The sequence below is a fragment of the Lontra canadensis genome, unplaced genomic scaffold, assembly GCF_010015895.1.
Source record: "Lontra canadensis isolate GAN:19392208 unplaced genomic scaffold, GSC_riverotter_1.0 scaffold1, whole genome shotgun sequence".
In the NCBI taxonomy this organism is placed as follows: Eukaryota; Metazoa; Chordata; class Mammalia; order Carnivora; family Mustelidae; genus Lontra; species Lontra canadensis.
In genome coordinates, this window is record NW_022630995.1 from 91,984,027 (window position 1) to 92,056,115 (window position 72,089).

Sequence of the window (72,089 nt, forward strand, 5' to 3'; positions counted from 1 at the left end):
ATTTTAAGAAGTTCCAAAATAAAACTTTGAATTCCACACTTTAAAACTAAAATCTCTTATTTATCAAATCCAATATTGATATATTTTAAATGAAGTAACTTATTTTCTTTCATGAGTAAGTATAACTGAATAATATTCATTTACTCGAACATTACAAGTTTCCTGTTTTGTTTTCTATACACACAAAAAATGAGGGTGGTGGGTGGCAGCACATTCATTAACTAAATAAAAGGACTACCAATCCACATTTCTAAGCTTAGCATAAACATTCTTGAAATTAGAAGACATATCAAAAAATAAAATCTGATAGAATTTGTCACCAGTAGTTCTTCAGATATGGGGACAATAATCTAGATGGAATCAGAGCAATGTCAGAAAGAATAAAAATGAGTAAAAAGAACCAAGTTGTAATTACAAATTCACAGGTACTTTAACCAATAATAATAATGTCTTGTTGATTTCAAAATATATATATACAATTAAATGAAAAAAGTAAATAAACGGATTTAAGATTTTCTCAATTCCCTGTATTATCTTGAAATTGTAAAAATATAAATTTGATTAAATATTACTAAATCAAAACACATGCTATAGTCTATGGGTTAGCCAACAAATGAACCAGAAAAGAATATGTAACTTAAAATATCTCACTTCCTCCATTTTGCTGTTTCTCCTTCTTAGAGACCTGTTACTTTCAGAATCTATTTACCATGGATCTTTTTACTTTTCTACAATATGTCTTATACTACCTTGCCTTATGCCTTATGTGACCTAATATTTTACCTGTTCTGTTTTAGTCACAAGCTTATTCCTAAACCTTGTTTATTTTGTTCTTAGCCCATCTAATTATTTTCTTATTTTAATTATACAATTTAATGAATTTTGACAAAGATATATTCCTAACTGCCAACACAAATAAGATATAGAATAATTCCATAAAAAAGAACATTGCCATCAACTTAAAAATTTCTATTGTATACTTCTTAATTTCTGTACTTCTTAATTCTCTTATCTTTGTTTCTGTCTCTATATATTTTCTTTACTAGAGTTTTGCATAAGCAGAATCACATAATATATATTCCTTCACACATATTTCTTTCTCTCAGAATAATGTGTCTGAGACTCTCCTGTGTTGGGCACAACAGTATTTTTCCCCTTTTTATAATGAAGTAATATTCATTATAGAAATGTAACACAATGTCTTTATGTAGACATTCATCTTGTTTTGTTTTGAACTATCGTTAATAAAATTACTATAGACATTTGTGTCCAAGCATGTGTGCAGACCTATTCTCTTTCTTCTTCAGGAACTACCTAGTAAAAAACTGAAAGATCATGTAATAAGAATTTTGAACTTTCTGAAGAATTGTCAGACTGTTGAGAGTTATAGCGGCAGTCCCTAGTACTCACTACCACACCTCTCTGCTGCCATGATACTTCCACCTATTGATATCCACCACCTTTGGAAATATATCAAAATGTGATTTCCAGAATGTGTCTCAAACATACTGGGATGTGATATCATGCCTCAAACCAGTCCTATTTCTTTTCCATCTTTTAGATATATATATATATTTTTAAATTTCTGGTAAAAGAAGATACCAAGTTATTTCATGCCCTTATGCTTTTGTGAACTTCTATTTAATAATTCATGCCATTTTAAAGATTTGGCACAGAAATCTATAATTACATGCTCAGTCTTCATCAAATACATTGTTAATTTTACTGGCAAAAAAAGCCCCAAAACTATGAAATAAGTAACCACATAATTCATTGCAGAAACCAAGACATTGCAGTGGTGAAACTGTCATTATATATAATTACATTAAATGAAGTTTTAAAATATTTATTTGAAAAAATATTTATTTGATGACTAACACATTTGCTTTATTATATTGGTGAATTTAAATTATTTTAACATTTAGATGTATCCTAAGAAATAAAAGTAATTTATATTTGTATATTGAAGAAATGTTTATAAATAAAAACTATATTCATTAGGTAAACCCTAATGTATACCATGGGCAGAAGAATTATTCTTGGTACAATCTAATAAACTATAACAAATTTTATCATACAATTTTTGAAAACTATATTACTGCTACTTTTCTGTAGAATATATTTGTCTAGGATGATTATATTTTTATTCTTTAATAAAATTACCTAATATTTTTTAAGTTACCCTTTTTGGATAAAATGTATCAGATTATTGACATATTCAATTGGTTGTACTCTTTGAACCATAATATTTCTCTGCATGAAAATACTATTACTATACATAATAAAGTACTGGGTAAGCTGAGAGCAAATTATTATAAATGGAAAATGTTTTTAAATCTAATTTTTGATTAGTATAAATCAATGATAAAATAGTGTTTAATATAAAAAAATCTGACATGAATGCTAAACAGGATGAAATGCTAAAACAACATGATGGTCTAGTAGTAATTTATGTTTTACATTTTTAATTTAAGCTTCATATCACTGAGAACCTACTAGTGTTACTCTCATAAAAGAGCTTCATAAAGTGTTCTTCATAATTTCAGTAATCCAATTTTTCCTCCTCTTTATTTATCATATAGCTATAACATATTCCTTACATCTTGTAATTTAGTGTCACATCAAACTATATATGTTCAAACTACAAAGCTGTTGAAAAATTTATAAACATTAACATTCAAATGCCAACTTATGGTTGTTCCCTCCCATAAAATATTATCTACATAAAGACAAGCATTCAATGTGTGTTACTTTATTTTTGTGAATGAGTTTACATTTTTCAAGTCTACAGATTGTTCTTTCACTTTACTTAAGGCATATGTAAAAATTTTCATATCAGATGGAATCAGTGTTTTGGTAGCAATTCTCATTTCACCCAAAGTTCATTTTTTACTCTTGGATGAGATTGGAGTACACCCAAGCATAACATAAGGAAATATTCATGCACATATGCATAAAGACTCCATGGCAGAACCTTCACCCATTTAAATTAGCATACAGAATCATTTTACACACAATAAATCCAATACAATAACATCATCACACAGAATGAATAGCATTTAATGATTTCACCAAATCTGTTCCACCATAAATTTTAGTGTAAATTCTTAGCAGAATATTATATTCCTTACAGTATTAAACTATTCAGTCTTACTTCAGAACTTGTATTTTGTACTAAGATTTATGGAAATTCCCATAACTGATAATACTTATTCACATTATTTTATGGCTCAGACACTTTAAAACATTTATATCCACACTTTGCATCTAAATATTTTATAACTACATAAGATTCACTGACATCTCCTGCATCGATAGATTTTTTAACCCCTTTATTGAAGTATGAGTGACATAAATGAACACGACTTGATGAATTTGGATATAAGTGTACATCTATGTAAACATCACAACAATCAAGGACATGAATAAATCCATTACCTCCAAAACTTTTCTCCCAGCCTCTTTAGTTATTATCTGTGTGTGTATATGTTGCGTGTGTGTGATAAAAATACTTAACATAAGGTCTACTCTCTCAGCAAATTTTAAAGTATACAATAAAAGATCTGTAAAAGTTACTCATTTTGCATAACTAAAACTTTGTCCCCTTTTACCAATGTCTCTACATTTTCTCCTTCCTCTGTCTCCTGGCATCCACCATTCTATTTTCTGCTTCTATGAATTTGATTACTTTGATATTTCATATATATACAGTTGTGTAGTATTTGTGCTTCTGTGTCTGGCTTATTTCACTTAGCATGTCCTTCAAGTTTATTTATGTTATCACAATTGGCAAGATTTCCCTTTTTATAAGGATGAATAATTTCTCATTGTATTTATAGACCACATTTTCTTTATTCACCCATTCATCAAGGGATATTTATGTTGATTCCATATCTTCGCTATAGTGATTAGTGCTGTGATGAGCATGGGAGTACAGGTATCTCTTTGAGATATTTATTTCATTTCCTTTGGTTAAATACCCAGAAACAAGATTGTAGGATGATATGGTAGTTCTATTTTTAACTTTTTGAGGATCTTCCATACAGTTTTCCTTTGTGGCTATATCAATATACATTCCCATCAACAGTCTACAAAGGTTCCTTGTCTCCACACCCTCATCAATATATTTTTTTTAAGATTTTATTTATTTATTTGACAGAGAGAGAGAGAGATCACAAGTAGGCAGAGAGCCTGATATGTGGCACTTGATCCCAGGACCCTGAGATCATGACCTGAGCCATAGGCAGAGGCTTAACCCACTGAGACACCCAAGCACCTCCTCATCAATATGTTTTTATCCTTGGGTTTTTGTTTGTTTGTTTGTTTTGTGTTTGTTTGTTTTAATAATAACCATCCTAACAAGTATGATGTGATATTTCATTGTGGTTTGGATTCACATTTCCTTGATGATTAATCATGTTGAACACCTCTTCATATACCTACTGGTCATTTATGTCTTCTTTGGAAAAAAATACATTTTCAGTTACTTTGCTCATTTTTTAGTTGGGTTATTTGTGCTTTAGCTATTGGGTTGTAGAACTGGGATACAGGCCAGCTGTTGAGATCCATGTTCTGATTGTTAAAAGCCCCTGCCTTTCTTTGTTCTTAGTCACTCTTAGGCAGTTTAGTCCAGCTGTTTTACCTAGTATATGGGGTGAGGGACATTAGAGACAGACTTCTTGGGCAGAGGGTCAGTAGAGACTTCTTGGATAGAAGGTTGGGAGGTTAGATGCTCACATTGCTCTCTTTATTCCACAGGAGAACTTGTGGATGAAGGAATCTCACTTGGCACTACATGTAGGTATATATATGACTCAGGTAGATTAAAATTGTTCTTCTTAACCTCTGATCATCTTTTTTCCTTCCTCTGCTCAACTGAGGTGCTGTAACCACTCCTCTGGATTCTGGAGCTCTCATAAAGGTCTACTCATGCATGGATGATTGTTAAATTTTTGTTTGAGATGAGGACTGGGACCTCCCTAGGACACTATTTTCTCAATGTCACTTCCAACAGAATTTTAAACAAGTGTATCTTTACCCTTTGATTATTTATAATCATAAGCACTGACTATAAGGATATTTAAAAATTTTTATTGGCTATAAGGTATTCACCAGGATTGAACAGTTTTCTGTAATTCTTTTTAACTAAATTTTGTCATTTATATTTATAGGGCATCCTTCTGTCCCTCTAAAAGAACACACACACACACACTCACACACACTCACACACATGGAGAAAAGATGACTTCAGGTTAAAGAACTTACTATAATTATTTAGCAATGCATCACATAACCCACATTTGAAAAAAAAAGTCATTTTCAGGCTCAAGCCAACTATTTACTGAGGCTAAAGTCATCATAATTGTTCAAAAGATCTATGGAAATATGTGCACTCATTTCTTGTCACTTGTACTGTGCCCCACATAAAAAAATAACAAATACACCATTTTTAACTTGCACTTTTCACTTTTAGCCTTTCTACCCATTCTCTTACTCCATATTCTACAAAATTACCTAAAAAATATAGAAAAATTATGACATTCTTAGATAAACAAAAATTGAGAATAAACCAGATCTACTGACATGGGATACTAAGGAGTCTTGCAGGTTAAAATAAAATGATACCAGAGAATAACTCAAATCCATATTGAAGAAATAAAGAACACTATCAGTGTAACAATACAAGTATAAAAATATAAATATATTTTTGTTTGTAACTCTCTTCTTACTTTACTTTAATCAAAAGATTGAATAAACTAATAATTATTAGTTATATGGAAAAGATTATATCATATAAAGATTGGATTTATATGACAAAAATAGCACAGTGAAGGGGAAAGTAATGGACCTATATTGGGGAAAATTTTAGAACAATTGAAATTATGTAGTATTAATCTGAGGTAATATTTTTCAAGCTAAAATGTTACCTTTAATAACAACCAAGTTCAACCACTAAGAATATAGGTCGGAGAATAGATTAAAAGAATCAGTAATAAGTGAAATGATACAATAGACAATATCTACTTAATACAAAAGAAGCTGGTAATATAGGAATTGATGTAAGTCATATAGAAAACAAATAGTAAAATAAAAGTAGTAAATCTATTTTTAATTTTAAAATTTTTTTAATAAACATATAATGTATTATTAGCCCCAGGGGTACAGGTCTGTGAATCGCCAGGTTTACACACTTCACAGCACTCACCATAGTAAATCTTATTTTTTTAAGTAAACACATTAATAGATTAAATAAATTAAACCACATACTCAAAAGCCAGATATTTGCAGAATGGTTGAAATGAAAAAGATCTGATTATATGTTGTATCCAAGAGACATATTTTAGATCCAAAGTTACAAACTGGTTGTAAATAAAAGATGAAAAGAGATATAGCATGCACTCATTTAATAAAAGTTTATCTAGCTAGACCAAAATTAGAATAAATCCCTTCTAGGATGAAAGTTGTTTCTATGGACAAAAATTACATCTTATAAAAATAAGATTTAATCCATAAGAAAACACAACAATTGTAAAGTGTGTACCTAACAAAAGAAACCCAAAACACATAAAGTAAAAACTGTTGAAGAAAGAAATAAGACAATTACAGAGTATTACTGTGACTATTAATAGACTATTATTGTTGATTAACTACAATAGTTAGGAACTTAATCCCCAATGTTCTAAATAGAACAACTAAGCAGAAGGTTAACAAGGAAATAGAAGGCTTGAAAAACAATTTAAACTAACCAAACCTAACAGACATGTATAGAATTCTCTTCCAAGAAAGAACAGAAAACAAATTCTTCCTGAGTATACATGAAATATTTTCTAAGATGGATTTTCTAAGTCATATGTCTCAAGAAATTTAAAAGAACTGAAACCATACAAATTATATTATCCAATCACAATGGAATAAACTCAAAAAATTGGAAATTAAGCAGCACACTCTTAAATTACCAATGGGTCAAAGCATTACAAGGAATAATTAAGAGATACTTTTAAATTAATGAAACAAAAACATAGCATACCATAATTTATGGGATGTCGTGAAACAAAACAGTTCTTAGAAGGAAAATTTTTACTCTAAATACCAAATAAAAGAAGATATCAAATCAATGACCCAAATTTTCATCTTAACACACTATAAAAAGAATGGAAGTCTAAAACTAAAGAAAGCAGAAGGAATAAATAGTGAATACTATAGAAGAAATTCATAAAATACAAAAAATGTCAATAAAATGAAAATCTGGATCTTTGAAAAGATAAACAACTTGTCAAAACCTTAGCTACACTTGCAAGTAAAAAAAGAGCTTCATATTTCTAAAATCAAGAATAAAAGAAGTATTTCAACTGACCACGAAGAAGTAAAAATTATTATAATGGAATACTATGAACAACACTATGTTATGTATTCTGTTATCAGATAACAGAAGAAATGAAAATTCTCAGGAAAACATAAACTACAGAAGATGAATCAAGAAGAAATGTCTTATTAGAATTATAACAAATAAAGAGACAGAATAATTTTAAAACTTCCCACAAAGGAAAACCCAGGCCTAATGTCTGCACCATAGAATTCTATCAAACTTTTAAAGAATAATTAACCATTTTTTCACAAATTCTTTAAAAAAATAGAAGAGAAAATAACACTTCCCCACTCATTCCAGGAGAGGAGTATTACCTTGATGCCAAAGCAGGAGAAAGCATCAGAGGGAAAAAACAAACAAATGGAAAAATATATTGTTTATGGATATAAAAGCAAATATTCTCAATAAAATACAATAAACTGAATCAAGTAACACATAGCAAGAATTACACACATGACCAGAAATGCAAAGTTGCTTAGACATTGTAAAATCAATTAATGTAATATATTACATTAAAAAAAAAAGAACATGTGAACATCACAATAGACATAGACAAAGCATTTGATAAAATCCAACATGATTTCATTATAAAAATACTAAATAGTATGAATAAAAGGGAATTTTCTTCAACCTGCTAAGGAGCATATACCCAAAAAATCCAGTTAGCTTCATGCTTATTAGCATGTGGTTGAATGCTTTGCCACTAAAATCAGGGGCAAGGCAGTGTTTTTGCTAATTCAATACTGTACTGGAGGTTCTAGCTAGTAAGATAAATTAGACTAATAATAATAACAAAACAAAAAGTAAAAAAAAGAAAGATATTCAGATGGGAAAGGAAAATAAAATTATCTCTATTCATAAATGACATGCTCTTTATATAAAAAATCATAAGGACTCAGTCAAAAAATTTTGGAATCAATTACTTCAGCAAGGCTGCAAGATATATATGTACTATAAAAAAGTGAATTGTATTTTTATACACTTGTAACAAGCAATCCAAAATGAACTTATGACAACAATTTGATTTATATGGTGCCTAGGTGGCATCTGCCTTTGGTTCAGGTCATGATCCCAGGGTCCTAGGATCGAGTAGTACATACTGGGCTCCCTGCTCACTGGGGAGCCTGTGTCTCCCTCTCCCTCTACCCCTACCCCCTGCTCATGCTCTCTCTCTCTCAAATAAATAAATAAAATCTTTATACATTTGATTTATAATAGCACCAAGACCAATAAAATATTTACTAATAAATTTATCAAAAAGTACAAACCTGATACACTGAAAAATATAAAATATCATTGAAGGAAATTAAAGAAAATGTAAATAAATGGAAAGACATTTCATGGATTGGAAAACTTAACAATGTTTAGATGGCAGTACTTCCCAAACTGATCTATAGATTCAATTCAGTTCCTATTATAGTCTATGCTGCCTTTTTCCCCCATAATTGATAAGCTGATCCCAAAATAATAATGGGAAATCAAAATATTGCTGGGACAACTGGATATTCGCATGGAAAGAATGAAGAAAGAAAAAGAAAGAAAGGAGAGAGAGAGAGAAGGAAAGAAAGAAAGAGAGAGAAAGGGAGGAAGGAAGAAAATAGTTTCTTCCATATACAAAACATAAAAATCAACTTAAAAGTAATAGAAAACCTAAATGTAAGATGAATCTGTGAAACACTTAGAAGAAAACACAGAAATATTTGTGGCCCCAAGTTAGGTAAATCCTTCCATGATAGGACATGAAAAGCACAAGCAGCAATACAGTAGATAAACTGGACTTCACTAAAATTAAAAATATTTGTGCTTCAAAGGACATTATCAAAAAAGCAAAAAGATAACCAAAGAATGGAAGAAAATATTTGCAGACCACATATCTGATAAGGGATTGGTGTTTAGAATATATTAAAACACTTCTAACAATACTAAAAAGACAACCTAATTTTAAAAAATCACTCTAAATTTGTATCTAAATAGACATTTAGACGTAAGAAGATACAGAAACAGCTAATAAAAATCTGATGGTCAGTCATCATTAGCCATCAGGGAAATGTGAATCAAAAGTGAAAAGACATACCACTTCACACACAGTAGGATGACTATAACCAACAAGACAGATAATAGCAAGTATTACCTAGGATGTGAAGAAATTAGTACCTTCATATGCTTCTGGTGAATGGAATGGAAAATGGTGTGGCTACTTTGAAAATACTATGGCACTTCCCCAAAACATGAAAGTTGAGTTACCCTACTACCTTGCAATTCCAATGTCAGATATCTATTCAAGAGAAATGAGAATATAGATCCACACAAAAATTTACATTTGAATGATCTTTGCAGCATTATTCAAAATAGCCAACATGCAGAAACAACACTAATGTACACTGACTGATGAATGGTTAAATAAAACATGGTATATCCATGTAATGCAATATTTGGCAAACATGCTAAAACATAGATAAATCTTGAAAAAATAATACGCTAAGTAAAAGAAGTAAAAAAAAGTCAGATACGAAAGGTTGTATATGATCTCATTCCTATGATATCTACAAAATATATCTATAGAGACAGAAGCATTTGTTATCTAGGACTTAGGACTTAGGGGGTAATAAGGGATTACTGCTAATGAGTACAAAGTTTCTTTTCGGAGAGGTGAAAATTTGCTAAAATTGAGTTGCTGATAGTTGTGCAACTCTATTAATATACCAAAAACCACTGAATCATATAATTAAACTTGCTAATAATATGGTATGTAAATTATATTTCAATAAAGGTGTTAAAAAGTTATGTTTATATTTAAAATGATTGAATTTGACAAATCAATAGAGATTTATTGTAGATAAAGAAAAGTAAAGGTCTGAATAGTAAAATTTGGGGATTTCATATTTTGAGATAAAAAGGAGGATGGGGTAAATAAAATTGAAACAAAGAAGCCAACAAAGATACCGAAGATACTCTGGTGGCCAGCAAGCCATTCAAACTATTCCAGAAAAGAGACAGTAATAGTCCTAGGAGATTATTTAATTTGATGCAAAAGTAATGGACTTTCTTTTGGCCAACATACTTTCTATGAAATATGTTGGTAAACTTTAAACATGGGCTTCAGTGGAAAAACAGTTAAAAAAGATCCTAGAGTTAATGAGAAAAAAAGAAGGTAAATAATGAGAAATGTTATAATGTACAATTCTTTGGAGTTGTGTTACAAATAGACCAATGAGGAGACATCTGAAAGTAGATGTATAGTTACAGGGAGATTTATTTGTATGGTATGGAAATTACTTTACTGTAAGAATACAGGGCATTAGGCAGAAGAAAGGAGAATATGTTAAAGAAAGAGAATGCAAACACCATTATGAGATCCACTGCAAATCAGTGATATGTGAGCAATTGTAATGGGAGGGCAGGTTAGACTCTACATGCACAGTTTCAGATACATTAGAAGATCTGCCACTGAGGACACAAAGTAAGTCTCTTATTTGCTTATATTTTCTCAAAGAAATACAAAGCAAAATCATGAGTCAAGTGTAATATTGCAGTTTTGAAAAAAACAAAGATATAAAATATCATTCCCAGGGATTAGAAGAAATAGTTGATTAGAAAAATGTAAAAACTTGCAGGGTATTGCAAAAGTTTTGTGTGAGATTTGTGGTCATTTATTTAAAGTATGAATAATCAGTAAAATTAAGAGTCTCTTGTTCATCCACTTGCTTTTGCTCAATTTTAGGCATGGAGAGTATAACAGCATCAAAGGTTTACATACAATATAGATATAATCATCCAATTAAAATTAATTCAAGTATTTAGAATTTAAATATGTAAGCAGATACATGTTGCAACCAGGCTCTGCAATGGAGAATACCATTTAACTTTTTAAGAAATCTGATTTCTCAATTTAGTATAGATTAAACTCTGACCAATTAAAGAAGCTCTGGGAGAAAATGATCTTCCCTATAGAATATGAATATGTGTTTAAGATAAAACCTAAGTAAAAATATACTTCAGATGATTGATCCTAATGCTGTCCTTGATTTTTCTGACAATTGTGTAACTCTAATTATTGAAAGTTATAAATAAATTTGGTCCTTAAATTACCACTTTTGAATACTTAACTCAGCTTCACTTTCTCATCAGCATTTAAGCAGTATTAAATATTATCTAGAATATTAACTTTATATAGTAAAAGTGTTCTTAATGCAACAATTAAATATATGTTATTATAAAACACAAGACCCTCTTGTTTTAAAACATCTTTATCGAAAAATCCTTTAATGTTTGAACAAGATTTATATCAATTAAAATCTTAATGGTCTCTAAGTTTGAATTCTTCTTGTGAAAAACCTCATACAGCTCTAAAATCTAAAATTTGGAAACACAATCCACCTAATCGTTAATTATAATTTTATTATAATTATAGGCTATTTTCACAGGAAAAAATGTGGTCATTTTTACAGTTAAGATCATGGGAAAAAAAACACCCATTTTACTATATTTTCATTATTTTTGTTTGAACTATTCAACCTGATAAATTGAAGTGTATTCGACATCCTATTAGCATCAAGATAATCTGTTTATACTTTTTGTTTCCATAAAGTAAGGCAAACTTTTTAAATTGAACTGTGAGTAACTGAGAACTTAGTAATATTAATGATATTTCAGAAGTAATCAGTTTATGAGTATGCAAGGAGTCATGCCTCTGCCAAACTGTCAGTTTATTTAACTGCCTCGTGGCAAAACCAATATTAATAATTGAGAGTTCTTAATGCCCTAGGGCTCTCTTCATTTGCTAAGACATGATAATCAGTTATACCAGGCTATAGGGCTGCACCTCTGCCAACTCATGAATACATCATTCAAATGAGTACCATAAACAGAAGTGTAAGTTGCTTCTGTCTTCAGAGCCTTCTGTCAGGAATTAGAAGCTGGCTTGTAGGGACAGTGAAAGTTAAATAGGACACTTACTGAAAATGCAATGAATTAATGACAAGGCTTATTGGAAAAATAACCAATAGACCACTAATCAGTTCCATGTGGTCCTAACATAATAGTTTTAAAAAAGTCACAGTCTCTAATCCAAAACATCTTAAGACCTAAACCACTTTTTTTGTTTTTAATCTAAACCACTTCTAAGACTATAGTCTTTTAAACTCACTGAATTTTAAGAGAAAATGATATCTATTATTCTGGTATTACAAAATGATAGCATAAATAGATTGTTTATTTCCTAATTATTTTACTTTACTCTTTCACATTGTAACTCATATGTTTCTTGTAGGTAATACCTAAGTTTTGTGTATAAAAATACATTTATCTTTCAGTACTATAGGCAGAAAGACATTTTATTTATTTATTTATTTATTTATTTATTTATTTATTTTTGCTACAACAAAATCATTACCAATACCAGAATATAAATATACAAATTCATACAAAATTGATGTCCAGACTTAAATATATAATATTTAAAATAAACAATATAATTATACTGTGGCTTTAAGTCTGGCTTTAAGTTTATAGATATATATATATACATATATATGTGTATATATATATGTATATTTATATATATATATATATATATTTTTTTTTTTTTTTTTAAACTGGGGTGCCTGTGTGGCTCAGTTACTTAAGCTTCCAACTCTTGATTTCAACTCAGGTCATGATCTCAGTTTTGCAAGATGAAGTCCTGCATCCCAGTCCTGCACTGGGCTTGGGAGCTGCTTAAGATTCCTTTTTTCCCTCTTCCTCTCCCTCCCTCTCTCTCAAAAAAAAAAAAAAAAAGACATTTACATTAATTAAGGCAGTCTATACCCTATCTATACTGTTTATAGACTGTTAGACATATGTTGGGATTACTTACATTTCATAATTAATCCCTTCTCCTCTAGCAAGGTTTAACATTTCCCCATATTACAAAAACAAGCATATTCCTGCAGGGAATACTAGGTTGCACTCACATGTTTTGTAGAAATATAAATTATTAATGTAATTCTTAGCTTATGCTAATAAAATCATGTTTTGCTTATTTTTAATTAGTTCATGGGCAAAAGAGTCATTCATTTTTAAGTATTTCCACCAACTAAAATATTAATTTCTGAACAGTAAAGAAGAAAGATATAAGACTACCTGCTATCTTCAATTTTGAAATGGCATGCTCACTTTATAACTTTCAGTTAGTGGCATTCAACTACAAACATATAAACAATTGCATTTTCATAGCCAAATCTATATATTTATTGGAAGAAAGTCTCAAAATGCCAACAACTACAAATTTTGTTTCATTCTCTGAGAATCTTCAATAGGAAGCAGAAACTATTGCTTAATTTTCAGCCTCTCTACCTGCCAGCAACAGCTGGGCAATCATTCATAACTATCTTCGGTGAGTAACAAGTTCACCGCCAAGTCAATAATTATAGAATCAAATGGAACATCAATTTCTATCCAAGATTCAATTTGGCAGTATAGTGCTGTGAAAAATAATACCCTTGTATATTATTACTACAACCTCTGAATTTACTATCTTACTAATATTTCTACCCAAGTTATTTGAAATTCTCATGTTTCCATTAGTATGGTAATATAATCATTTAAAAATTGAATTTTTATAGCAACCCCCTCACTTAAAAAGAACTACTGTATATTGCTCAATTGCTTATGATAATAAAAAGATAATATTTAAATCTAACCACCTTAAATAATACTGTGAAATTGTTTTATTAATTTCTACTAATTTATTTATTTATGTTAAATGTATTTTTCTTTTTGGAGTTGGGTTCATTTCTTTATGCTTTCTACATTTAGATTTTTTTTCCTCAGTTCTGGATTAATACAAAAAGTTTTTTGGGGGGCAAAAAGTCTTCACATATTAAAAATAATGGACTTGTCTCACTTTATGAATCTGTAAAACAAATGAACTGATGTTCATATGGCTTAATTCCAAGAATTTTAATGCCCTCTCTTGCTTCTGCTATAATTGTTGGTAATTCTCCCAAAATATGGATCTCTGAAGGGTATCTGAAGGACAGACCACTTTGGATATATCTGGATTATATTGGTGACTATAGTTTCCTCCAATCTAAATAGGCTTTGGATCTTACTCTGTTACCCAAAACCCTGGTCAAAGATCAGAATTTTTTTAACTAGATAATAAGAGTAAAGATTTACAGAACATTTTTCACTATACATATATGCTTTTAAAAGATACAATATTGTAAGATATCATACAAAATTCATTATTATGTTTTTTTAAAGAACAGGTAAATGATATGGCATCTAGTATATATAATAAAAAGCCTGCAATATTATTATGAAATAACAGATGCTGAGTAATATTTTTAATACTGCTTTTAAAAGAAATTAAAATTCAGGGAAAGGTAAATAACTCATTATAACAAGCTATAATGTCTTTCAAAGTAGCTGAAGTCATTATTCCATTAAAGAATGGAAAAGATGAGGGCAGATTTCTTATAATCTTCTCAACATTAAGTATCATGAATTGGCTCATTTTTCTTATATCCCCTCACCAACTTTGGCATCATACTATCAAAAATGTCTTATAGTGTTTTTTGTTGGGTATGTGGGTTGGAGAGGTAGAATTTTAATCTCATCAAGGCATTTCCAGATTTGATTGTTGACAGCATATTTCCAATGTGCAAATCCTTTTAATATTACAAAACCACATTGGAGTTTGAAGAGTTGATTTTTAAATTAGCTATATGCAAAATAACTTCTTATAAGACTTTTTTTTCTATTTTAAGTAGAATTCGCTTAGTATGACAATCTTGTGTTTCATATAAAATTTGAGAATTTAACTCAAATACTTCTATAATACAATTTTAAAGCTAAGCATAACCAAATTACCTACTTAATATTATAAAGTATTTTTGAAATTATGTTAATGCATTAACTAACATATTTTAATAATTCACATATATTTAATATATTAATTAATTAATTATGTTTTAATAATATTATCATCATTATTTCCTGAAGAGTTTGAAAAAAATAGTTGATTACTCCATTTAATATATATAGGTAAGATTAGTGTAGCTACAAAAGGCTTCCTTTTAGAATTTTGTTGGATTATAAGAGACCTAACATAGGAAATTAAATAGAAATGAAAAAAATATATTGTTGTGGATGTGTCTCTAAGATATTCTAGAAAAAATCTTCATTTTGATTTCTACAAGCAAAATTTATAGTTCACAAGTTGGACCACTTATGAAACAATATTTTTATATGTAATTAGTTAATGCATATATATATATTTATCAGATTAAACATTTTAGGATAACATTTGTTACATAATTAAAAATAGGGAAAAAAATCTGCATAGTGATAATCCATTTTTCATATTCTTGTTTTACTGAATTTTAACTTTGTATCTGAATTATTCCTCTGAATCTATAAATTTCTCAAGTGTGCCAGATACTGCACATTTTAAAATAGTGCTTGACTTGGCAGTGTTTCAATAAGTCCACCCACAAAGCAATTACAAAATAAATATATTTAACTAATAGAAAATGTTCATCTTGGGGGAAGGGAGTGGGGAGAAGGTGGTGGGGTTATGGACATTGGGGAATGTATGTGCTATGGTGAGTGCTGTGAAGTGTGTAAATCTGGCGATTCACTGACCTGAATCCCCGGGGCTAATAAAACATTATATGTTAATAAAAAATTTTTTTTTTTTAAAGTTCATCTCTAAAAAAATGAAAAATTTATAATGTGTTAGTAAGGAGCTCCTGGGTAGCTCAGTGGGTTAAGCCTCTGTCTTCGGCCCAGGTCATGATCTCAAGATCCTGGGATTGAGCCCTGCATCAGGCTCTCTGCTCAGTGGGGAGCCTCTTTCCCCTTCGCTCTCTGCCTGCCTGTCTGCCTACTTGTGATCTCTCTCTCTGCATGAAATAAATAAATAAAATCTTTTTTAAAAAGTGTAAATAAAAAGTATAAAGTTATCTAAAATTTAATTATTAATCTTTTTCATTATTTCTGTATAAGCATTGTATTTACAAAGCAGCAACTACATTAGTTATTTCTTAGTCAGGTTTTCATGACACTGAATATATTGTGCGATAGTTATATTTTAATAATAATCATTGTTCATATTAAGAAACTAATTCCCATATGAAATATTTATCTGCATAATCACAAGTTCTTATCCTTCTACTACTTCTGTTTTAATTTCTATGTGTATATCTTCCTCTTCTCCTTTCCCTTCCCTAGTTCTTTCTCTTCCTTTTTCTACTCATTTCTCTTCTTCTCCCTCCTTTCCTTCTGTTTCTTTTATTCCTCCTTCTTCTTTTCCTCTTTATTCTTCTTTTTCATCTTTCTCCTCCTCAAAGGAATATGTACCTTTTTTAAAAAGTGCTTAACTACCTTGTTGATAAGAAGTTATCTTAGTATACTGAGAGCAAGCTAAATGTTTTGCATGAATCACATAATGAGGATAGGTGAATAAAGATGTTATACTGATCAAGAACATAAATGAAATAAATAAAGGCCAATTAAAGATGGTCTTAAGAAAAAGATATTCCAGTGATATCTAGTCAATAGAATCAGAAGTTTTGATCACAGCCAAGATATAGGTTGTAAAACTGTGGACTGTTTTTGTGGCATTTTAATTAAAGTTTATCAACAGTTTCTTTTTGAAATCCAGGCAACATATAGCATTCCAAATAAACATTTTAGATCATTTCAAAAGTAATTAAGACAATTGTTTATTTGAACTATGTATTAATCAAATATGAAAAGCTAATATATAGCTGAAAAGAAGTAAGCAGAAATAAAGATGTTATATAGGGAACAGTAAAACACAACACTCAAAATAATAATATTTATAGAATAAAAACAGATAGAAGGTGATGTATACAAAGATAATAGATGTTGGAAAAATAGATGCTTTGAGAGATAGAATAAACACATATTTTACCAAATAAAGTAAAAAGAATGAAGATTATAAACTTAGAAGATAAATTCTAGAAGTTACAGTAGTAGATTAAGAGAAGTTTCATTATTCCAGAAATATAAAGCAGGTAAAACAGAAACAGGAAATAATTTTAAAGAGTGAAGGAAAATATATGAAATTTCAATAACCGATGAAATTCAGCTTTCAGAATCTAAAGAACACTTAAAAAAAGAAATATAAAATATTCTCTACAAAGTACAGAATTTTAAAAAGCTGAGAGTAATAGAATTTTAAGATTATGTTCATAGGTAAAAACAAAAAGTTAACCACAGATGTGGAGAAAATACTGAACACATATATTTTAATAGACTTGTATCTGAAATATATAAAGAACACTTAAAACTCAATAATAAGACAAGTAAATTAAAAGTGGGCAAAAAATCTAAACAGATGCTTCAAAAAGTAAATACGGAGATGGTAAATAAACATATGAAAGTATTTTCAATATACATAGGAGATTACAAATTAAAACAACGAGATACCCCTACAAACCTATTAAAATGGCTAAAGAACAACAAAGACGATGGCTAAACAGAACCTGACAAACTGTACTACCAATTGCTGGCAAGGATTGGAGCAGCAAGAACCCCCATTCATTGCCAAGGGAATGCAAAATGGTACAGCCACTTTGGAAGACAATTTGATAGTTTCTTGTAAATCTAAACATAGTCCCACCATCAAAACCATTAATTGCACTTCTAGGTACTACATAACTGAATTGAAAACTTACATCAACGCAAAAATAATTGCATGCAGATGTTTATATTAGTTTTATTTATAATTATTCCAAACTGGTAGAAACCAAGATGTCCCTGAATAAGTGAATATATAAACCAAAAACAAAACTGTTACATCCATGCACTGGAATACTATTCAGTGATAAAATGTATGAGCTATCAAATTTTGCAAAAATATGGATGAATCTTTATTGGATATTGCTAAATTAAACAAACCAATCTTAAAATGACTATATAATATATTATCCCATCTACACAACATTCTATAAAAGGCCAAGCTATAGAAATAGTAAAAAGATGAGTGGTTGCCATCAGTTCAGTTGGAAGAGGAAGGAAGGTTGAGTAAAAAAAGTACAGGATATTTTTAGAGTGGTTGAAAGTATTCTGTATGATACTGTAATTATGGAAATATGACATTAAGCATATGTCAATGTCCATAGAACATTACATCACTTAGAGTGAACTTTAATGTATGTAAATTAGAAGAAATCATTTTGTAGTTTAAGAAATTATAGAATGGAATGCACCATAAGAAAAAAACAATTTAACTGTATTATGCATGTATGAAGCCACCTCCCTGAAGATGATGGGAGAAAAAAATGCTGACCTAAGTAAACTCGGAAATAAACAGATACTGTAAAGGTAAAGGCAAACTAAACTGTACATAAACAGTGTAGTTTGTTAATATACTTGTGTGCAAAAGAGGTACTTGTTAACAATTTTCACAACACTATATGTGAATACTGCAATTAACCAATTAAGCAAATGGATGGTAGATAATGAGATCCAGATCTCTCCCTGTTGGAGTGGGATTTCATAGGAGTTCAAGAAAGAACAAAAGTAGTTGATGATTACTAATATAAAAATTATCCTTATCTTTCATATGATATTGAGTTGGTGCATAAAGGAAGTTACTGGGGTGCTCTAAATGTTAAATGTTATTATTAGGTGGTGGCTACGCAGATTCTTACAAACATAAACATGTGTCATACTCTATATATTTAAATGTATTTAGTTTGCTCTTTTACTTCAATTAAAAAAAATACACATAAAAAAGTCAACGAGAAAGATATAACCAAGGAAATAATGGATTAACTGGAAGGTATAGCTAAAAAATAAGTAAAATCTAGCTTAAATTATGGAAGTACAAAAGGATATAAAATGCAGTCACAAATTCAAAAAGCCCTAAAACACTAAGCAGCAAATACTCTTTTATTAGGAAAAACTGATGAAAATCAAGACAATGGGGAAATTTAAAAATTAGTACTTATTTGATTGCCTTCAAATAAGTAACAATTGCATTAAAATTGGATTTCTTAGGAACAATGGAAGTCAGAGTCAATATAATGATATTTTTCTTAGTAAAGATAATACTTCCTAGCCTAGATTCCCTCACAAAGAAAATATTTTTCAAACAGAATAAAAATAAGCTTTTCAGGCAAAGATAAAGTGAGATAATTCATCAGTAGTATATCTCTACTTATGTAAAGACAGAAGGCAGACAGAAAATTAGCCTAGACAGTTATGAGAAACTTGAAATGAAAAGAGAAGCACTTAAAATAGAAAATATGTCAGTAAATATATATGATTGTGACTACATAAAACAGCAATAATGTCTTATGTTCTCTATATATTAATAGATAAATGAGTTTTATCATATTAATAGGAAGAAAGAATTACAGTGTTCCAGTATCCTTTCATTACCTGGAAGAGTATAAAAATGCCAGTAACTATATTTTCTTATGTCGAGAATACAAGCTTATACAATTTTGCTCTAGGTCATGGTAGTTTAAAACAGGTTGTCCCACTACTATGAAGCTGAAGATGATTCATAAAGTAATGATGGTTTTGCTTTTGTTTTATTTTTAAGTGTCAAGGGGTTGAGCTGCAGAGATATTAGAGAGGAAGACACTTTTTTTTCTTCAGACAATTTGCCAGTCTTCATGCAAAGTGCCTTTCCCCCTTTGGCTTATATGTGCACTCTCATTTTTGTTCCCTGACCAAATTGCTGTTTATCTAGTCCTCAAGCAATCTCTTTCGGTCCTACAGTAATCTTCATAAAAGTGGTTCTCTAGCCAAACTGCGCTTTCAAATCACCTAGAGACCTATTGTTAGATAGATCTCATATTCCATGTGCAATTTATTCAAAGTAGTGACCCCAGAAGATATTCACATTATAATCCTCAGAATTCGATGTCGCCTTACATGGCAAAAGTGACTTTGCAGAATCTTTTCTATTTGCAGAGAACCAGAGAAATAAGAGTATGAGGAAGACTCTACCTGCCATTGCTGATTTTGAAGAGAGAAGAAGGGTAGAAAGTCAAGGGGTGCAGGAAGCTGGAAATGACCTCTAGAAGCTGGAAATGACCTCTAAGTTTTTGGTAATTCATTATATGTGTGCATGCATGCAGGTACATGTATATAGAAATATTCATATATTTAACTTATCCATATTTTTACATATATTGTGTTATACTTACTCAAAGATCATGTTGTGGTTCCCCTAATTTCTCTACACCTTTTGAGTAAAGAACGCATGACCTATTACAGAAATGATTTTAATATTTTCCAAATATTTGATGTGTAATATTTACAGAATAAATGCAGTGGTTGTTACTAATTTTTTGTGATGTTTCGTTGAACTCCACATGATTTTAGATAGTATGCAACCTAGAATATAAACTAAAACATGAACATTGTAAAGTGTTTTGAGAAATGTTCAAAGTAATTTAGGATGCTATGGTAATGGCAAGTGAAACAGATGGCTGATAGAAGATCATCATCAATCTCAGTTACTTAGACTGAAATAAACTTCCAAAATAAAGAGTAATTCATCAGGAGAGAGAAATATTCGTTAAACACTGTAATTCTCTCAATCTGATTTTCCAGTCAGAAGCATACTAGAGTTACAGTTGCGCCTATTGTGTGAGCCTGCTCCCACACTGGAGATTATCCTATCCAAGCAACTCATTCTGATTTTACAGAGAGATATCAAACTTAGTTCAACTATTTCAGTCTACTCTGCTATGCTGCTATTAAAATATATGCATAATCCAAGAACTCGAATTTGTTAACTTATGCAACCCCACTTCTTATGAAATGTCATGACAATTATATTAAAAAGATATTGGTTTATTAAAATAATTTGAAACAAAATTTGAAAAATATCTAAATTAACAAAGATTTACATGTGTGTACAGTAGTCAGCAAAACCAGACAGTCAACTAACATATTGATAACTATCAAATTTACATTATGGACCATAGAAGCACACACATGCACACACACCCTTTCACATGTTAGTGTAAACATATACACAAATTTATATGCTGAAGAATATTACAAGTGGAATTCTGATATCAATTCTCATATCTCTATTCTCTTAGCACCTCTTAAACATTTAGCATTATCCGAAGATCAAAAGAAATGTCACTCTTTGAATGACATGATTCCAGTATGTCTTGAATAATGACATGTATTCATAGTAATTTAATGTGTCCCAATCTCTTGCCCCACACTATTTGGCTAAGATGTTTTTTCTATGTCAGAGACTGTTCCACTTAAATGTATTAGTCTGTCCATTTGCTTTAGTTAAATGTTCGTTTCAATTCAACTCTACCTATTGTCTTTATGGAAGATTTCTTTTTCCTTCATTCAATTTTACAAATGCTCTAAGACTACCTTACCACAGTATTACATTTCTTTTCTAGTCAATTGAGTTGGAAGAATTTATAAAATCTCCACAATTTCTTTTCTTCACTCCTGGTTACAACCATTGGAAAACAATATGTCATAACTGTATTATAATAACTTACAGAGATTCTAAAAACACTTTAGTCCTCTTTTGCATTTTAAAACTTATATTGTCAAAGTTTTGCAATTATGTGACCACACATTAAATATGTTGACAAGATTTTTGGACAAAGGAATTATAATCTATGATTTTATTTTTATTTATTTTTATTTTTTTAAAGATTTATTTATTTATTTGACAGAGAGACAGAGAGAAAGAGTACAAGTAGGCAGAGAGCATACAGAGAGAGGGGGAAGCAGGCTCCCCGCCAAGCAGGAAGACCCAGGTGGGGCTCAATCCCAGCATCCTGGGATCATGACCTGAGCCAAAGGCAGCCACTTAACTTGCTGAGCTACCCAGGCATCCCTAATCTATGATTTTAAAATAAAAATGTATTAAATACTTAACACACATATTAAGAAAATAATTAGGAACTTCATGAATTATTGTAAATAAAAACATCAATTAAAATATAAACCAGATTAATAAATTGAGCATTAATAGCAATGCTAAAACCCTATTGTGTCCAGGTGTATGATCTAACTAGATAAATGCAGTATTTCTAGAGTTAAATCTTATAAACAATAAATGGCCATGAGTGCAAATAAGTGGTCATGAGTGCAAATATTTGTACTTGTTATTTCTGCATTAATCTTGTTTTAAACATTTTATCTTATTTTATATACACTATAATATTCTTTCTGCAATTAAGACGACTGGATATATTCAGAGTGTTTAGGCATTGCTGAGAAGAAAAAAAAATCAGAAAAATGTGCAAAAGGCTCTACCTGTTTGGTACTATTATGTGTATAGATATACAACTGATAAAATAAAAATTATAAAATGAAATCAAAATTCAAACATGAGAAAACACTTAAGCAAAATCAAGTGTAGTGATATGAGGAAAAGAAAGAAAAATACTGACATTCTGAAGCTAATTTTACAATTATAGAAAGCATCAAGTAAGTCCATTTGGCCCTCAAGTACAATAGTTCCTGGAAACATAGGTTTCCTTAGGTTCCATGCTCCATGTCCAAATTTATGACAATTAGTAGCCATAGTATACTCTTAAATTTTTATCCTCAATATATTTAAACCACTTAGAAACATATGACACCTCCTTTATTTAAATGGAATATTTTCTCTCAAATTTTTGAAACTATATATACTAAGGAAAAAAAAAACCAAACCTACATTACTAATATTCTGAATCGCTATGTTTCAAATGAACAAGTATATTTCTTATATAAATGACTTATAATGTTTAGTAGAAGAAGATATTAATTCCAAGTTGGGATAAAAATTACAACAGAATTGAATAAATTTAACAAATTATTTTCATATATTTAATTTACTACTTTGTAAAGGAATTTTAATTTATTTAGACAGATTTTGTTCTTAGGGGTACACATCTGCCATGTCAGATGTATGGGAAGATAGTATCACAAATCATGGGAAAGGGAGATTATACTGTGGTAAGTTTCTTACATTTCACTTTATATGGTATAACATTACTTAGAGGCAGAGTACAATTTACTAAAAATATAAATTGAAAAATAAACCAATATTAGATATTGAATAAAAAATTGTCATAGAATCAAAACATGGATGGAAATCTGGGAAGAGAAATCACCAACAGCATATTAACTTCAAAGAAAGTGTTATATATTAATATAATCATGAGTAATTACATTTAATATAAATGATCTAAACCTGCCAATTAAATGATTGCATAGATTGCAGACTCAATTATTTGCCATCTAATAGGAACACAGCTTAAAAAGAAACACACTGATATATAAAATTTAAGATTAAAAAGGCAAACTCTTTAAAAAAACTTAAAAAGCTATTCAAAAGAACACATGAGTAGCTGTATTAATATGAGTAGTAATAGACAATATAAGGAACTATTATCAGAGATAAAAGAGACATTACATCATCGAATGAATAAGTCATAGGGATGAAAGGCACAGCATAGGAAATATAATCAGTGGTATTGTAATAGCATTATATGGTGACAGATGGCAGTTACACTTGTGGTGAGCATTGCATAACATATAGATTTGTTTAATCACTATGTTGTATACCTGCAACTAATGTAACATAGTGTATCAACTATGTGTCAATGAAAAAGAAACAATGCATAATGACAAAGCAATTGTCTCACCAAAAATACATAATAAAGCTTAATATTTATACATTTATCAAAATAAGTTCAAAGTACATGAAGCAAAAATAGAAATGACTAAGCCACAATGTAGATAAATCCAAACTTATAGTTGGAGATTTCAACACTTAATCTGCATTTGATGGAATGAGTAGGCAAGAGCATCAGTAAGGGTAAAGAAACTCTGAGAAATGCTAGCAACCAATTTTACATGGTGACATTTGCAGAAAGCTACAATCAATGACAGCAGAACATCTTTTCCTTTTAAGTGTACTTGGAACGTTCACAAACATAGACCATATACTGGTTCATTAAATAAACCAACAACTATGTTGAGGTGGAACTAGAGATTGAGATTTGAGAATAGGAGTGACCACCAAGAAAGTCTAAAGATCTGTTCACAAAGTGGTGAAACTTAGGAGTAGGAGAAAAAGATAAAGGCTGTTGAGACAGTATCACATGAACCACTGGTAAGACAGATGTTTGCTTAATTTGGATATTTATGTGAGACATGAATAGAGAACAGAAACCTCATGTGAGTGATGATTTGTTAGTAGTTTGCCTATGTTTGTTATTTTGAAAAATTATGAGGGCCAGTTAAACAGTTTTCAGATATACAACTAGGATACGCAGGATAATGCAGCCCCCCCCACCCCTGCTCATCCTAATCCTAATCCCTGGAACCTATAAATATGTAAAAGCATATGGTAAGGAAGAATTAAGGCTGTAGATGTAATTAAGTTTGCTAATCAGCTGACTTTAAAATGGAGGAGGTTAGGATGATCCAGGTGGTCTGATTGTAGTTATAAACATCCTTAAAGTAGAAAAGAAAAACAGAAGAGTCAGGATCAGAGAAGAAGATGTGATGATGGAAACAAGGGCAGAGTGGTACAGTGTGAAAAAGAGTTGATCCACTGTTGCTAGCTTTGAAGATGGAGGGAGGAGCTGTGAGTCTGGGAATGCAGGTGGTCTCCAGAAGATTGAAAAGGAAATAAAGTATCTCCTAAAGCCTTTTAAAAAGAATACAACTCAGATGAATTTTTTATCTTAGGCCAGTAAAATCAACTTTGGACAGCTAGGCATAAGATCAACAAAGAAATAGAAGACCTAACAACACTTTAAACTGTAACTATAAACTAGAAAAGACATCAATAAAACATATCGAATAGACATTGGTCTCAAGTATTCATGGAACACAATACAGAATAGACCAAATCCCAGGCCATAAAACAAGTTTCAATTAATTCAAAGGCATTGGGACAATACAGTGTATATTCTCACACCACAGCAGGATGGAATTAGATATGCATAACAAAAAAATAAAAATAAAAATCCAGTTATGTGACAATTATGTGATAATAACACAGTTCTAAATAACCAATGGTCAATGAGGAAATCACAAGGAAAAAATAGAACACACTTTGAGATGAAAAAGGGTCACATACATACCAAAACCTGTCGGTTGCAACTAAACCAGTGCTCAGAGAAAAATTATAGCTGTACGTGCATATATTAAAAAGAAGATCTGGGGCACCTGGGTATCTCAGTCATTAAGTGTCTGCCTTCAGCTCAGGTCATGATCCCAGGGTCCTGGGATCGAGTCCCACATCAGGCTTCCTGCTCAGTGGGGAGTCTGTTTCTCCCTCTCCCCGTTGTTCCCCCTGCTTCTGCGCTCTCACTCATGACCTCTGTCTCTCTCAAATAAATAAATAAATAATCTTAAAAACCAAACCAAAACAAAGAAACAAACAACAACAACAAAAAACCTCTGCATTATACCAGGACATCAACAAACTGAGTTATTGAAATGCTTTGGAAAATGTATAAACATTTGAATTAGATATGGAAATACAGGATACTATTATACCTCCATTGTTAACAATATATAAAGTTATCTATTTGATGTGTTGTGATTTAAAAAATTATTTAAGGTAATCATTCTTCTTTCCCAATGTATTTTACCCAGTCTAACCATAAGAATTGTTAAAGTAAAATTCAACATATAATTTAATTCCTGTAAATTCCTAATAAGAAAAATTTACCTGAAGCAGCAAAGTATAGCCAAAAATATTTTCTATTTGTCGTTATAAGTATGTGGAACAAGTTGCATTTTATTAATATACATTTCAGAAAACTCACAACTCCTATTGTAAATAAGCTAAGATCACAAACACTTCAAAAACTATTTTGATGGGCGCCTGGGTGGTTCACTCAGTTAAGTGGCTGTCTTTAGCTCAGTGCATGATCCCAGGGTCTTGGGATTGAGTCCCACATCTGGCTCTCTGCTCAATGGGGAGCCTGCCTCTCCCTCTCCCTCAGTCTGCCCCTCCCCCTGCTTGGGCTTTCTCTATCTGTCAAATAAATAAATGAAATCTCAAAAAATAAACTCTTTTGGTTTTTGGAAGGGACAGATTTGTTGGTTCACAACCTGGGGAGTTTGGGTGAAATTTAAAAGCAACTTCTTTATGCTGAGGGCAAGAAGAGATGGAAGAAAGAAGCCACTCCAGAATATGAGATGGCAGTTCTAATAAGCAAGGGAACTTACGAGGTGTGTCTTCTGTGGCCACAAGATGAAGAGATTTCTGCACATGACAGAATCTTGAGACTTTATATAGAGATATTAATGGCATTCAACGACATATCTGATCCAGGTGGTCTCAATTACACATTGCTCTCTGAAAGCTACATCCTTTAAACAGCTCCCTTGTGGAAGGAAGGGTGGATTGAATATTCCTAGGAGAGGGTGTAACTGTCCCTCAGAACAACATACTGCTTAAAATACAACCCATGAGAATTAAACTAGTTACCATGCATGCTTAGATATAGCCTTAAGAAAAACATGTACTGGCAATAGGTCTCTGCCAGAGAGGATGATACATGTCCTTGAAATCAAGCAGCTGGAAACACCCGGCCTGCTCAGGGCAGAATGCTTCCTGCTTCATTTTCCCTTTATCTCCCCTTCCCGGGAGAGCACCAGCAGTTAGTCAGACAATACTTTTGTTTGGGCTTGCTCACTATAGGTCATGTACTACGTTATCAGATGTATTTTGCCTTTCTTCTTAGGTATGTACAAGACTCAAGGTCAATGTGTAATCTACTCTGACTTCTTTGTTAGTTGTTACTTATCTCTTGCAGCTGACTTACTTGTGCCTCATTCTCCCCCTAGGGGAGAAGACTAAGGAGTCTTTGACCAAGTCCAACTCATGAGTCAACTGAAGGTCATGTTCTCTCAATGATCTCTTCCAACAAGATTTTAGTAAATAAATATCATTCTACTTTCATCATTCTCTCTGTGCTTATAAGAAACATGTTTATTTTGAAATCCTGTGGGAAAGGAGCTAAAGAAACCACAGAGGCCATGTTTCCTCAGGGAAGGAATAGAATATCTTTGCTGGGCTTTTCTAAGAATATTCTAACAGACCACTGAATAATGAAAACATATTTTCAAACTTGAAAATTGTACTATCTTCAAAAACATGAGTGTGGTTTCTTAAGTAATACTTTTTCAGTAAAAACATTTTGAAAATACATATTCAGATTTAATAATCATTATAGACATGGCTTTCTTTTAATGATACAGAGGAAAAAATATTTGTTTTACTTTTCCCTAAGGTTATTGGGTTGTTCCAGCATTATTTATTTTTTAGTATATGTGCTCCTGAAGCAAGCACAGCATCATTTTTTTTTTTAAATGACTACCCATCCCCTGTGATTTTTTTTCTTGTCTGTTTGTCAAAAACCAATCAAAATACAGATATGGATCTATTTCTGGACAACCTGCTTCATTCCATTGATTTCTTTGTACTCTAAACAAAATGACACCTTTTTAATGTACTGTAAGTTTTATAGTCAGTTTTGAAATCTGGTAGAATGAGTCTTCCGAATTGAATCTTCCTCCAGATTGTCTACACTATTCTAGACCACTTTTATTTATATATAAATTTATATTCATTTTGGGTGCTTCTTTGGCTCAGTCAGTTGAGTGCCCAACTGTTGATTAGCTCAGGTCATGATTTCAGGGTCCTGAGATCGAGCCCAGTGCCGGGCTCCACACTTAGTAGGACGTCTAATTGCCCCTCTCCCTCTGCTTCTCTCCCTGCTCATCTTCTATCCCTCTCTCTCAAGTAAATAAAATGTTTAAAAATTATAATCATTTTGTAAATTTTCACAAAAATAATACTTTTAAGCTGAGATTGTATTGACTCAGTGTAATCACATGGGGAGAACTGACATCTAATAATAGTCACTAATCAATATATATGATATACAACTGCTTTTGTCTTTATAAATTTCTGTCAGCCATATAATCAACGTATTTGACTCTTCTTTGTAAATAATATATTTAAGATTATTTTAAATAGAGTTTCAAATGACATTTTCAGTTTCGTGATGCTAGTATATTGAGATATAATTGATTTTTATGTACTGATTTTATATCTAGGCATTTAATTCACTTATAAATATTAACAGTTCATTTAATAAATTCTTTAGGACTTTACACATGATCATATCAACTGAACAAAATCTTTCTGTCTTTTAAATCTTTTTTTTTTTATTTTACTTTTTTAAAACATTTTATTTATTTGACAGACAGAGATCACAAGTAGGCAGAGAGGCAGGCAGAGAGAGACAGGCAGAGGCAGGCTGAGCAGAGAGCCCGATGCGGTGCTTGATCCCAGGACCCTGGGACCATGACCTGAGCCAAAGGCAGAGGCTTTAACCCACTGAGCCACCCAGGTGCCCCCAAATCTTTATTTTATTTAATATACTGATTTGGAATTTCCTCAGAATGATGACTAAAGAATGAATAAAAACACTTCTTTTTTATCTGTTTTGAGAAGAACTGTTTTCATAATTACCCATTAATTATAAGATAGCAATTGGTTATTTATAGATAATCTTTATATATTTGGAAAAATTATAATCTTTCTAATTCTAGATTACTGGATATTTTGTCATAATGTGTGTTGAATTATATCACCTTACTGTGATGATTTTGACAAGTGATAAACTTACATTCTTTTTTTTTTCTTTTTCAGATTTCTTTTAAATTCCAGTTAGTTAACATGTAGTGTATTATTGGTTTCAAGGGTAGAATTTAATGATTCATATGTTGCATAGAACACCCAGTGCTCATTATATCAAGTGCTCTCCTTAATACCCACCACCCAATTCCTCATCCCCTGCACCCATCTCTTCTCTAGCAACCTCAGCTTGTTCCATATAGTTGTCTCTTAAAAAAAAAAAAAAAGTCTCTTATGGTTTGCCTCCCTCTCTGTTTTAATCTTATTTTATTTTTCCTTCCCATCCCTTATGTTCCTCTGTTGTGTTTTATTTTTCCTTCCCATCCCTTATGTTCCTCTGTTTGTCTTTCTCTGACTGACTTACTTCACTTAGCATAATACTCTATTTCCATCCATGTTCTTGTAAATGACAAGATTTCACTCTTTTGATGGCTAAGTAGTATTCCACTGTGTGTGTGTGTGTGTGTGTGTGTGTGTGTGTATCACCTCTTCTTTATCCATTCATCATTTGATGGACATCTGTGATATTTCCATTATTTGGTTATTATTGATAATGCTGTTATAAATATCAGGAGTATGTACCCCTTTACATCAGTATTTTTGTATTCTTTGGATAAATACCTAGTAGTACCATTGCTGGGTCATAGGGTGGTTGTATTTTTAATTTTTTGAGAAACCTCCATCCTGTTTTCCAGAGTAGCTACACCAGTTTGCATTCCTAAAACAGTGGAAGGAGGTTCCCTTTCTCCATGTTCTTCCCAAAATCTATTGTTTCCTGAGTTGTTCATTTTAGCCTTTCTGACCAGTTGTTCATTTTAGCCATGCTGATCAATGAGCCATTTTGACTCATTATAGTTTTTGATTTGTCATTCTCTGATGATGAATAAGGTTGAACATTTTCTATTGCATCTGTTAGTTTCTATGTCTTCTTTGGAGAAATGTCTGTTCATGTCTTCTGCCCATTTCTTAACTGGCTTTTTTTGTTTTTTCAGTGTTGAGTTTGATAATACTTTTTTTTAATAGATTTTGGATATTAACCCTTTGTCTGATATGTCATTTGGAAATATCTTCTACCATTCTGTAGGTTACTTTTTAGTTTTGTTGACTATTTCCTTTGCTGTGCAGAAGATTTTATCTCAATAAAGTCCCAATAATTCATTTTTGCTTTTGTTTCCTTTGCCTCTTGAGACATGTCTCATAAGAAGTTGTTGCAGCTGAGGTCAAAGAGGTTGCTATTTGTGTTTTCCTCTAGAATTTTGATGCATTCCTATCTCATAGCGATGGTCTTTTATCCATTTTGAATTTTTTTTGTGTGTGTATGGTGTAAAACAGTGGTCCAGTTTTATTCCTTTGCATGTGGCTGTCCAATTTTCCCAACACCATTTATTGAAGAGACTGTCTTTTTTCCACTAGATATTCTTTTCTGCTTTCACAAAGATTAGTTGACCATAGAATTGAGGGTCCATTTTTAGGGTCTCTATTCTGTTTCATTGATCTATGTGTCTGTTTTTGTGCCAGTACCATACTGTATTGATGATGACGACTTTGTAATAGAGCTTGAAGTCCGGAATTGTGATGCCATCAACTTTGGCTTTCTTTCTCAATATTCCTTTGGCTATTCGAGGTCTTTCCTGGTTCCATATAAATTTTAGGATTATTTGTTTCATTTCTTTGAAAAAAAAATGGATGGGATTTTAATAGGGATTGCATTAAATGTGTAGATTGCTTTAGGGAGCATAGACATTTTCACAATATTTGTTCTTCCAATCCAGGAGCATGGAACATTTTTCCATTTCTTTGTGTCTTCCTCAATTTCTTTCTTGAGTACGTTAGAGTTTACTGAGTATAGATTCTTTGCCTCTTTGGTTAGGTTTATTCTTAGGTATCTTATAGTTTTGGGTGCAATTGTAAATGGGATTGACTCCTTAATTTCTCTTTCTTCTGTCTTGTTGTTGGTGTAAAGAAATGCAACTGATTTCTGTGCATTGATTTTATATCCTGACACTTTACTGAATTCCTATGTAAGTTCTAGCAGATTTGGAGTGGAGTCTTTTGGGTTTTCCACATAAAGTATATCATCTGCAGAGTGATAGTTTGACTTCTTCTTGGCCAATTTGGATGCCTTTAATTTCTTTTTGTTGTCTGATTGCTGAGGCTAGGACTTCTAGCACTATGTTGAATAGCAGTGATGATAATGGACATCCCTGCCGTGTTCTTGACCTTAGTGGAAAAGCTCTCAGTTTTTCTCGATTGAGATTGATCATTGAGGTGGGTTTTTCATAGATGGCTTTGATAATATTGAGTTATGTGCCCTCCAACCCTATACTTTGAAGAGTTTTGATCGGGAAGGGATGCTGTACTTTGTCAAATGCTTTTTCAGCATCTATGGAGAGTATCATATGGTTCTTGTTCTTTCTTTTATTAATGTGTTGTATCACATTGATTGATTTGCGGATGTTGAACCAACCTTGCAGCCCTGGAATAAATCCCACTTGGTCGTGTTGAATAATCCTTTTAATGTACTGTTGAATCCTACTGGCTAGTATTTTGGTGAGAATTTTCGCATCTGTGTTCATCAAGGATATTGGTCGGTAGTTCTCTTTTTTGATGGGATCCTTGTCTGGTTTTGGGATCAAGGTGATGCTGGCCTCATAAAATGAGTTTGGAAGTTTTCTTTCCATTTCTATTTTTTGGAACAGTTGCAGGAGAATAGGAATTAGTTCTTCTTTAAATGTTTGGTAGAATTCCCCTGGGAAGCCGTCTGGCCCTGGGCTTTTATTTGTTTGGAGATTTTTGATTACTGTTTCAATCTCCTTACTGGTTATGGGTCTGTTCAGGTTTTCTATTTCTTCCTGGTTCAGTTGTGGTAGTTTATATGTCCTTAGGAATGCATCCATCTATGCTGACATAGAGTTGCTCATAGTATGTTCTTATAATTGTTTGTATTTCTTTGGTGGTGGTTGTGATCTCTCCTCTTTCATTCATGATTTTAGTTATTTAAGTCCTTTCTCTTTTCTTTTTGGTATGTCTGGCCAGGGGGTTATCAATCTTATTAATCCTTTCAAAGAACCAGACCCTAGTTTTGTTGATTTGTTCTATTTTTTTTTTTTTTTTTTGGTTTCTATTTCATTGATTTCTGCTCTGATCTTTTTGATTTCTTTTCTCCTGCTGGGTTTAGGCTTTCTTTGTTTTTCCTTCTCCAGCTCCTTTAGGTGTAAGGTTAGGTTCTATATTTGAGACCTTTCTTGTTTCTTGGGAAAGGTTTGTATTGCTATATATTTTCCTCTCAGGACTGCCTTTGCTGTGTCCCACAAATTTTGAACCGTTGTGCTTTCATTATCATTTGTTTCCATGAATTTTTTTTCAATTCTTCTTAATTTCCTGGTTGACCCATTCATTCTTTAGAAGGATGCTGTATACTCTCCATGTATGTGGGTTCTTTCCAAATTTCCTCTTGTGATTGAGTTCTAGCTTCAGAGCATTGTGGTCTGAAAATATGCAGGGAATGATCCCAATCATTTGATACCGGTTGAGACCTGATTTATGACCCAGGATGTGATCTATTCTGGAGAATGTTCCATGTGCACTAGAGAAGAATGTGTATTCTGTTGCTTAGGGATGGAATGTTCTGAATATATCTGTGATGTCCATCTGGTCCAGTGTGTCATTTAAGGCCTTTATTTCGTTGTTGATCTTTTGCTTGGATGATCTGTCCATTTCAGTGAGGGGAGTGTTAAAGTCTCCTACTATTATTGTATTATTGTTGATGTGTTTCTTTGATTTTGTTCTTAATTGGTTTATATAGTTGGCTGCTCCCATGTTAGGGGCATATATATTTAAAATTATTAGATCTTCTTGTTGGACAGACCCTTTGAATATGATATAGTGTCCTTCCTCATCTCTTACTATAGTCTTTGGCTTAAAGTCTAATTCATCTGATCTAAAGATTGCTACCCCAGCTTTCTTCTGATGTCCATTAGTATGGTAAATTGTTTTCCACCCCCTCACTTTAAATCTGGAGGTATCTTCAGGTCTAAAATGAGTTTCTTATAGGGAGCATATTGATTTTTTCTTTTTAATCCATTCTGATGCCCTGTGTCTTTTGATTGGGACATTTAGCCCACTTACATTCAGGATAACTATTGAGAGATATTAATTTAGTGCCATTGTATTGCCTGTAAGGTGACTGTTACTGTATATTGTCTCTGTTCCTTTCTGATCTACTACTTTTAGGCTCTCTTTTTGCTTAGAGGAACCCTTTCAATATTTCCTGTAGAACTGGTTTGATGTTTTCAAATTCTTTCAACTTTTCTTTGTCCTGGAAGTTTTTTATCTCTCTTTCTATTTTCAATGATACCCTAGCTGGATATAGTATTCTTGGCTGCATGTTTTTCTCATTTAGTGTTCTGAATATATCATGCCAGTTCTTTATGGCCTGTCAGGTCTCTGTGGATAAGTCCACTGCCAATCCAATATTTTTACCATTGTATGTTACAGACTTCTTGTCCTGGGCTTCTTTCAGGATTTTCTCTTTGTTGCTAAGACTTGTTAATTTTACTATTAGATGACGGGATGTGGACCTATTCTTATTGATTTTGAGGGGTGTTCTCTGCACCTCCTGGATTTTGAAGCTTGCTCTTTTTGCCGTATTAGGGAAATTCTCTCCAATAATTCTCTCCAATATACCTTCTGCTCCCCTCTCTCTTCTTTCTTCTTCTGGAATCCCCATTATTCTAATGTTTCCTCTTATGGTATCAATTATCTCTCGAATTCTCCCCTCATGGTCCAGTAGTTGTTCATCTCTCTTTTGCTCAGCTTCTTTATTCTCTGTAATTTGGTCTTCTATATCACTAATTCTGTCTTCTGCCTCATTTATCCTAGCAGTGAGAGCCTCCATTTTTGATTACATCTCATTAATAGCTTTTTTGATTTCAACTTGGTTAAATTTTAGTTCTTTTATTTCTCCAGAAAAGGCTTTTATCTCTCCACGCAGAGTTTCTCTAATATCTTCCATGCTTTCTTCGTGCCCGACTAGAACCTTGAGAATAGTCATTCTGAACACTAGATCTGACATATTACCAGTGTTTGTATTGAATAGGTCCCTAGCCTTCAGGACTGCCTCTCTCTCTCTTTTTTTTTTTTTTTTTTTTTTTTGTGGTGAATTTTTCCACCTTGTCATTTTGTCCAGATAAGAATATATGAAGAAGCAAATAAAATACTAAAAGGGTGGCAAAGACACCCAGATAATGTGCTTTAACCAAATCAGAAGAGACCCCCAAATTGTGGGGGGGGAGAAAAGGAGTAAAAAGTTCAGAAAAAAAAATTAAGAAAACAAATAAAGAAAAAAGAAAAAAAGAACAAAAATGTATATATTAGACTGGTGACTAGAACAGGGTCACCCATTTAATTTTGGGAGTATTTTGGTCTCTTGGAAGAAACTACCTCCCAAAATTTTAAAGAATGAAAAACATATATAAGGGTAAACACAATGAAGGGATGGAATATGAGTATAAAGATGGAATTTTTTTTTTTTTTTAACTTCTAAAAAAGGAGTTGATAAGGTAAGTTGGTTGGGAGAATAAAGAAAAAGAAAGTGGAGAGAATTTGTTCAGACTGGAGACTAGATCAAGCCCAGTGCTAGATTTAGGGTTTATTTTGATCTATTAGAAGAAGTTGTACCCCAAAGTTTTAGAAGAAAAAACCCTATGTTTTTTTAGATATAGTTAGATATAATGAAGTTAGATATAATGAAGGATAAAATATGACTATAATAATGAAGTTTTAAAAAAGATTATTATTTTTTTATGAAAGTTATTGTTAAGATAAACTAGTTAAAAATGCTAAAAGGGGAAAGGGTAAAAGTTAAAAAAAATTAGCAGAAGAAAAAGATAAAATTAAAAAAATTAACTTTGCAAGACTAAAAAATCATGGGGAGAAAGCCATGAATTCCATGCTTTGCTTTCTCCTCCTCTGGAATTCTGCTGTTCTCCTTGGTAAATGAACTTGGTCTTGGCTGGATTTCTTGTTGATCTTCTGGGGGATGGGCCTGCTGTAGTGATTCTCAAGTGTCTTTGCCCGAGGCAGAATTTCACGCCCTTACCAAGGGCCAGGCTAAGTAATCCGCTTGGGTTCGATTTTGGGAGCTTTTGTTCCCTGAACACTTTCCGTAGAGTTCCAGAGAATGGGAATGAAAATGGCGGCCTCCCAATCTCCAGCCCAGAGGAGACTCACTCCTCACTGCACCTTAGAGAAATGTGCTCAATCACTCCTGTCTTCCTGGCCTCCAGGTGCACTTGGAGAAAAGCATTCAATCACTCCTATCTCCCTGGCCTCCGGCTGTGCTCCTAGCTCACCCAGCCTGTGACCAAGCATCTCTGTCTCTGGCACACAGCTCCACCTGGAGTCTCTGAACTCCGAAGATCCCTGAGCTCTTCTGGGGGGGGTCTCCCTTGATCTTGTGGGGACCGCACACACAAAGCAGTGACCTGTGCCACAGATTACAGTTCAAGGTTACCCTGAGTTGAGAACTCGCTCCTTGGCTCTATCTCTGTAGCCAGCTTCCCCGCTCTAATACCTGCGAGCTCTGTGACACTCAGACACCCCCGATTCTTCTGTGACCCCGCGGGACCTAAGGCCACATTATCCCTGCATGGGCTTCACCCCAGTTTAGCCTCTGGAGCGATGTCCCTCAGTGGAGCAGACTTTTAAATGACCTGATTTTGTGCTCCACTTGCTGGGAGCTGGCTCCTCTCCCCTTGGTCTATCTTCCCGTCACTTTGGATTCATTTCTCACCAGTCCTACCTTTCAGAAATTATTTGATTTTTTGTTTCTAGAATTGTTGCTCTTCTTCTCTTTGATCTCCTGTTGGATTTGTAGGTGTTTGGAATGGTTTGATAAGCTATCTAGCTGATCTCCTGCTACCTGATGTCGTCTCAGCCTGCTACTTCTCTGCCATCTTGACTCCTCCTCCCTGTTTGTTTTATATCTATTCTGATACCTTATATCTTTTGATTAGGGCATTCATTTGCAGTCAGGGTAATTACTGGAAGATATTAATTTAGTGCCATTATATTACCTGCAAAGTCACTTCTCCTGTATATTGTCTGTGTTCCATTCTAATCTTTGTTACTTTTCATTTCTCTTTTCCATTCAAATTGTTCCCTTTAATATTTCTTGCAGAGCTAGTTAGTGTTCATGAACTTCTTTAGTTTGTTGTTTGTTATTGCTGTTGTTGTTGTTTTTTTTGTTTAAGAAACTCTTTACCTCTCTTTATATTATGAATACAGCTTTTCTGGATAAAGTATTCTTGGCTGCATATTTTTCTCATTTAGCACATTAAATATATCATGCCAGTCCTTTCTGTCCTGCCAGGTCTCTGTGGACAGGTCTGCTGCTAACCTTATGTTTCTACCCTTTTAAGTTAAGGACCTTTTTCCCTAGCTTATTTTAGAATTCTCTCTTTATCTTTGTATTTTGCAAGTTTCACTATATATTGTTGTGTTGATCTCTTTTTGCTTATTTTGAGGGGAGTTCTCTGTGCCTTTTAGAGCTGAATGTCTATTTCCTTCCCCAGATTAGGGAGGGCCTCAGCTATAATTTGTTCAAATAAACCTTCTGTCCCCTTTTTCTGCTCTTCCTCTTGTGAGGCCACTATAATACAGGTATTATTTCACTTTATGGAATTACTGAGTTTCCTAGGTCTACCTTTGTAATCTAATAGTTTTATTTCCCTTTTTTTTTAGCTTCATTATTTTTCACAATTTTATCTTCTATATCACCTATTCTCTCCTCTGCTTCTCATTGTGATTATATCCAGTCAGTTTGCATCTCATTTAAACTTTTTTTTTTTTCATCCTGACTAGTTTTTAGGTGTTTTAATTCTACAGTAAGGATTATTCTGGTGTCTTCTATGCTTTATTCAAGTCCAGCCAGTAGTCTTATGACTGTTGATCTAAATTCTTATTCAGATATATTATTTATATTTGTTTTGAACAAGTCCCTGGCTATGATATCTTTTTGACCTTTTAGGGATAATTCCTCCATCTTGTCATTTTGGCTAAGATTCTATTTTTTGCATGTTATGAAAGTTAGTTATGTTTCCTGCATCTCAGAGTATTGCAGTATTAAAAAGAGGTTATACGCTGTCTGGGGCCTGGCACTTCAGGAAGTATTTTTGGTGTATGTGGTGTGCACTCTGCTCTTACATTTTGGCTGCTCGTTTCCACTAGTTAGTCCTCTGCAGAGTTCCTCCTTGCCTACCATGGGGTGTGTTTGGATTTTTATCTAGGTGCTGTGATTTGTTTGTTGAAAAAAACCTGGGAGAGGAAAGAAAGAAAGAAAGAAAGAAAGATCCAAAAACAAAAATAAAAACAAACAACAAAAAAAGAGAGAGAGAGAAAAGAAAAAAGAAGTGAAAATACAAACAGAGAATCAAAAAACTATAAGCCTGATTCCAAAGAAAAAGAAAGAAAGAAAAAAAAAGGAAAAAAGTACAGTCCTATTTCTACCAGCATTGAAGGAGACACTGTGAGACACTGTATTATCAGTATACTTGGTGCAGCAGCATGCTGTCTGTGTTGCTCCTCTCGGGGAGAGGTCAGCTGCTGGCTCAGAGTCAATCCAAATCAGGTAAAAAAGCACTTACTAAGCACGGGGGCAGGGGCGGGGGGGCGTTCTTGTAAGCAGCTCCTACCCTCCATCAGCACTCCTGTGTTTGTTGCTCTGTGAGGTCCCACCAGGTTGCCTGCCAGGGTAAAATGGCATCATTCCACACTCTTGTCCCCAGACTGGAAGAATCTCATAGCCCCTGCTGTTTAGGAAGACCTCACAGAAAAGCAAGGGCTATCAGTGTGTGTGGTGCTACAGATCTCTTGTGTTTTATCTTAGGTGTCTGGCTGAGGTTCAAGTCTCCAAATCTCTTGCATTTCATCTTTGTCATAGGATTGTCATTTAAAATTCCAAATCTTAAAGGAGACAGTACTGCTTAGATCTGCTTCCTCTTCCAGATTAGAGCCTCACTATGCTGTCTAGTGCTCTTTGTTCCAGAAAAACAGTCCCATGCCTGTGCAGGCACAAAATCTATTGTGTGGTACCACAAAAAGCAGTGACTAGAGACCAGGTTGTCCAACCCCTCTGTGCCTGCCATTGTTGCTTTCCAGTAAAAGGCCATTTGTTGACTCTCCAGGATCCTTTGTCCTTGGAGAGGCAATATACCCTCTTCCAAATGTATTCCAGGAAGAAGAACAATCTCTCCAAGCGTGACTCCACTTTGTGGGCACTCCTGGATCTTAGCCCTCCTTCCTCCCGGGAGCATAGGCTACAGCTCTGCTCCTATGAAAGCCACTCACTTTCAAAACCAGATTTCGAGCCATACTCACTGTTTGCAAAAACCTGGTGCACTCGGTTCCCCTGTCTCCCAGTCTGTGGCCCAAGGGATTTTTTTATGCAAACCTGATGCCCTGTTCTCTCAACCCCTCTCCACAACCCCCCACCAAAGCCTTCCCTCCCTCTACAACTCGACAGTTTTTCTTTCCCCCAAGTCACTTCTATACACATCGTACCTGCCACACTGTCCCCCTCCAACCATGGAGATCCTTCTTCCAGTCCTCAGATTGATTTCCTGGGTGTTCCAAGAATTCTAAGCTCAATAGAGCTGTGTTTGATGGATGAGGAAAGCCCAGCAAGTACCTTTACTTCTCCACCATCTTAAGTCCTCCAAGAAACTTGCATGTTTTAAATAACTTCCACTAGTCATGTCCTCACTAATCTTTGATTTTGTTCTCTACTATCTAGAAGAAATGTCTTTGAAATATCTAGTTATTTAATTGTGCAAATATCTCTTTGTAATTTATCTATTTCCCTTTCTCTCATGTTCCCTTTTTAAAAGTATGTTTCTGAATTCATATTATTGATCTATTTTCTATTGATTGGACTTTTTTCATCTGAAATGTCCCTTTTTGTCTCTAATACGTATTGCTTTTAAATCTATGTTTGTGATATTAGTATAGATATTTAAATTTCCTTCTAGTTATGATTTTCAGTTTTTTAATTTTATAATTATGTCCTTATCTTCAAAACATGTATGCTATAAACAGAATTTGAGTATATTGTGTTTTTATCTAGTATGACAAACTTTAAAGAATTAAATCCATTTTTAATGAGTAAAAATTACTCAAATACTTGAGTTAAATTTACCATTTTCTATTTTTCCTTCTTTTTTGTCTCATCTGTACTGTGCTGTTGGCCTCCCCATTCCTTAACTTCTTTATTATTGTTTATCTTTTCACTTTAATTTTTAATGTAAACACCTTATATAAATATCTTACTGTTTATTTAGAGACTACCTCCTTTACTTATTATAGTTCAACTTAGACATAGTTTAACTACAATTTTCCCATTCCTTCTTTTCCATTGTTTTATCATGAATACTAATTCTAAGCCTTTAAAAAACCCTCCAGATGTTACTGCTGTTATGAACCACTGTACTTTTAATTATATGTTTATATATTTAATATTTAATTAAATTTACAGTGATCTAGTATGAATATATAATATACACTTCAGCATATAATTATATATTAATTAAATATTTTTAAATATATAATTATATTCATTATATGTTTGCCTATTCTGGCACATTTCATTCTTTTGTGTAATACTCTGCTTCAATCTGGAATTACTGGATTTCTCCTGAAGAATTCCTTATACCCTCTCTTATAATGTAGCCCTGTTGGCAAAACAAACAAATAAAAACAGATTTTTTAATTTATTAATATACTCATTTACTTTTATGTTTGAGAGCTATTTTGCTATGTATAGAATTCTAGGTTGATAATGTGCAGGCATTATTATTGTTGTTGCTGTTGTTCTCATTTTCAGTTCCTTAAATACATTACTCCAGTGTCCATTGCCCTGATTTTCTGTAAAGAAAATCCATCCATGTTTCTATTATAGTTTTGAAGTTACTGTGTCCTTTAACTCTGGCTGCTTTTACACATTGTGTATTTGATTTTTAGTATTCCAACTTGGATGTGTCTAGATGTAATTTACATTATGTTTATCTTATTTGCCATTTACCAAGATTCTTGAATTTGCTGGCCATGATATTCACCATTTTTGTAACATTCTCATTCATTAACTATTCAAATATTGATTCTTTTTCATTCTTTTCATCATCTCCTTTGAGATACCAATTACACACATTTAGATCACTTAATAGTACATATTATATACTTATTGACAAGATATGCCAGAAAAGAAAAGAAAATCTTTAATAAATAGGCACATACCAGGTGACTGGCTGCAGTGGAGAAAACATTTTGAAAAAATGTGTACTGGGACACTTGGGTGGCTCAGTGGGTTAAAGCCTCTGCCTTTAGCTCAGGTCATGATCCCGGGGTCTTGGGATCAACTCCTGCATTAGGCTCTCTGCTCAGTGGGGCAACTGCTTCCTCCTCTCTCTCTTTCTGCCTCTCTGCCTACTTGTGATCTGTCTGTTAAATAAATAAATTTTTAAAAAAAGAAAGAAAAAATGTATACAACACATTCCAGAGCTCACAGTAAGATTACATCTATGAAACTGAGCAGCAAAAGAATGTCAATGAGAAACATTGGACAAAGAGACACAGGAAATATAAAAATAGGGAAGTGAAGAACATTTTATACTTAGGTAAGTATTTAAAAGTCTAGGTAGCCAGACACATGAGAATCTCAAAATGATAGTGTTGCTACACTATTAGATATTTTTAAAATTATTTTTATTAACATATAATGTAGTTACATTTTTTTTAAAAAAATCAGGATATTGGAATAAATGTTTATGATAAGAGAATAGAGTCAAAATATCTACTCTAAGCAGACAATAAATAATCACATTCCAGACACAGGCAATATGGTCTTAAAAATTTCCCATTGGATCAGAGGAAGTTCCTATGACTTTTCAGTATAACAAACAAAGGTGGGAGCAAGATGATGGGAATGCACATCATGACACGTATGCACATCATGACAGTAATTGCAGATTGTGATAACTCAAGTTTCCTTTTAACAGTTCCTTTATCACAGTGCTAATGAAATTGGGGAGGGAAAGTTTAGGTAATTAGCGAAATTGAAATTGAGAATATTTCCCCTTTCATAGTGGTACATTGCACACTTTCAATAGAATCTAGTCTATTTTTCTTTTTTTTAAGTGGGCTCCAAGTTGACCTGAGTGAAATCAAGAGTCAGATGCTTAATTGACTGAACCTCCCAGGTGTCCCAATATAATCTAGTTTTTTTAAAAGAAAAATTTCTTGGTAGCTTAGAAACTATATTTTACATTTTGTATATCCAATTAAATGATTTATAGTACAAAATTTAAAAACAGCTTTAAGGAATACATAAAAAAATATTTAATGATTATCAAGCCTTTGAACAAAAGTTGACAAGTCAATTCATGCATTATTTCAAGATCAGTTATCTAATTGTGTCATTATTTAATGCACTTTTTCATGTAAATTTGTTATTCTGTTACTGACATCAAAGACATTAACTAAACTGTCTTCGCCATTTTGAGGGATTACTTTGTCATAAATTTTATCTAGTTCATATAGTGTTATATGAGGCATATGGTACGCTATAAACAGAGGAGAGTTCCTTACTCTGACTTATACATAATTGGTGCTTGTCAACATGAGCATCTGTAGCATTCACTGATTAACATATTTTTTTCCAAAGAAAAGTGAAGTAACAAATCCCACAAGATCAACAATGTCTAATGAGACTATCATTATTTTTACATTAAGATTTACCTCCAGTACAATTAACTTATATGATTGCAGTTCACTACAGTATGTTATCTTGTTATTGAAAAGACATACCATTTCCCTAATTATATTTTGAATGAATTAATATTGCCTATAAAATGATGTATTATTTCACTAAGTTAGCATTCAAATTCATAACAACCTGTACTGTGTCCTCATTAAGCCTATTCTATTACCAAACAGATGGGACTATAATTCAGTGTTGCAATTTAATATCTGTGTAAAGTTATGCATGAGATTTAATTTCACAAATCTATTTCATCAAATTTAAAATAAGGATAATATTGGTTTCTATCAGGATTGGGAGCCTTGTAGAAATATCTGTCTTTATGTATTAAATAAACCATTTCATTATAGAAAAAAAAATGTAGAAATCTACATTTTTTTTGTTAAAGAATCTTTTCTTGTGTCAATTTCAGTGCCTGTAATAACTTTTACCTGTAGTACTTCTACCCATTTTTCTAAATCAAATATCAACAACAACAAAAAAATGTTCCTTTTTTTTTTTTTTTTGATATTCCCAGGAGGAAGGCCCCTTTCACTCTTTAGTTATTCTATGCTGATGTTACTAATCAATACAGAGTTACCAGTTTGCTTAGGTCAACAATGGTATGTAATGATGGAGTCTCCCATTTTGAATGACTCCAGCACTATTTGCTATGCTGTACTTTGGATAAGAGTTATCAAGCATTCATTTTCAGTTAAATTGGGGTCAAAGACTAAGTCTTTCCATTTGGTACATTATCCTCCTTAAGTGTTTGTATACTTTCTTGAATGATGAAACAAACAGATATTTACTGAACTTTATTTTGATTTTGGTATCACAATTGGCATTATTTGGCATCATTCAAAATATTAAAAACTTTTTGTCATTATTTTCAAAATATGAGGTTGGAATCTCCGTATCAGAAAGCTCTCTTCCCATGCTTTAATTAAGTTTAAACAGTTTGTATGAGTGAATGCAATAATAAAAAGATTGTGAATTAAAAGATAAAAGAATGTATAATTTTCATATCATAAGAACTCCTCTAGATTCAGCAGATACAGAGGTTAACCAACTAACTAACTAAGCAAGCAAGTAAGCCTATTTCCTTGATCTTAAAGTAATGTGAGGTAGATTGGTATTTGAAAAATTAAATACCCACCAAGAAAAATGGTAAATTTAAATAAACATAAATAATAGCAATTGTAAGTTATTTAGTTAAATTTAAGAAATTACTACACCAGAATAGAATATCAGGTAGTAAAATTTAAAGATTCTCTAAATCAGGAATTATTTGCTAAAATCTGAAGGAATGGACTTCTACTTCTATTAACCTAATGATTTATATACCTTGGAAAATTCTGCCAGTAAAAAAAGCCAAAAGCTGATTAAAATATAAATATACGAATTTATTTGAGAACATATTGCACCTTGGCAAGATAATAAGGATTAATCAGTTGTTAAAAAATAAAGAAGAATGTAGGAATAAAAGGGCTTAGTATGTTAGAATCAGCTAATTGCTTTAACAAACCCCAAATCTCCAAGTATTAAGACATTAAAAGATTTTTTTTTCCCCCATAAAATAGTTCATTGAAAGTGTTTGGTGATTCCATGTGATAATTCTAAAAAGTCATGTTCCTTACACATTGTGGACTAAGGATTTGGAGCCCACTGTTTAGAATTTTGGTTTATAATCAGATATTTTTTTGTAGCTCTGCTGGCACAAGATTTCTGCATTCTATTCCATTTAATTTTGGCTTATAAAATGACCAAATCCTCTGGAGCGCAACAATTTTGATCTAATATGTTACTAAATCCAGGTATTTGCAACCAATATCCTTTTAATACACTATTTTCAAGTTTCTACAGAGTTGTAGCTTGGTAGGTCCTTAGTTTACCTCCCAACTTCTCTCTTTACCTTCTTTACCTCCCAACTTCTCTCTTTACCTTCTAAGTTATCACAGATAGTAGGTGTTATCTCATGCATGTGTTTTACCATTGTTTAGCATGAATATACTGCAGATAATTCTGTAGAACCAAACAACTTCATACCACAATGGATTGAAACCAAAAAAAAAGTTTCTATTTTACTGATAGCATATGTGAAAAGGCTATGTGGCTTTGAGTTCTGCTCTGCTTTTCCATTTACTCTAGGATCAAAGCTGATATTATAGCTACTACCAGAAACATTGCCAGTCACTGTGTCAGAAAGAGAACTTTGAAGGCTCTAACACCAGGTATTAATACTCTGGTCCCAAAGTGTTATGTCACTTTCACTTGCAGTTCATTTGAAAGGATTAGTTCCATGAACTTGTCCAATCACAAAAGAACTATAAAGAACATACGTATGTATAAGGTAACATATGTATGTAGAATGAGGTGAGCCAGAAATATTGGGAAACAACAGTAATGATTAATATGTAGATCTTTATGGTTGTGTTCTAGTTTTATGGTCTGTGTATTCTATGAAGGCTCAACCAACATGTTCTGTAATCCTTAGCTTTTGTCACCTGACATTAAGGAATTACCACATTTATTATTACAAAAATGCAAATTATCATTTTGTGGATTAGATAAGTACTATTAGGATGCTTCGAGTAAAATCCAAACTATCAGTGACTTAACACAAGAAAGTTTACTTCTTGTTCATGAAGAGTTACATCAGTGGTATGGGGGCTCCACTTCAAGTGATTATCAGTACCTAGGCTCCTAGAATCTTTTGGCTCTGCCATTATCAACTCATGGACATTGACCCAGGAGACAGAAAAGAGTGATTAAAAAATGTCTGTGTGGGAGATTTTCAAGCTTGAGATCTAGAAGGTTCACATATCACTTTTGCACATGTTCCATTGCCCTAAACTTAGTCACATAGTCACACATAACTAAATATACATGGTCCAAGATAATGTGACTCCTGGTTGATAAATGGCATCCCAGTAATATTTTTTAGCTTATAGTATATTATGGTTCAAATTAACTTTTCTTTTATTAGCTATTTAAACATAAAATTCCTGAAGACATTTTTATTTAAAGTTGTCTGATTTGCTAGTACACTTAACCAAGTGCAAGAAGCATTTTCAAATTGTCTCTGGAAAAGTATATATTCAAACCAGACTCCAGATATACAGGTTAATTTCCCAAGCACCTGAGTTTATGTCAAAAATATATATTATGCATTAAAAAAATATGAAGAAAGGACAACAGGAAAACAAACAAAACAAATTGTTTACTTTTGGAAGTTTTATAGAGAGTACAGTAGAGGTGAAATCTATATAATTTAAATCCAAATGAAAAGTTTTTGAATTAACTAGAAACAAGCATTACAAAAAAGTCCAGGACTTTTTAAATAAATAATTCTAGAAGTTAAAAAAAAATACAAAACTATTCAAGAATAATAGACTCTTTAAAAGGTACAGTAGATAAACCTAAAGAAAAAACCATGAACTTGGAAAAAAGGTATATGGGCACCTGGGTGCCTCAGTCGGCTAAGCGACTGCCTTCAGCTCAGGTCATGATCCCAGGGTCCTGGGATTGAATCCTACCTTAGGCTCCCTGCTCAGCAGAGAGCCTGTTTCTCCCTCTCCCTCTGGCTGTTGCTCTGACTACTTGTGTTCTCTATCTTTCTGTCAAATAAATAAATACATCTTAGGAAAAAAAAGAAAGAAAGAAAGAAAAAAGTTATAAAGACCTTAAAGAATATAGTCCAGACATAGAATTAAATAAACTATGATGGTGATGGCTGGGTGGCTCAGTCAGTTAAACATCCAACTCTTAATTTTGGCTCAGGTCATGAACACGAGGTTGTGAGATTGATCCTGGCATTGGACTCTGCAGTGAGCTTGGAGCCTGCTTATGATTCTCCCTCTCCCTCTGCTCCCCCTTCTCTGTATCTCATAAAAAAAGAAAGAAGGAAAGAAAGAAAGAAAGAAAGAAAGAAAGAAAGAAAGAAAGAAAAGAAAGAAAGAAAGAAAATGTGATAATATTAAGGTACAAGGAAGACAATAAGAGAAAGCTTACATACAGAATAACATTATTCCAGTAGGAAATAATGAAAATAGAAACAAAATGATTTTCAAAAAGATATTAACCTCTTTCACAATTGCCAAAACATGTATAATATAAATACAAAATTCATAATGAAACTCAAAGAAAAACATTAAAACGTCAAAGTGGAGGATAAAAGAGCAGCCACAAAAGAAAATGGTCACTTAAAAGTAAAAAAAAGAGGGGTGCCTGGGTGGCCCAGTGGGTTAAAGCCTGTGCCTTCAGCTCGGGTCATGATCCCAGGTTCCTGGGATAGAGCCCCGAATCGAGCCCTGCATCAGGCTCTCTGCTCAGCAGGGAGTCTGCTTCCTCCTCTCTCTCTGCCTACTTGTGATCTCTGTCTGTCGAATAAATAAATAAATAAATAAATAAATAAATATTTTTTTAAAAAGTCAAAAAAAGAAATTAAGAGACACCTCTTTTCAATAACATCCATAGGAATCATGAAAATAAACACACACACACACACACACACACACATATTTGAGAGGAAATACTGCCAGATTAAAAGTTTAGTCCCAAAGAAGTGAGTTTTTAAAGGGCAAGGGCAAAATTATTTCTAGTTAACAAAATATGAAAGCATTTATCAATAATATACTATCATTTCATAATAGAAAAATATTTTAGAAGAGGTATCAAATGAAATAAGAAATTTGACAATGATATTAAAACTAAACGTACATTGACTAGGTAGTAATAATAATATCTAATTTGTTGGTTTAAAATAGAATTTATAAATTAGCAATAATTTCAAGTGGCAGGTGACTAGGTTTAGTCACACACTAGACTTTCACATTATTAAGCACAGTATAAGAATATTAAAACATTATAATTGGAAAAATGTTAATTTAAATTATATACAATTAAAATAATAGACATATAACATTTACTTTTTAGAGAAGTACAGGGAATAAATTGAATAAGAAGTATAAAAAAGTATAGTTCACTGGATGAGACAATAGGAAGCTAAAATGGGAAGAAAACATTTCATGGAAACAGAACAGTTTATACAACAGTAATATGGTGAAAGAAAGTTTATCTTTTATGAATAACCAAAAAAATGTGTGTCAATCTTTCAGGAAAGCTTTGTGATTATTATTTTTTAATTTTATTTTTTATAAACATATATTTTTATCCCCAGGGGTACAGGTCTGTGAATCGCCAGGTGTGATTATTAATTTTATCTGTCAATTTAGCTGGGCTAAGGAATGAACAGAAAGCTGGTAAAACATTATTTCTGGGTGTGTTTGTGATAGTATCACTGGTATAGACCAGCATTTGAATCAATAGATTAAGTATAGAACATCTTCCCAATACAAGTGGGCATCATCTAATCCAGTTGAATTAAGAAAAGCTGAGTTGAGCTCAGAAAGGTTAGACAAAACACATTCATATTCATGTGCCAGCACTTGCGTGCACATACATGCATGCACACACACGTGCATGCGCGCGCACACACACATACACCAAAATCTGTGTGAAGATATTGGAGAACCATAAGGCAACCAGGACACAAGAGGCCAGGACTGTGGAAAAAAGGGATATGCACTGACATAAACATTGACAGTTTTGGAGTTCTTGAAATATCTGTTGAAATCTGTTGATTCTTAACCATCTGGGTCCTAAAGGATAAAAAGCATAATAGAATTCTGAAGTTAGCAGGCTGGGAACCTAAGTGGAATGTGAGGGGTGTTTATACAGCATAACTGTGGCCACAAAACCTGAAGTTGAGGAATATCAAAGCAGCTAGGCTGCGAGAGGATAGTTTTTGGTAACAAAGGGAGAATGCTGAGGTATGCCCAGTGTTCTGCATCAGCGTTTCATAAGCAGGGCCAAAGGACTAAGAAGCAAGCAGAAAAGGCTAGCTCAGAGCAGTAAAAAACTGGAGTTTAAGGTCCACCAAGTAGTAGAAACACTGGTAAACACCACATTCCAGACTTCCCTGAAGGTGGAACAAGCTATGAACCAATCTTCACAAAGACTGAAATCCACTTTCAAGTGGACCCAAATCCATAAATTGATGTGCATATATTTTAATGTCATGCTACAGAGCAAAATTAAATCTTTGGAGGAAGGTAACATTGTAAAGACTACATTATCTCTACAACTTTCCATGCAAAGTATTTAGCTTCTAATAACAATAACAACAAAAATTCTTAAGAAAATAGATGTTAAAATGAAGGATGGAGAATTTTGCCAAACATCAAACATTTGGGATCAGAGAAAAGGGAATACAGAGAGTTGGTGGAATGTTAACCTCTATCACCAAAAAAGAAAAAAAAAAAAGGAAAAAATTTAATGGAAAAGTTAGTTTAGGAAAGTAAAATAATTGAAACTAAAAATACAATAGACATTGGAATTACTTAGTTAGATGATTTGTGACCAGAAAGATAAATCAACAAAAAACACACAGGTCACCAATGTGAAGAGGGGAAAAGCAAATGGAAAAGAGCACATGGGACATGATGACTCCAGAAAAACCTTAATTCTATAACCTGCTGAACATACTACAAAAAGAAACATTTCAGGCCAATTGCTCTCATAAACATAAATGTAGAAATCATAAGCAAAATATTAATAAATTGAATCCAAAGATGTATTCAGGAGCTCTGAATTACTTTAACATCTGCAAGTCAAATATAATTCATCACATTAACAAAACAAAGAAGCACCACACAATTACCCCCAATAGATGCTGGAAAAGCACTTTATAAGTTTCATATCCAACATGACCAAAACTCTTAACAAATTAGAAATAACAAGTAACTTCCCTAACTTCGTATTAACCTTTTATAAAAGAAAATATGCAAATTGTCAAACATATGATAACTACCAACATATATATTCATTAGGAGAGTGCAAATTAAAACTACACTAAGATATATTTATGCACTCATCAGAATGGCTAAAAATAAATAGGCGAAAATACTAAAAATTGGAAAGATTGTAGAACAACAAAAGCTTTCATATACTTAAAATAAGAAGGAGAGTTAGTAAAATCACTTTGAAAACAGCTTGTCAACATGAATGAAAATGATTGTATAAATATACTACATCCCTAAAAGTTCACTACTATTTGTATAAATAAAACAGACCTGTGAATATATGCACCAAAGGACGTGTACAAGAATGCTAGATTTAATATTATTTGTGATAATATTAATTTTTTCTCTGAGCACTAATTTAGCTTCAACTGACAAGTTTTGGTATGAATGTGACCCTTTTTCATCTCAAAGTGTGTTCTATTTTTTTCTTGTGATTTCCTCATTGACCATTGGTTATTGAGAACTATGTTATCATAATATAATTTTGAATTTTAGTTTTTTTGCTATGCATATCTAATTCCATCCTGTTGTGTAAGAATATACATTGTATTGTCCCAATGCCTTTAAATTAATCAAAACTTGTTTTATGGCCTGGAATTTGGTCTATTCTGTATTGTGTTCCATGAATACTTGAGACCAATGTCTATTCGATATGTTTTATTGATGTCTTTTCTAGTTTATAGTTCATAGTTACAGTTTAAAGTGGTGTTTTTGGGTTTCACTTAATGTTCCTCTTCTCAAGAATAGTATGCTGTTGTGTGATTACATTGTGAAAAATAATATAGATGTACATTTATGAATTACCCATTTTTCTAAATGTATCCTATACATGTATAAATAAATTTGAAGTATTTGTGTTCATCATGGTATCACACTGTGAGAAGATACAGGACACAAGTAGAGGTCCGACCACACAGTACCTCAAGGCAAATATTAAATATTTTTGTGTCGGGGCTCAGTTGGTTAAGTGACTCTCTGTATCTTCAGCTCAGGTCATGATCCCAGGATCCTGGGATGGAGCCATGTGTCAGGCTCCCTGCTCAGCAGGGAGTCGTCTTCTCCCTCTCCTTCTGCCTCTTCCCCCAGCTCTTGCTCTCTCTCTCAAATAAATAAATAAAATGTTAAAAAAAATTATTTGTGTGTCTAAAAGCATTGAAAAGTCATTTAATGAAGAGCATGGTTTCAGGCGAGCCTTGGTTGCTCAGTAGGTTAAGTGGCTGCCTTCGGCTCAGGTCATGATTATAGGGTCCTGGAATTGAGTCCACGTCGGGCTCCCTACTCAGCAGAGAGCCTGCTTTTCCCTCTCCCTCTGCCTGCTGCTCTGCCTAATTGTGCTCTCTAGCTCTCTGTCAAATAAATAAATAAATAATGTTAAAAAAAATTTAAAAAGGCTCGGTCTCATGGTCACACTTGCACTTTAGAATTCTGAATGCAGAAATAGAGAATAGATTGGAAGAGGGAAAAGTAGATTTGAGAGAATAACCAATATTCCAGAAGATGCATGAGGACAATTTGGACTGCTGCCTCTGTGTGTGTGTGTGTGTGTGTGTGTGTGAGAGAGAGAGACTGTCAGGAAAAATGGATGTAATGTTGATCATTATATCAATAGCATTTGATGCGGATTGGATTTTGGCAGGACTAAGGAAGAAGAGAAAGTTTCAAATATAACTCCTAAGTTTCTGTCCTGTGTAATAGAATAGTTGGAGATGCCTTTTATTAATAGGTAACAGTGGAAGATGTTTACATAAGGAAATTTAAAATTTTTTTATATTTAAAATGTCAAGTATGAAGTATTTGTAAGATATCAAACAGAGATATCAAACAAGCATGTTCCATCATGGCTCTGAGGAGAAATAAGAACTGATGGTATACATCCGTAAGTTTCCTGTGTGTAGTGGATTTTAAAACCAAGGATATGAGTAAAATTGTTATGGGAGAAAACAGATTGAGAAGCAAAGTTTTTCCAGTGCTAAACCTGGAGGTTCTAGCATTTAGAGTTGCAAATGGGTTTGCAAAAGAAAATGTGAGTGCTCAGATGAAGTAGAAAGAAAAATCCTAAGAACTTTGTCAAGAAGACAAATGAGAATTCAAGCAGCAACAAGTTGGGGTAGAGTGAGGTTTGGATTTACTGACACAGTGGGTATGGTTTAATTTAATAGTAAAAACTGGTCATTGAAAGAGAAACCACTTGTAGTCAATTGCAAGATATATATATATATATATATATATATATATATATATGACAGAATAAATATATATATGTCATATATATATATGACAGAATAGAAACAGTAAATACAGGCAAATGTTTTGAGAACATTGGTTCCAAAGGAGGACTTACTTAAACTAATAACAGGAGGGAGTGTGATTCAGAAAGTTTTGCTGTCATTACTGCTGCTGCCGTTGTTGCTACTGATTTTTGGATGACGAAATTTGAGGACATGTTTGTAAAAATTAGAAGAATCCAAATGTGAGAATCTGATTGCATATTGAAGAGAAAGAATAGATAATAAGCAAAGGGAGAGAAGACAGCCGAAAAGAGATCCAAAGCACAGATTGAGGCATTCTCCTTTCAAAGAGAAAGAGGTACTCATCTGGTGTAGCAGGTGGTTGGATTCCAAATCAATGGGTTTTGCAACTAAAAACAACAACAAAAAAAAAAACAAAAAAGATGCTGCTATCCAAAAATGTGATTTTGGGAATGAATTTTAAATATACCATTTTTAATATAAAATTTATTTCTGAAGCTTCTATTCTAGAAAAGCCTTGAGAAGAAAGTATATATATTCAGAAATGCTCAAACAGTATTAAATGAATAAATTTTTTTAAAAAGCATTTTTTGCCATACTTAGTATGGCAAAAATCACATTATTTATATATATACATTGTCATATTGTATACTTCTTCCATTTAAAGATATTGTTGATATTAGCATTTACATACAACTTAGTCATTTCAGATTATAAAGGTGAAATCCCTGGTAATGAAAGAGTTACAATATCCAGGTTTATAGTTCTTATTGTAAATAGATGATGTAAATATTTACCCTCTCATAATTGTAATAGGATAAAGTATATACTCTAACTGAAAGAATATTAGGATTATATTTTATAGTAATAAGTATTAATTTACATAAAATAAATGCAATCAAACAAGTATTTCTGTTTGTATCTCCATAACTCAGCTTCTTTCTAATATTCCTCCAGGTAGTTTCATGTTTTGGATATAACAAAACATATTTTAATTGCCTGCATTCTATATTGGGAATGCATGATACCAAGTTGGGAGTTATACAATTCTTGGCTCTGCAAAGTTCAAATTGTCAAAACAATGTAAGCACTACTTTCTGATTTTAAAGTACATCCTTTGTCTTTGTTAAATTCAGCTATTTTAATATTTCAGCAATCAGGATGCATCTGGAAGTCAATATTATCAGAAACTTTACAGCTACCAGTTAACAAAAATGATGACTGTAGCTTAATTTTTCTTAATAAGTGATGTTTTTGAAGCCTGGAACAGACAAGTGCGATGTGTTTATTCTCCCAAATAATCACCAGAGTCTTGCAGGGATGTATAATAAAATATGGAAATACAAGGAAAGAAGAAGAACTATTCTAGTTTATCCAAATTGAAAGAGCAATACACGTGGATCCCATATGTTCTTAATATGCATTACAATTTCAGTATCAATTTCAAGGTTATGCTAAATTCAAAGATTGCAAATATAGGCTTTACAAGGCAACATGTTACTATGATTCTATGATGTAAAACTGCTAATGGACTAATGGAACACAAAAGAATCACTTTCTCAATTAAGAAAGTTTAGAATTGCTGAAAAAACACCTAGGGTTCTTTTGTTTTTGTTTTTGTTTTGTTTTGTTTTTAAGATTTTATTTATTTATTTGAGAGAGAGCGAGAGCCTGAGCATGACGGGGGAAGGGGCAGAGACAGAAGGAGAAGCAGACTTCCTGATGAGTAGGGATCCCCCATATGTGGCTTGACCCCTGGACCCAGAGATCATGACCTGAGCAAAAGGCAGATGTTTAACTGACTGAGCCACCCAGGTGCCCCCCCAAACACTTAGGGTTCTTGGCGGAGCTATGGCTATCCAATCCGAAATTGTGGAACTGTTTTGTTACAAATGGAGTAGGAAAATAGTAACAGAATACTAGCTTGTGAGTATGGCATATTTACACATGCATGCAATTACACGCTAATGTTTATCTGTATTGCAGAAGAAAATAGAAACTACAAATTAAACCAAAAACAATTTTTCAATTTTCGAACTTTTAAAAAGATCTCAAAAAAGATCATGATTTATCTACAAACTCACACACCAATTCCTTATTGACAGTAACTAAATGGCAGAAAGACAATGAAAATAGTATACATTAAAACAACTTTTCAAGTGTTGGGACAACATAGCTGAGCTCTGCTCTAAACAAATCATTTTTGTCAAAATCACATGAAAACTAAAATTTCAGTCTTTCTAAACCAGTTAAGCTTATTTTTATAGGATTAAATATATAATGGGAAACTTTTCTAAATTGAAAAAAGAATGACAGAATTTTAATTAGCACCAAACACACTTTAGTGTAAATTGTCAATTTTTCTTTTACTTCTGTGGTATTGGCTTTTATATATATTGTGTACCTTAAAAAAGTAAAAATCTAAACAAAATAAATCTTTCATTGGCTTGCTTAATTTCCTTAGCATAGTTTTGCATGTGTATAGCAGGAAATTCTACATTTCTAAAAATAAACTCATCTTTCTATGAGAGGAAAAAATGTGCTGGTATTTAAAATAATTTAGTCAGTTACACTCACATATTTAAGTATTTATTTTAAATGTCACCATGAAATGTTAATTTTGATATTTCCCTTATTATTTTTAATCTCTTGGGATGTATATATATTTTTAGCACTAGAATATGAACAATTCACAAGTAAGATCAATGTATTTCAATTTTAAAGTTACCATCAGAAGTAACTACCAAGTAGGGATTCTTTGCAACCCAAAATGAAGATATCTGATACTACTTAGTAATCCGAGGGTTGTGCTTGTAATGATGTTCCTGTCCTATAAACTTTTTAAAAATTTTACTTGCAAAACATTATGACCTGAGTTTTTCAGTAACTGAAAATACAATAAAGAAGGATTTGGTGTTTTACACCAAGCTCACATCCAATGACAAATGTTTATCTGAAACTCAAAAGAAAGATTTTCTTAAATATTACAGCAGAATTATTCTTTTGAAAACCATTTTTTAAACACTAATTCAAGCAAAAATCACAATCCATATTCCTGCTCTTTCCATATACATTTCATGGTCTTAACATGTTGTTCTCCAATATTATCCATAAACTCTTTATTGGAATTCCATTTTTTTTTCTGCAACCATGTTATGGACACAATATTTTGAACTTTAATTTCCCTTTCCTCAGTGAAGTTTTCTTGGTCCTGTCTTGGAGTCTAAAATCAGAGAAGCTAATCAGGTGTGTGATGAGGTAAGAGTTGCAGAATACTTTATCTCTTTTTTCCTTTAAGTTAATATTTTAACAGGGACATTTTCAAGATAATTCAAGACATTTTCAAGATAATTTTCTTTCTTTTGTTTTCTGAATGAACCGGATGACTCCAATGGATGGGACTTGGGGACAGAGAAAGAAAGATAGCATTTCCACAGAATAGTGTGAAATAGAGCTAACTTTGATAAAATCCAATTTGATGATATTCTATTAAAATGCTCCCAGTGGTTGTAAATTTTGTATCTGTACGTATAAATCTTGCTCTGACTAAACACTATGATTATGTAAAGATTAATCTGATTTAAAATGTTTCTCTAAAGTGTTAGAATTATTGGTTAATAGTTAATTTAGTAGTGGGAGGAAACTAGCTCATTTGATTCTGGATGTCTGGACATCCTATATACATACACACATAAATAATATACATACACATACACATATGTAATATATATCCCATATATATTATATATACATATATACACATATGTATGTATATACACATAGATATTATATATTACATACACATACTATAAACACTGTATCATATAATATATAAATGTTATTAATATTTTAATATCATATGATAGGAAATTCAGGGTTCAAAAACTCATTACTTTTATCAAAGCTGTATCTTTAGTAAGTTATATAAATTTGGCTTGAACCCAAATGACTGAGTTCATAGTCACTGGACTCTAACAATTAAATTCTATATTTTCTACCTTAGTCACTTACATGTAAAACATCTTGAGCTCATTATGAGGTCTTCTGGAATACTGATTCCCTCAGCAACAAAATTATAACTCCCAAATGAGTGGCATCTGCAAATGGCTCATTACTTTATTTTGAGATATCTCTATCCTCTTGGAAAAATGCACTGGATCCAGCATCAGATTGCCAGGAGCTGAGCCGTGTTCTGGCAGCTTGCTAGCTGCACAATTTAGGACAAAAGAATTAATATCTCTCTTGCTCAGTATCTCCATTATAAAAATGAAAATTGTATAGTATACTAACTCCATAGAGTTGTTGCTTAGGATTAAAATATATAAAGCCCTAGGAATAATGCCATAGTTATTAATTTTATTGTTCTATGTCAGTATATTTTCCTTCTTTTTTCCCCCTCTATCTTCAGAAAGTATGTTCTAGAAGACCTTGGTCTCTTATGGTTGGTATTCATTTAGTTTGTTACCTTGTGAAAAGTAGCAATTGAGTTAAATTTTGACTAGGTTTATCTTCTTTGTAATTTAATATATTTCAATGAGATTTGATTCATGTGTAGAAATAAAAAAGACAATACAGGTCATTACATGGGATGTTGTTACATGTCTAGTTTTACAAACTAAAACTAAAAGTTCCTTGATACTTCATAGGATTCTTAGTTGATGAAATTAATAAAGACCTTTGAGAAAAAGCTTACAAGATTGTTGTCATTTGAACAAATATTTTTATTTTAATAACAACACCTTAAGTACCTATTATTGAGAATTAGTATGCTATTTCCTAACTCAGAGAAGGTTCTTTCAGTATTGCTAATTTTAACATAGCTTTTAAACATTTATTTCATTATGACTGTTTGTACTGTGATTAGAGCTATAATAATTAATACCATATTTTATTGTTCATTTTGACGATCGCAATGAATTTTATCAATATGCAAATTAGTGATGTAACTGATATTTATTAGCTCAAAGCGTTATGCTGAGCATATAACAAAAACTTTCATTTGTCCTTTTATTTCCCCTGCTGGAGAACAAACTACAATTTGTATCCATCAAAGAAGAATGATATTCAATACTTTACCTTTCAATGATATTTATTCATAGATTCCACTCTCCCCTCAATAATATAGACTCTAGAGATTTAGGGATATGCCATAATCTCTCTTTTAAGTTGACATATGTTCAAGGTGTGTATTAGGATACTAGACTGCCAAATAGATTCAATAAAATACAAACAACACTTTCATATTTTGTTCGTTCTTTGTTTTGTCAATTTCAAAGAAAGAGAAAGAGGGAAGAAAAATGAAAACACATTTTTAAACAAATATGGCTTTGTTCCAGCACAGCACAAGTAGAGTTTTACCTACAAAACTATTTAAAAATGTACTTGAAGGGAGAGTTTATTGTGCCATTAATATGCTACCAGGTCAGTTTTATTTTTTCAGTTGGCAATTGTCATAGCAACTTTGGATGTTCAGAATTTCTTGGGGCTTCCTTTCTGTACAGAGGTAAATACAATTTGTCTTCAAAATCTGTACATGAGTCAAGAGTAAATTTAAGGGTACAATATAGGGCCAGAGGAAAAAAGCACTGTACTGAGGGATTGATTATAGGCAAAATGAAGAAACATTAAAGGAAAATAAGCATGAAGAAGCTCCTTTTCTCCTCCTCCTCCTTCTTCTCCTCCTCCTCCTCCTTCTTCTTCTTCTTCTTCTTCTTCTTCTTCTTCTTATTCTTATTCTTCTCCTTCTTCTTCTTCTTCAAAACTAATTGAGGAATGAAAATATCTGAAAATCTAAGTGAGAATGATGCTGAGCTGGGGGAAAGAGAAGATTGAGTTTAAAGTGATCAATAGCTGGAGACGGTAAAAATAATTATTTGAGTTTCTCCATCACTTAATTCTGGTCATCAGGATGGGTGATACGGATGAAATTATAACTGGGGCAGAATCATTTGTACTTTGTTCACTTGTTTCCAGAGTTCTTTTTTCTATGTCATAAGGAATGAATGACAAAGTGAAGAAAGGAAAAAATTAATACATATGGGAATGAAGGAAAGACAGAAACAGCAATATTCACTTTATCTGGTTCCTCTGCTGGCACTCGTGAATGACTCATCATGTTCTAACGCCTGGTTTCCTAAGGAAAAACTCTATAAAAGCCATCAATCACCAGGTGTTGTAAAATAAATTTTGAAACGATTCAAGGTTTTTCTGAAACTTTTCCAGGAACCTTTTGCAGGTGTTTTTAATAGAGAAAATGTGCCCATCTGTGAATGTTTACACACAAAGACTGTATCAACACATTCATAGATTCAAAACAGCCCGACATTCAGCAGGCTCCTATTATGTGCAAAAGCATATGTAATTAATTTTATTTACAGTAGTTTATTACTAGGTGTATTTATTCATGAATGAAACAATGAGGAAGATATGGACACAGCTGTCTGTGATTTAGCATTCAAGTTATTTGGACCAGGCAAATAAACTATTACATATTTCTTCAAAAAGGATTTTATGAAAGTTATCGACCACCTAAAGCTCTCAATGCTGTTGCTGATTGCCTTTTGTACAGAGTTTCCCATTCATGAGACGCCTTACTGAGTGCTGTGTTACGTGAGTTACTTCTTTACTAAAGCACTGCAGGGATGAATCTGTAGTTCATATACAGCGTGTGGAGGAAGAGGGAGTACGCAATACACCTTCGTAAGATTTGCATTTGCTCGGTCCTAATCTCTAACTTCATATTAAAACCACTGAAGGAGATTTTGATACCTCCCAGCACTGAGTCTATCGATTAAAATATGGTCTGGGATGGGGGCAGGGCATCAACAATTTTAGTTAGTTATTTTTACATCTCCTCAAATAATTCTAATGTGCAATCAGAGTTGAGAAGTCCTGCTTTATATAGAAAGTGTACAAGCTATTCTGAAAGGAATATAAAGTACATTAAATACCAAACGTAAGGATTTTAAGAAAAGTAAATAAAAATAATTCAAATGTTGGTAAAAACGAAAAAAAAAAGTAATATTATAAGAAGGTAACAAATTTGATGTGTTTTAACTAAAATACAGGTTATAACAAAAAGAAAATATTTACCTAGGGAGTATAAAATAAAAGTATTTGAATTCCACAGCAGTTCAAGATCAATGGACATGTTATTTTAAAGAAAACCAAAAAGAATGAAGAAAAATTCCTGGATCATATATATAAGTTATATTGCAAATATAGTTGGTAATTATTAGGAAAATCAAAGCTTCAGTACTGTTACAGATCTTTTAAGGTTCTTGACCTACCTATAAAGCATAATCTACAGCTCTACTCAAAATACCCTTATCTTCTAGCCAAGCCTGTCTCCTCCCCCCTGAACAATTAATGGAAATTTTCAGTGGTGTAATCCCCTCGACTTCCACATGGTGGCACTGATTTCCTCCTTTTCTACTTAACTCTGCAGAAATCTGACGGTGAGACTCCCCCAAATTATTCTCAAATTTTGTTATCTCTGACTGTGTTCTTTAGAAATCACACCTATTCTTCACAAAGATATAGACTTTTGTTACTCAAAGTGTGGGGCAGGGATCAGAGGCAGTCTCATGGGTTGTACCCCTGATCTACTAAATCAGAATCATTAAATAAGGTTTAAGGTCCTTTGTATGCAAATTCAAATTAGTAGGCATTTATATAGAACATTTGTGTTGAGTCTTGCTGTAAAACCAAATTCACTTTTATATTAAACCATCAGACATTAAATCATTAAACAAACTATTAGACTCTACTATTCTCAAAAAGAAGTTTACCCTGTTCTGCCATTCCTTTGTATGTTTCAGTGCTTCTACTTGCTTGCTCTCCAAACCCAAAACTTGTTCAAGTCTCAGAGAACTTAGTGCCAATCTCTTGCATCCACCTGTTATCATCAGTGCCTGATCTCCATCACAGTGGAGAGAGTGGAAAGGAACATCTAATCCCACCATATAAGATCACCCTTACAGGCCTTATTTTTAAATGGTATAAAGCATAAATACCCACCAGCCTAAAAGAAAAAGTGACTCTAAGCCCACCAGGCTTTAGTTTCCTATTTTAATCTATTATTTATCACTCTTCTAAAATCATCCTTGGTACTTTTATCCCCATTCTGCTTTGTGTTTCCTCTTTCATCTAACACTCTTCCTTTCTCTCCCCAAATCATGGACTTCTCTCTTTTGACTTTATGCTAGGTAAGTGTAAAACCCTTCTTTACCCTCATTCCTCTATGAGTGTTCTTTCCGAGTGCATACTTTAACTGAAATAAGGCCCATCACTCTAGACTTTCCTTCCCATGCAATTTTCTCAAGATAAGGAAGGCTATTTCTCAGTATCTCACACACATTAGGGTCAGGAGATGATTTCCTCTTTCTCCTCACTGGAAGTATCAGACGGTTCCTCTCGGTGAAGGCCTCCCACGTCCTGAAAGGATTTTTAAACAAGGACCCCAAAGAGAGGCTCGGCTGCCGGCCACAGAAGGGATTTTCCGATATCAAGTCTCACGCATTCTTCCGCAGCATAGACTGGGACCTGCTGGAGAAGAAGCAGGCCCTCCCGCCGTTCCAGCCCCAGATAACCGACGAGTATGATCTGGACAACTTCGACACCCAGTCACCAGCGAGCCTGTGCAGCTGACCCCGGACGACGAGGACGTCATCAAGAGGATCTACCAGTCGGAGTTTGAAGGTTTTGAGTACATCAACCCGTTACTGCTGTCCACCGAGGAGTCCGTGTGAGGCCGTCTTCTCTGCCACGGACACGTCTGTGAATGACCCCTTCACTCTATCCTTAACCACAGTGCATGCATGCCAGGCTGGGCGCGAGGCTCTAGGCGCAGCCAGGGAGGGACACTTGCTGCAGAGACCGCGGACGGGGCGTCCAGCCGGCCCTCCTCGGAGCCGAACAGTCTTGCGTCTGGGCCTGCGCGGCCGGCCTTGAGCTGGAGGAATTTGCTTCTTGTGCCTGGGCCGCGGAGAGGAGCCGCGGTGACCGTGTCCAAAGGAGAAACTGCCCCCCACGATTCTGAAGGTGCACGCTTTCCACGGAAACAGAACTGACCTGCTCCGCCACGAGAGTTAGCCTGTGATGTCCTGAGGAATAAAATGTGCCCATGATTTAAAAAAAAAAAAAAAAAAAAATCTATTACTACTCTGTCTTCTTGAAATGAACACTACTTCCTTGAGATAGACGCAATTTTGTTTGCATGACTAGGTTTCCTTACTGTTATTGACCCATTTCTTTGGAATTTCCTTGCCTTCAGTGCGATGTTTGGAACTTGACCTGATCTTCCTTTCCAATCCTATGACCTACTGTCATGTAGAAAGACTTAAGTAACAGAATAGACAATCTATCCGGTATCAAAGCTCTTTAATTTTTTGTTCCTGAACTCCAAGTACCTTCTCCAGTGGGGGTCCCTATGAACTCCCTTGCTCGTGTATGAATTTGGATACCTACTCTGGAAATTGAGGTTTCCCCTCTCCAACTTAGTGTTCTAGCCTTTTAGGTTTCTTACCCACTAGCAAAACAACTATCCTTTGACTTCAGCAAAACCTTAACACAATTCATACAACTAACTTGTGTATGTTCATCATGTTTCCCTCTCCTCACTCTCCTTTTTTAGCTGAATTGCACGTTCCATCTTTTAAACACCCTCTCTCACCGACATCTGGTGTTTCTGAGTTCAGGAGAAATTTAGAAATTTGCATGTAGATCATAGGTGACATTACAGAACTGGGTGGAAAGAGAAAAGGAATTGAAACTCTCCTGGGTTACCCTCTCTACTTAACTTATTCAGCGTGAATTACAAGACTACTATGTTTTTGCTGCTGTTCTAGGGAGTATACAAAGATTTATACACAGGTCTATCTAGGTTTTAAAAGTAGTGTGAACAACTTTATGCAACTTTTATTTTTCTGGTTATGGTATGTATAAATGTAGGCCTTAGAATCAGGTACATAAAAAAAAAATAGATAAGTTCAGAGACAGAAGAAATCAATAGCTATTACTACCACCCAACCCCTCTGCTTTCCCACCCTGGTCCCAGGGCAGCTTATTTTCACACAGGAGAGATGCTCCTCTAAGGTAAAAAAGGGATTGTAAACCTTTGGCTAGATTTTGTTTATGATGAGTTGTTACTAAGTCTTCTTTTATTCTGGAGTCAAAGGGAAGTTAGTTTCAGTTCATCAGTTGGAAAGATGCGCCAATCACAGCAGCCAATTACCATAGCTAGAGAGGGCTTAGAATTTTAGTAAGTGTTTCCACTCCACAAGGAATGGACACCCAATAAAGAAAACCCTCGTGATTCTCTGAAAAACCCATCTTTGAAGTAGGAACCTATTTTAGATTAATTCAGGAGAGATTTGAGCTTAATAATGATTGGTCCAACTGATATATTTTACTTGGATAAAGCTGATTCCTGTTATTGAATTATTGATATGGCCAAGTATCAATGAAGAGCAAAACATTATATCCAACTTATTGCATATTTAACTCAAAACATTCTATGTAAAAAATGTATTACATGTAAATTTCGGTTTACCATTTGCTAGTGAACTGGAAGATATTTTTCAATTCAAGAATGTATAGTTTGCAATAATATGAAAAATATGACATAAGAGTGAATATTCTCTCACTTAAGTTGTACTGTTAGCATTTATTCACATAAGCATGCACATCCACAAAACATACACAAAAAGAGCTAAGTCAATTTATTAAAAAGAAACAAAAGAGATAGATAATCTTTTATTTTTTTTAAAGATCCAATAGAAGATAAATAGAGATTAGAACTGACACAATAATTTCCCACCAACTAAAACTATAGGTAGCATTGTAGTTCTAATAGAAGTTTAGGTGTTTTCCTTAAGCTGGAACTCAGTTATAGACTGGTATACTGAAGAAATATTACCTAGCTCTATAAAACTTATGGGAAAAGAGACTAAGAAAGATGACTTATGCATAATTCTCACCATTCCCTAGTCTCTTTTTCATGTGAATTAATTCTGAAAAAAAAAAATGTATCTGTCATTACCCATTTATCAACATCATCATGCCTCTCACCAATTTGCCTTGGCTAACAAAATCCCCCTAAAGGGATATATACTGGAATATGTATTTTATGCAATTAAGAGTACCATGAAGTGCTAAAACTGTATTTAAAATATAACAGTGTAAAAAAATGTAGCCTCATATTAAAATTATAGCTGATGTATCTAATTTAATACATCTTTTCTTTGAAAAAATATTTTAAGATTTGAGTAATAATTATTATTTAAAAGTTAATTTATATTCTAATATCTTAAATAGATCTTTGTATTAAGGAAAAGTATTGGAATTTTTGTGTTTCTCTTTTTTTTATACCTTTAGCACCATTATCCTAATATACAAAAATCAATGTAAAATTAAAATAGAAGACAAGTTATTTATTCAACATGATTGACTTTGTTTTATGAACAAAGTGATTAAATAGCATTAAAAACTGTCCTTGAATATTATCATGTCAAGGAGCTAAACATGCTTGATTTATTCTCTCTACTTTAAATTGACAATGAATACAAAAATAATAATGATAATAATAAGATAAATCTTTGGCAGTATAAGTTCTGTCTTAAAAATGAAAATATACTGGGGCTCCTGGGTGGCTCAGTGGATTAAAGCCTCTGCCTTCGGCTCAGGTCATGATCTTAGAGTCCTGGGATCGAGCCCTGCATCGGGCTCTCCGCTCAGCAGGGAGCCTGCTTCCCTTCCTCTCTCTCTCTCTACCTGCCTCTCTGCCTACTTGTGATCTCTGTCAAATAAATAAAATCTTTAAAAAAAAAATGAACATATACCAAGGTTTTCTGTCACTAAATTATTAATTTATCTGGATAGTGAAGCGTATCTCTAGACTGATACTTACACTCACCTTATTAAAATAACACCTACACATCCCCCCCAAAAAAGGAATGAAAACAAAAGGAAAAAAGGTAGACAGTTCCAAAGGATATAGTCAAAAGCTTCAACTTATTGATAATCTCAGCCAGCATCCAATTACAGTTGATCTTTGAGCAATACAGGGGTTAGGGACACCAACCACTCTGCAGGGTATACAAAATCCATGTATAACTTTTGATTTTCCCAAAACTTTACTAATAGCCCACTGTTGACCAGAAGCAATAACATAATCAACTAATGCATATTTTTAATGTTTTATGTATTATATACTGTATTCTTATAGTAGAATAAACTATTAAGAAATTATTATTATATAATTATATATAACATGTAATTATATATTATATAAACTATTAAGAAAATCATAGAAGAAAATACATTTACATAATTATACTGTAAGAATTCTGCATATAAGTGGACCTGCACAGTTCAAACCCCTGTTGTTCAAAGGTCAACTGTATATCTCTAAATTCTAAAACTGCAAAAATTATTACAGAGTCAGAAACTAGTACTCACCTAGGTTGCCATCAAATTTATACTTCTTTATGCCCATCCAAAAACATTTCTCTCAAAATATACAGCTGGAAAAAGAATAGATTTAAGTATCTTCAAATATGTTCTATTGCTTTGATAAAGCTTTAAAAATATTTTTGGAGAAAAAAACAATCAGAGCAACACATGCTGTAAGATATGACCTGCATTTATTACCTAAGTCAAAACTGAACTTCATCTGACATCAGCTAAGTTGAGGAGAGTACACATCATCAGACACTGATGATCTAGAATTAATTCACAAGACTCCAAGAGATGAAATTGTATCAGCTGCGGAAAACTGAAGTAAAAGCTGGACCTATAAATCTGAATTTTGGAAAATGTTCTCGATAAGCATGAGTTTGGAAAATGAAACCAATGTGAAAGACAAATTGGAGTAAGATGAGAATCATGGTAAGGGGCTCATTTATCATCAAGATCTTTTGACAATCTTGACAGTCAAAGGGTACAGGGTACAGAAATGTGTGACAGAATAATTATGTGGGCTAAAGAGAAGCAGAGAGGAAAAGATGAAAAATACTTTAAAAATAATAGTATACTAATTGCCTTGGGTTTCCATATAAAATACCATAAACTTATGGCATAAACAAGTAGAAATTTACTGTCCTCAGAATTACAGAAGCTAAAAATGTGAGATCAAAGTGTCAACAAGGCTGGTTCCTTCTCAGGGCTGTTAGGAAGAATCTGTTCCATACCTCTCTCCTAGCTTCTGATGGTTTGCTAGAAATTTTTGGTGTTGGTTGGCTTATAGAAGTATCATCTTGATATCTTCCTTTATTTCCATACCATGTTCTTCCTGTGCACATGTCTACTGAAAATTTCCCCTTTTTATAAAGGACACAAGTCATACTGGATTAGGATTCCACCTGCTTCAGTATGACCTAAAATTATTGTATATCCAATGACCCTATATTCAAAAGAAGTAACATTCTGAGGCTTAGGACTTAAATGTATGTTTTTTGGGTAGACACAATTCAATTCATAATAAGTAGTGAGAAAGGAATCTTGTAAAGTGTAATTTGACATAAGTATTTTTGCATAACTTTATAAAATGAACAAAGATATGGAAAAAAACACCCAGATAATCCCAAAGCAAGAATTTCCGGGCATAGAGGAAGAAAAATGTAATATACTTCTTGTCAAATTCGGATGCAAATATATGTATTTATGTGCGATTAATTTTTCTGAGTTTGCAGTGGAATGTACTGCTAGCATGCCCAAATTCTGGAACATTAAAAAATGGGATGGGTATTGGAAAGAAGTTTGTAGATCACTCTGGAAATAAAACAAAAAAAAAGGACTATCATATATTAAAAAATATACAGTGTATAAATTGCTTAAATCCTTCATCAAAAAGCAGAGGAAGTGAGGGGAACCTGGATGGCTCAGTCCGTTAAGTGTTGCTTAATTTTGGCTTAGGTCATGATGTCAAGGTCATGAGATCAAGCCCCTGCTTGGGATACTTTCCCTCCCACTGCCCTTCCCTGCTGGCATGCTTTCTCTCTCTCTCTCCTAAAAAAAAAAAAAAAATCTAAAAAACGGGAAATTAAGTTAGACAAAAAAAATTGTACTTGATGTTACTTTAGGAGACATCTAAAAGAACAAGAAGAGTTGAAAATTAATGAATGGAAAATGATACATCAAGCAAATGAGACTATCAAGAAAACAGGTGAATCAATATTATTATCAGAAAAAAACAGTTAAAATTAAAGATCTTACCATAGAACAAATGACAATATTTCATATTGATTAAATACACAATTTAACAAGAATCATTTGTAAAGATAAGCATACATCAAAATACATAGCATCAAAATATGACAAATGCAAGATAATGTAATAAAATAAAATTTAAAAATTAACTTCGCAGTACAAAAAATATTTAAGATGCTTGGGTGGCTTAGTCAGTTAAGCAACCACTCTTGATTTCAGCTCAGGTGTTGATCTCAAGGTTGTGAGATTAAGCCCAGGTCTCTGCTCCATAGGGTGTCAGCTTGGAATTCTTTCTCTTCCTCTCCCTTTGCACCCCCTCCGTGCTCTCTCTCTCTCTTGCTCTCTCTCTCTCTAAAATAAATAAATTAATTTAAAAAAACACACATTTAAGTATAGAGCATATTTGAGTAATACAGTTTTCAAGCTTGATCAAATAAATCTGTTGAACTTTACCAACAATCAGAGAATACATAATATTCTTGGGGGTGGATATTGCCTTGCAGGAGCAATTTTCAAAAATAAGCAGAAGTTGGGGCGCCTGGGTGGCTCAGTGGGTTAAAGCCTCTGCTTTTGGCTCAGGTGATGATCCCAGGGTCCTGGGATCGAGCACCACATCAGGTTCTCTGCTCCGCAGGGAGTCTGCTTCCTCCTCTCTCTCTGCCTGCTTCTCTGCCTACTTGTGATCTCTGTCTGTCAAATAAATAAATAAAATCTTAAAAAAAAATAAGCAGAAGCACTATTCATCAAAATGAAGAAATGAGTCAGTTGCACAGGATCAAGATGTCCAAGGGAATCTCGAGAGTCAAGATTTCCAGGAATGTCAGGACAGTTTAATTATCATCTTATGTCTTAGTCTTTACTAATCAGAACCATGATCTTGATAGACCAGGCTATTTTCATTGACTTTACCTTCTTTGAACTTGGATACTTATCATTCGGTCCTGAGCTTGATTTCCATCTTTCTCTTGGTACGACCTCTGTGGAAGTTATATTAAAAGTAATAATATTTATAATAAGAATTAGGCAGAAAGAGAAAGTCCAATCCTAGTGAAGTCCTCAGCTATCCCAATGGGAGGCTCTGGAAGTGAAATGACCCTTCATAATTATCCAGAAATGGAAAATTCCTACATGAATCATCATTGGCTTCAAGCCAACCTGTAAAGAGGTGTCATGGGGAAGAACTGTGGACTATTTTTAAATGTTATATTGTTTTGTGCGTAGCTGGGTTTTAAAAAAAAAATGGATGAATTTTCAGGATTAATTTTGCGATAGAAAAAAATATCTACTTATGTGAATAAAACATGCCCAGAATTTCAAAGAGGGTAATAAACACATACACTGGAATAAATGAAAGAGTTGTCATATTTGTGATTTAGCAATTATAAGTGATATAATTAGCCAGCAGAGTATTTTTGATGCTTTGTGCTTGAAAAAAAAAAAAATTTCCTTACACTAAGATTTATAGTTCTCTGATTTAAAGTCAATTCTGTTTTGATTCCCTTAGAAGGGAATCGATATTTACCCATCTCAATCAACACATAACCAGCACTAATAGAAGTTCCCAAACTTTGCTTTGCTTATCATGATTCAGCAGGGATCAAATTTGAGGCTATTTTAAGTAGTGTTGTTACTGGAGTGATAGAAAATAGGGTGAAAAGGCTAAATGGTAACATACAGCTAACAAAGGTACAACTTTAAATTGATGATTTTCTATGAGAAAACAGAAAATAAAATGATAGGTCCATGCTAGCTTTTAGTTTTTGTTGAACTAAAAATCACTGGTTTCCAGTACCTTAAGCACACTTAATTTAAAAGTAAAAAAAAGTCAAGTGGGCAAAAAAATAAAGGTTGTTCTACTGATTTCTACACATTTGTATGTAAGACTTTTTCAATAAAATATCTTAACCTTTATACATATATGGTTTTAATAGTGTTTTATTTTTTTTAAGATTTTATTTATTTATTTGACAGAGAGAGAGAGATCACAAGTAGTCAGAGAGGCAGGTAGAGAGAGAGGGGGAAGCAGGCTCCCCGTGGAGCAGAGAGCCCGATGAGGGTTTCGATCCCAGAACCCTGAGATCATGACCTGAGCCGAAGACAGAGGCCTAACCCACTGAGCCACCCAGGCGCCTCAATAGTGTTTTATTTTTAATTCACCTGGCCATACAACTGATTTAAATAGAAGTATTTATAAATTGCACAAAAGAAATAGTTAATATATTTATTTTCATCTATATTTATTTTTTATTTTCTTTTAAACCACTTCACTATTTTTCTCTTTATCCATTTAATTATAGTATGCATTAATTGTCATAAACAAGATTGCTTATCTATGAAACACTTTTTTAATATTTGGAAAATATTCATATATGAAGATATGTATCTCAAATTTATATTTGTGATTTCTTTTATATTTAATTGTTATTTGACAATTACATGTTTTCTTCACAAATTTTATTATAAAATGAACGCATTTGCTTTGCTGCTAATTGAATTTCCATGAATTCCATAATCATTTTGTCAGAGAGGGCCTATCATATTAAAAATATTCCAAATTTTTACTGTTTTTCAAATGTTTTAATGTAGTTAGATTTTTCTTATGCTATTGTTTATTTTAACATTTTTTAATTGTTTTCAGAGTTCATTCCTAATTTTAGATTTTAAAAAACATCACACTGGGTGCTTGGGTGGCTCACTTGTTAAGCATCTGCCTTTGGTTCAGGTCATGATTCCAGGATGCTGGGATCAAGCTCAGCTTTGGGCTCCCTGCTCAGCGGGAAGCCTGCTTCTCCCTCTCCCACTCCCCATGCTTGTGTTTCCTTTCTTGCTGTGTCTCTCTCTGTCAAATAAACACATAAAATTTTTAAAATAAATAAATTAATTAATTAAAATAAAAACATCATACAGTCTTCCATAGTTTAACTATCTTCCTAACTTTTAGAACATCATAGCTGTATCCAAATAGAAATACAATTTTCCACAATTGCTAATTCAAAATGACTTATTATTTATTTCCTCCCAGAATCCTCTCAAGAAAAGCATTTTGTGGTATTAGATTTAAGTTGAGAAGTTCTTGTTTTAATAATATATTTTTTTATAACTCTATTTGGCCTAGTTTTTCAATACACTTAAATTTTTTGATGCAGTTTTGTTTTTTACCTTACATTTTGTCAGACACTTTAATGCCTATTTCATGTTTACATATGAAATATGTATCCTTAAACATTTCTGTTCCCATATATTTTTCTTTAACCTGTATGATTTTATTTTTTTAAAGATTTTATTTATTTATTTGACAGACAGAGATTATAAGTAGGCAGAGAGGCAGGCAGAAATAAAGAGGGGGAAGCTGGCTCCCTGCTGAGCAGAGAACATGACAAGGGGCTCAATCCCAGGACCCCAAGATCATGACCTGAGCCAAATGCAGAGGCTTAACCCACTGAGCCACCCAGGTGCCCCAAACCTGTATGATTTTATATGAAAGTTACTACCTTCTCTTTTTCCTATGACCTTTTGTAAAATGACTATAAATAAAATATTAATCTGTTTCATCATCTTACTATTTTCTTATCACTTTATCTTTAGTTACATTAAATTTGTCTTATTCATTTTGCTTTCATACATATATTACCTTTTTTAAAATTCACATCTTTTTTTAAAATCTAATTCAATTAGGCGACATATACTACATCGTTAATTTTTAGTTAGTTAATAAGCATTCAATGACTTATTAGTGCATATAACACCCAGTGCTCATCACCTTACATGTCCTCTTTAATGCCTATCACCCAATTACCCTATCCCCCACCCACCTTCCTTTCCACAGATGACATGATACTTTATGTGGAAAACCCAAAAGACTCCATCCCAAAATTTCTAGAACTCATACAGGAATTCAGCAACGTGGCAGGATATAAAATCAATGCACAGAAATCAGTTGCATTTCTATACACTAACAATGTGACTAAAGAAAAGAAATTAAGGAATTGATCCCATTTACAATAACACCAAAAACTATAAGATACCTAGGAATAAACCTAACCAAAGAGGTAAAGTATCTGTACTCTAGTACAGAACTCTTAGGAAAGAAAGTAAGGGAGACACAAAGAGATGGAAAAACATTCCATGTTCATGGATTGGAAGAATAAACATTGTTAAAATGTCTATGCTGGGGGCGCCTGGGTGGCTCAGTTGGTTGAGCGACTGCCTTCGGCTCATGTCTGGAGTCCCGGAATCGAGTCCCACATCGGGCTCCCTGCTCGGCAGGGAGTCTGCTTCTCCCGCTGACCTCTTTCCTCTCATGTTCTCTCTGTCTCTCAAATAAATAAATAAAATCTTTAAAAAAAAAAAGTTGGTTTTTATAAAATGTCTATGCTGCTCAGATCAATTTATACATTCAATGCAATCTCTATCAAAATCCACATCTTTCAGTGGTAATTCTTTAGCTTTGTATATGAAAGCATATTTTTTAAAATATGAAAATATATAATCACTTCAAGAGAGATCTTGTAAAGAAGAATAAAAAGACACACATTAGAATGTTTATTGCCATATCATGTCTATTAGCAAAACTTTGAGGTTAATCTGCTTATTGCAGATAATGGTGAAGTAATTTGTACCTATGCTTTTGACAGGATATTATGTTGTAATCAGAAGGAAGGAACATTTGTTCACATAAAAATAAAAGCAGATAATAAAAATAAAATTCTATATAAAAATAAACAGGAAATTAATTTATATCAAATTATTATTTATAAAAACTTTAAGGAGCACCTGGGTGGCTCAGTAAGTTGAGCATCTACCTTTGGTTAGGGTCATGATCCCAGGATCCTGGGATCAAGCCCCAAGTTGAACTCCCTGCTCCGGGAATTTTGCAGTTCTCATCAATCAGTAAACTTGGTCTTGGCTGAATGTTCTTGTTCTTGCGAATCTTCTGGAGGAGGGTCCTGTTGCAGTTATTCTTAAATGTCTTTGCCCAAGGTGGAATTGCACCACCCTTGCCAGGGGCCAAGCTAAGTAATCTCCTTGGGTTTGCTCTAGGTAGCTTTTATTCCCTGAAAGCTTTCAGTACAGTTTTGGAGGCCAGGAATGAAAATTGTGCCCTCCCAAATCTCTGGCCCTGGAGGAACTGAGAACATGGGGCCCCACTCCTCAGTGAGCCCTCAAAGAAAAGCAGTCAATCATTTTCTCTCTCCCTCTTCCCCTCCCCCCTGCTTGTGAGAACTCTTTCTCTCACATACTCTCTCAACTAAATAAATAAAATCTTAAAAAAAAATTTTAAGTACACAGATTGATTTTTTGTGAATGTGTATGTGTGTGCATACGTAAGGATATTTGAGAAGGGGTGTGTGTGTGTGTGTGTGTGTGTGTGTGTGCATTTGCACCTGTGCAGAACTAAATAACCAAACCAATAGTGTATGCAAAGAAAATACATTAAACACAAAAGATAGGGTGCTAGTGGTGATTAAGAATTGGGACTAGAAATAAAAGTAAAACTTTTTTTTAAATTTTTTTAAAGATTTTATTTATTTATTTGATAGAGAGAGAGATCACAAATAGGCATGTTGCGGAAAATTCGAGGTGACCAAGGAAACCCAAATGGCACACGGAGAGATGGGAGAACACAGCTTTATTAATGCTAGCAGGTTCAGTGGGATCGTTCCCAAAGACTGAGCCCCGGACAGGGTTAGGAGTGAGTTTTTATGGTTACAGGCAATGGGAGATGGTAAGAGGGTGTTTTCGTGGTCTCTCAAGGCCCAGACGCTTTCCCAGTCTCTCAAGGCCAAATGGCCCTTTCACTTGGAAGTATAATCTATGTGGAGGTATGTCAGGAGAGTGCTAAATCACCTAGGGGGCTGTTTCTCTTTCTTTTCTTATTCAAAGAGGACTAGGAATCTGGTCTTTTTCTTCTGTCTCAGCAGGAGCAATGGCTTCTTATCTTAGTCAAATGGGATGGTTATTTGGTCTTTCCTTGGCCCCAGCTGGAGCAAAGGGGAGCCCGGGACAGAAAGGGGCTGGAGCTGGGAGTTTCCATCCACTTCAGGCAGAGTGGCAGGCAGAGAAAGAGGAGGAAGCAGATTCCCTACTGAGCAGAAAGCCCGATTTGGGGATGATCCCAGCACCCTGGGATAATGACCTGAGCCGAAGGCAGAGGTTTAACCCACTGAGCCACCCAGGTGCCCCAATTTTATTTTATTTTTTAAGTATCTTTTTAAAAAAGATTTTATTTACCAGAGAGAGAGAGAGTATAAAGAAGGGGAAGAAGCAGGCAGAGGGAGAAGCAGGCTTCCCACTGAGCAAGGAACCAGATGTGGGACTCGATCCAGGACCATGGGATCATGACCTGAGCTGAAGGCAGACGCTTAACCAATTCAGACACCCAGGTGTCCCAAAAGTAAAACACTTTTTTAAAAAATGTTAGACAATAATAATAAGTCCAGGTGTTTCTTCAACTCAATTTTTTACTTCAGAATATTGAAACAAATACATGCAAAATCAAAACTGTATTTTATTTTGGTCTAATGGTTTGCTTGGGAACCTATATTTAATAGCACGCTGGTTTCTTATATATCTCATGACTCCTTCCAAAACCTTCTCCATCTTCCATTTATTTATTTATATTTTTTTCTTCCTTCTCTTAAAAGCACTAGTCTGAATTAAAAAAAAAAAAAGTTTCCACATCTTTTGTTCCTTATATCATTTTCATTGTGAATGTTTGCATATTGCCAAAAAATGTGCCAAATATTGACATAGTCTTGAAAACTTTACATCATTTTTAACTAAATTTTATATTTTACTATGACTGTAGATTCACATGTAGTTTTAAGAAATACCATACACTTTATGTGGTTTCCCCCAAGGATAATATCACATCTAGAATACTGACATTGATACAATTTAGATGTAGAATATTTCCTTTACCATGAGGATC